Here is a 68463-nt window from a genome sequence, read left to right on the forward strand (position 1 = left end):
GATAATAAAGAAATGCATTTTTATGGGAAGTTTGCCAAGTGTGAATAAATGGCTAATGGAATAGCATGGTCCCAGAAAAGAAATATCCAAGTTTACCTTATGGTATTAGATGTTCCATATTTAATATGGTAGTTATAAGTCATATTACTCTGAAAAAAATTATAATAATGATATTTCTACCCATATTTGTTTTATTTCTTTTATTTATTTATTTACATATGCCCTGTCTAGTTCCACAACAAATTTTAATATGGGAAATTATAAATCCAGGGATAAGACTTACGCATAGAAATGCATGCATTAGGTACGGTGCATGGTTGAATCCTTAAGTGGATTCATATTTTAACACATCATGCCATGAGCATCACTGCATGAAAGGAGCTATTTTATCACTGAAATATAGTCCCTTTACACATCATTCCCTACCTTTAGCAGTCACTTTTATAACCAGCTATTCATAAAATGTGCTATTAACTTTACATGACACAGTATGATTGGAAAAGATGAAAAAACAAAAATATACACACATGTGTTTATATTACTCATATTCTAGTGTAATTAAGACCTCTGGATGCTGCCTTCTCATAAATTAATACTTAGAACTCCCCTAATTAATTCTCCACTACACTGACCAGGCCAGTTTGGAAAGGATATGTGGAAGTGGGCACTCTTATCAACTACTGTTGACAATGTGAATTAGTACAAGTACATTGGAGATCGATTCAGTGTTATCTGGTAAAATTGAAGATCTTCATACTCCATAAACCAACAATTTCATTTCTTAATATATACCTTCAAAGGACTGCTATACATGTGCATAAGAACCATTACTTTACATAATGGAAACAATTTAAATGTCCATTAAAAGGGCAATGACCAAAAAAAGTGTTCATTATTATGAAATAACATGCAGTGGTTGGAAATGAATGTAATTTTATGCATTATCATGAATTTTTAAAAAACATAGTTTTAAGTGAGTAAAATATTCTTTGGAATGATATCTAAAATAATACTTATATAAATCAAAAAACAAGTAATTCTCTCTCACTTCATATATATTTTCATATATATGTATATGTTTATATATGTATATAAGTATATAATTTTTAGAGGCACATACTTTTTATAGTAAAACCAGAGGCAGTATATGCATAAACCTAATGGAGTATTCCCAAAGCCATTTCAACCCAGTCCTTGGTTCTGCCCCAGACCTGTAGGATAACATTCCCCCGTATTCCATTCCCCATTCTGCAACATATTACAGTTTTTGTTTTGTTTTGTTTTATAACATGAGGCATTTCTTTTCTGTCACTATATAAATTTAAATAAATTGACAGTCTCTCCCCTTGTACTGATAGAAACTATTTTGAAGAGCCTTTCTGTCATGAAAATGTAAGTCAAATACTGACCATTCAATAGTTGGTAAAGTTCTGAACATTGATGCAATATTGAATGGCCAGTCCTTCAGAAACAGCTGTGATATGTCCTGTAAATAGGCCATGGGAAGAGAGTAATTGTGTAGATTATGGTGCAATATATATATTTTTTTCATTTTCTTTTGGCTGGAACTAAAGAAAAGTGGGTATAAGAGGCTCTTTTTTCAGGAGGGACAGGACTGGCAAGGTGGAACATCCTGAGTAGATGAGCAAGCCCATGCAAGAGAGCAGCAGACCAGAGGCTCAGGAGACAGACATGTTCCCTTCCCGAGAGTGTTCTGGGAGGAAGCAAGTACCATTGGTCCTATGTTTTCTGATGTTCATTTTCAAGTTTCCTATTTTGCACACCAATCCCTCTATGTTATCTCAAGTCTTGGGTTCTATTAGACATGCACACCTTGTCTTGGCTCTATTTCATGGAATCAAGTGATGGGACCACAAAAACTGCAGCCTGATGGCAAAGTGAAACTGATGCTTCTTGAAAAAGTAAAGGCCTTCATAGCATAGAGCTGAAAGGATGTGATCCTGAGTGATAAAAGTGGTCCTGGTTCTTCTGTGAAGGCAGCAGGTATTAGGAGACACGCTCTTAGTACAGTGATGGTGAAGTTGAATGGCAGCAGCATTAGCAGCAGGAGAGAAGATGGGGCTAGCTTGTGGAGAAGCATCTCCTGGTTGCATGAACACACAGTATGAGGACACTTGAAACGTGAGAGTTCCATTAAGAAGGGTTTGTGAACCTCTTCTTGAAAAAGGCTGAGAAACAGAAATGATGGGAAGGGGGACCTCAGGTTGGTAGATGCTGGGCCTTTAAAAAGAGACACAACGTTGGTGCTGTTTTTGGAAGGACAGAGAGAATGCCCAGGGGAAGAAATAAGCAGTGACTACACCTCACCAATAGCCTTACCAGGCTGGATGGCCTGGAAAGTCTCCATTGCAGATTAGATATTTAAAGGTCCCGTCAGTCACTTGTATATATGGCCATGTCCAAATACATAGATGGTTGGCCTTGTATAGGTCAAATATGTTTAATTCATTTAGATTTTTATTTTTTTACCAAAATTGGTACTCTGTAGAATAGTCATAATTATCAATTATGACAACAATTTAAAGTATCTTGTTTAATGGTGTTAATAATTTATTTGGAGTACAGTATTTTCAAATGCATGTGACAAACATCAAGAAATTTAGAAAACATATAATTTAAGTAAAAAATACTGATCATATTCATACATCTTTTCTGTAAAATGACAATTTAAATAATGGCAGATTTTTTTCAACTCTAAACATTAAAAAAAAAAACACCTTAGTCTTTATCAAATAAGAAAAATGTAAACTTTTGGCAGTCTATAGTCTTTGAGGTTGACTTTATAATTTTTCATCACTATCTATACCTTCTGAGGCCACTTACCATTTTTAGAAATAGACAGTTTTGCTGATAAGGCAATACATCCTGCACGCTCAACCTTTGCAAATCATCCCACATACGGCAATTGAGCTAGCAACTGAGCTATCTAGTCAAGGTTACGGCATCTTTAGTTTTCCTTTGTATGCAATGTAGTTAAATATCACCTGTAAGTTTTGATTAACTTTGCAAGGTTATTGAAGATATGTATTTTCCAAAGCCTCTGATTAATCGAATTCAATTAAAAATAAAAATATTTATTTATATTACAGTAGGGAATATGTCTTCTTCTTGTTTGTTTTGGGGTGAGGGAGTGGAGAGAAATCCTGAGAGAAAAATAAGAATAATGGTGTTCAAATATCAAGTAAAGAATTATATTTAGAACTGTTAAAAAGTTACATATGATAGGATGCTTTATCAAAGACTCTGGCAAGTATATTTCTAAAACTTAGAAATATAGTATATTTCTGATATAAGAGTGAATGCAAAAGTGTATATTCTAAGAGAAAAAAACAACTAAGTGGAAATAACTCTTAAAATGAATGTTGTATGCTTTCTTTTCTGGTTTTTATTATTTTTAAATTGTTCCTTCAGTCAGCAAAGTTATATGATGGTTTCTTTTTTTTTTTTTTTTTTTTTTTTTTTTTTTTTTTTTTTTTTTTTTTTTGAGACAGAGTCTCACTCTGTTGCCCGGGCTAGAGTGAGTGCCGTGGCGTCAGCCTAGCTCACAGCAACCTCAAACTCCTGGGCTTAAGCGATCCTACTGCCTCAGCCTCCCGAGTGGCTGGGACTACAGACATGTGCCACCATGCCCGGCTAATTTTTTGTATATATATTTTTTAGTTGTCCATATAATTTCTTTCTATTTTTAGTAGAGACGGGGTCTCGCTCTTGCTTAGGCTAGTCTCGAACTCCTGACCTCGAGCGATCCACCCGCCTCGGCCTCCCAGAGTGCTAGGATTACAGGCGTGAGCCACCGCGCCCGGCCGATGGTTTCTAAGTAGTGTTTACCTTTGTGATAGTTTCGTCTCCCTCTGTTGTCCAAACTGATAAAATCCAGCACTCTAGAAACAGCAAGGCACTCCCTTCCTCTCTTATTTGTAAGCTGACATGAGGTACACAGACACCTTCTGAAGTTTTATGCATACTGTGTTTTCTCTCCTTGCTGCAACAAGAAAAGCCTTTTTTGTTTTGCTTGTTTTGACCTGGCTGCCTTTGAAGAAGTGACTCAGACATCTTCATGGCCTCTAAAGGTAAGAGTAAATATAACCAGCTAATAAAATTTTCCTTATATTATGACTAAAAATATACAGTTGTAGAGGTGTTACAAACAGTAAGATTGGTACTTTAACAGCTTTCATTTCCCACTTTTGAACATGGAAATTTTAAAAATTTAATTCCAAGAAGCATGTTACATTTAACTAAAAGAAATAAACCACTCTATCTGATGAAATGTAAAAGTTCAGATGTAAACAATGTTTTAGTTATCTTGAACATAAACACAGTAAATTAATAAGAAAAACTGCATAACAAAATGTAGAATGGGACTATTTAATGTCAAACACAAGGACAGGTTGATATTCCAGGTTTAAAGAGATTTGAAGAAAACTTTTCATACATAATTTAGAAAGCATTAAAGTACAATTGGGAAGAGGGAACTGGTAAGTTTTTCCTTAAATCCCTAAAACTGTAGAAATGCCATTACTGATCTCTTTAAAGGTCCCCAAAGACAAGAAATGTGGTTGTTTTTTAAGGTGATAAGTTACAATCTCACTAAAACTACTGTGCAACTTGTATACAAAATAAAATTATAATGTGTTTTCATTTCATTTTCAGAATGAACCATTAAACTCTAGGCTATAATGAAAAGTTTTAGCATGAAGAATTATGATTAGTGTAATTGGTGGAAACCTTTTAACTCAATTATAATAGGATAATATAATCAATTTATAATATTTTAAATTAAATTAATGATCCATTCAAAGAAATGTGTATGCTTACTTACTTCCTTTATCGAAACACACTTTGGGACACTATTTACTATGAAACAAATGAAGTAATCTTTTCATTTTGCATCAACATTTAATATAGACCAGTCCCCTGAGAATCACTGGGAACACTCAAATCGTAAAATATGTACATGAACCAGCAAAACCATGAATTTTAATGTATGTGTGCTTCATTCTCTATATCTAAAGACAAATAAACAAAAAACCTAGAAAAGTATTTTCTTTCATTTAAGACTGATACTAGCACTTAGTCCAAAACACTTCATCACTTTATAAAATAAGAGTTAACAGCAACACTGAAGCCTGTAAGGTAAAGAGTTGCAGACTGTGTAAAATATTTATAAGCTGGTTATACATTTTTAAAAGAGTAGATAGAAATTCAAAGCCAGATAGAAATTCAAAGGAGTTCCTTCTTCATCTGGTGGTCTGAGTCTTTGAAGAAACTTGTGACTAGAAAGCAATATTATGATCAAAATATGATTAATCTACCAAAAAGTAGTGATGTTCAGTAATGATAAGTACTTAAGACTAAACTTAGAGGCAAAACTTCAGATGGAAAACTGACACTCCTCCTGCAACCTACTCAAAATACTTAACACATGGCGTGGGTAAAACACCTATTAGAGACCCTATGCTAATTAAGAGAATTTAAATAACAATAAAGCTTGCTTTTCTATTAGAAATCTTGTTTGAGAGGGCATGTCAGGTTATCATCATTATTTACCTAAAACATTTTTGTGGACAGTTTTCTTCAAATATTTGTAAAGACATTATTTATAACATTGTGTTTCCTGGCCCATGAAACTGTATTGGCAATTAGCATTTTCCCAGGGAATAAAGCTAATTGGCATTTCATGCATTTCTTAGGCAAATCAATCAGCACTACTAAACCAAAGGACAGTCTGAATACTGAATGCCATTAGAATTGAAGAAACATTTGTGTGATCTTGAGCCTCTTGGTTTACCATAAATAAACACAATCTAAGAACAGATTCGTCTCAAACTTCAAGTGTGAGAAAAAAGTTTTCAGGATGATCTAAACTGAACAAGAGTTATCTTTAAAAGATACTAAAATCCCAGGAAAGGAAGTGAGTGATCTCCGAATAGTGTTCTCTCTCAACGGTCTCAGACAGAGACCCACCCATACTCTTCTAAAGAGTTTGGACATGATATCCTCTGGGCCTCAAGTGCACTGATGCCTCTGGACCTGCTGCAAGGTCTAAGGACCTAAAGATCTGGGTTAGGAATGTGTAGTTACTTGCCAGACACTCCATAACTCACTGTATTTTGTTACAACAAACACAGTTTATAATGTAAAATTGTGGCAATTTGCCAATCCACTTAACAATAAAATTGACAATGAGAGAATCAATTAATTTTCTACAAGCTATTGTTAGAAATTGATTCCTACATTGTTTTTTATTAATTGAGGGTCAACACATGTAAAGTGCATAAAGAGCATGAAACTTAGTCTACATAATTTTTAAAATAAAGGTACACTAATGTAACCACCACCGAGATCAAGACATAGACATTTCTAGCTTCCATAAAGTTCTCTTTCTGGCTAAAAAGCCAAGCAACTTCATTCTTAAGATGAACCACTATTCTGAATTTTATCACTGCCTCTATGCTTTTCTGAAAGTGAATGACAAAAGTGCATTTGGCACTAATGCTAAAGAAGGAATGTTTATTACCTTTCAATATTTTCTAGTTCTTACTGCTATAATGGCCATTAGCTCCTCTCCAAAATGTAACATGGTGTTACATAGTCTTCTTCTGAGTTTGCTGCTTGGGGTTCCATTTGGGGACCCTTCTCAAGGGCAAATGGAGTTCTTAGCCTATTTCCTTTGTGTCTGCCCCAGATCTAAGAAAAGAAGAGTTCAGGTTGGAGTACTTGTGGAAAGCAAACTGCTATAATATTATCAATATGGCACTCTATTTTAATGGAGACATATGACAACTTTTTCCATGTGGTGCTAACCAAAAAGCATATCTGAATTCTAAATGTAGACTACCAGTACAAACTTCATGATCCTATACTAATAATGATAAACATAGTCCATTCCTAGAACCTTAAGGTAAAATAAATACATGAATAAATTTATTTCATGAATAAATGAATGAATTGAGGATATGCTTGATTTTTCTTAATGATGGGGAATTTACTATGTTCAAAGGAAACCCATTTCATTTTTTTAAATTTAGTTTTTAGAGATTTAAAAGATACAGAAAAATACCCCTCACATGCACGTATAAACTCTCATAAATATAGTTGTCATTGCTAAAGTGAAACCATTGTAATCTAGCATAAATGTAGATGCCACAATTTTAGCATGTGTGTAATGAGAGTTCTTATTCAAATCTTTGTACAAATATTATAAATTTCCTCCTTGTATGAATCCAGAACCACTTTTTTGTTCTTATTATTAATATATCTTTAAAATGATCTGAATTACTTGTCTTCATAATGGTCCCTCTCATATTTGAAAATACCTGTCACAAACCTTGTTCCACACCTACACTCAACAGCATCACATTGATAAAATAACTAAATGCACTTATGAAAACTATAATACTTTATTGATTACTAAAAATGAGAAGTAAAAACACTGATATTCTTTGGGAAAAAAGGATCTCTATTAAGGAAATACCTATGTGGTAGTCATGTGAGAAGAGAAAGAAAAAATAATAGTAGAAAAGCTATCATTTATATTTTTAAACCTAAAAGAGTTTTGCATGCACCACTTATTAAGGCTTATGCATAATATTACAAGGAATAATGAATGCAAGATAAACAGCAAACCTCCAAATTTCAAACTAAGAGATGATTTAAATAATAATAGATTGACCTGGGAATAATATAGAAAACAGATGATTTCCCTAAAAAAATAAAATTCAAACTTTATGGAATTATTTTATTACTTTATCTTTTGTAATATTGGATGAGCTACAAAGGGATTCATACTCTGAAAATATTATTGGGTGCTTTTATACAAAAAAACTGGAAATCAAAGCTAAGTTTGATATTATACTGCCCCTAAGAAGCTCACAAATTAGTTATGAATATTCTTACAGTATATGAAATTAAACCATTAGTTGTCAAAGTATATCCTCAGACCATTTTGATTAGCTTCATCTGGGCACTTTATTAGAAATGCAAATTCTCCAGTCCTCTCTCCCTCCTCCACTCCTGAATCAGAAACTCTGGAGTAAGGTCCAGCAATCTGTGTTTTAATAAATCCTCTAGGTGATTCTGTTAAAGCTAAAATATAAAAAACACTGAGTTAAACTGAGCCATAACAGTGCTATTGGTAAAATGAAACAAAAAATCCTCAGAAATCACAAGGTACCCCCATAATATTTGGGAAGGGGAGAATATGCCTTGAAAGATGGTCATAATTATGATTAAAATCCAAGTCTAAGATTAGCCTTTTATGAATACAGAGTATCTAGTGCCTTTTACCATTCTTTTTTCTTTTGTGTTTATGATTCTTCATGTCTCTAAACAGATGTTACTTGCCTAAATATATTTATATATATTTAGTCACTTATTTTGGTCAAATTATTCAACTTTTTCTCACAACTAGTACCAGCAGTCTTTCCCATTTCTTTTTTTCTGACTCAGGGGTCAAGTGGTGGTGGCAGTGAGTAGAGAAAATGAAGGAAAGGGTACTAAAATGAGAGGCAACAGGAGATAATCTACCCCTGAATTGAGAAGTAACAAATATTTTAAGGACTAAATGAAATGGCCTAAATTTAAATATAGATTGGGATTTTCATTCTCTTGCAGATGCCCAGAAACAAAGAAGTAGAGGTCTACTTGGTTTTCTCCCTGGAACTCCAGACCCAGACCAAAGTCTTCGCGCCTCCTCTTCCAGTTCAGAAAACCAGGCATGGCAGCCGCGTCTCCCTCCGCCAAGTTTCCTGCCAAGAGTCAGTCTCCCTCCTGGTCTAGAATATTTAAGCCAGGTGTTTTTATCTTTATATTCCTACAAATATTTTCTCCTTAAAATTAATACAAATTTGGTTTCTTGCTTTTCAACCAAAATTGTAAGTCTTCAACCATTTATAGAAGTGACACAGGCATTATAAATCATAAAACAATGATTTTATTTATTTCTATTATTTAGGAAAAATTTGCCATCTTTCATTGCTACTTTTATTTTCTTATGTACTTGACAGAGTGACAAGACTAAGTATTTTTGATAGAGCTGTTTAGCACATTTATCCACCTTCTGTTCATTGCTCAAGGTGTCAGTAAATTTATCCCTGAGGAATTGTCTAATATATCTAGTCACCTACAGCTATTTAATTAAAGAATATTTATTGAGTACTTGCTATATTCAGGGCATATAAAAAGCATAAAACCTAGTCCCTCTCACCCAAACATTTTGCAACCTAATTGGGAAGACAAAAAAATGTTAAAAAAAAAAAAAAGTGCAAGGATGTGTACAAACGCCAGCTAAACACACAATTGTAATTTGTGCAGGTATATAGAGGAGAGAAAGGTTGTTAAGGCTCAAAGTACTTGGGAGAGACTTCAGCTATGAGCTGAGAGTCCAGCGTCTTCAACTGAATCTTAAAAGGAAGATGGAAACCCAAGAGAAAGCAAGTTGTCAAGTGAACATTATTGTCTTCTGATCCTGCTGCATCTCCAGGACAATTTGCTTGAAAGATCATATTACGATTAGGTATAGTTGCTGTTTTAGTCATTTTAGGGTAGGTAGGGATTCAAGCCTCATAACAAATCAATCAAAAATATCAACATCTGAACTATATGGCACATAAATAGCTATTGCTATTCGTATATGAATATTATTGTTGCTTTTGTATTTTATTCTACAAATGATTAGAAATACACTTACACTAATATTGAGATGTCAGCACATCTGCTGCAATTTTCAGCTTGTTTGGCATCCTTTCAATCTATAAAGTCTATCTCCTTTATCAAAATCAAATCTCTGTGTTAATTCCCTTAAGGTACAGGAGATTTCTGTTATGCCTGGTAGGGTTTAGGCTGCATGCAGCATATGTTCCTGGGAAAATGTTTGTAATTGCAGATGCCTTCTCCAGAAACCCACTGGCAGACAAATGTACTTTAGAGACTGGAGAGCTCAGGGAGATATGTAAAAGAGCTGGAAAAGCGAACCTACCATCCTCCATCTGCAGAAAGGATCAGCTGTAATAGCTGACGAGAGTTGATTAACTGCTGCAAGCTGTTTGGGAATGTTGTCAGACAAGGTTTTGCCAAGTATAAAAGTGATATACCAGTGCCAGAGGGCTGAGGTTTGATGATCACATATGGTCATCACATATTCTTCTTCCATCCATGAATGATGACACACCCGGAGCCAGATGCTTGACATGAATACATTTTTTTTTAACATTCAATAAATAGAGATATGAACACCTTGGCTTAAATTCTAAAAGGGAGAAAAATTTCCAAAATTACATCTTTGCTAGTCTTTCTCACAAAACAAAAATATGCCTACAATCGTTGAATATTTTACTGCTAAAAGGAAAGATAATTTACTCACTTTATACTAAAAGAACACATTTACTTTAAAGCAATGAACACATAAAAGGATGAGTGAACATTTCAAAAGTGTTATATAATAAGTCTATAAGAGACACAACAGAAAGTGAATTTTCAGGTGCTAACTTTTATCTAAAAGCCATAAGATTAAATAAAATCACGAATATTGGATTTATCAATAAACAAGAAAATATGCAATAAAAATCCTTCTAAATTATTAATAAAAAATGAAGTAAAATTTTTAAAAACCATCTATTCTCTTTTAATTAAGTCCATCCAATAACTATGGAGAATCTTGTTTCCATAAACAATTTGAAAATAAATACACATATATATATGTTTAGCTGTATATATGCATATATATATATATATATATCATGTAGATTAAATCTAAGAATAAAATCAATACATACTTGCCATAGGGATTTACATGTTCATAACAGTCAATGACATTTTACACTATAATGTCCAAGGATAATTAATGATTATAATTTAGTCACTTATGGGTACCAGTAGTAAAAGTCTATAAAAACGTAAATATCCAACTTATTTTGAAATACATATATTAAATGGAATCACTGATACCTATAAATCTGATTTTTAAAAAGCATTAATTCTTAATCTGCATCCAAGGTCGCCATTGTATTTTCATTTCTACTACTTTCATACCTTAAGAGCACTTTACTTGCCCTGACACCTGAATATATAATTCAATCTGTTTAAAGTTTCCAACAGTTCCTAGTCCATCAATCAACAGAAAAGGATGGAAAAAGCACATTTGGACCATCGTTAATAAGCAGCCTAGGGCTAATTCAAGAAAACTATAAGAACAACCAAAAACAAGACCCTCAAGTCCAGGAGGTTTGGCCTCAGAAATCAAATCAAATGTTATTACAGAGGATGAAGAGAGTAGAAGAGTACAGAAAACAGGGAAGAAAGGCACTCAAGTTCCACAGTGTCTCAAGATTGATTTCCTCGTTCTGCAGTTTATTTAAGTGATATCAGTAAAGTACCAAATAGAAAGCATTGTCAGAATCGGTGGCCTATTACAAGCTCTATGATTTTGGGTAAATTACTTAACCTGAGATTGTTTCCTCACATTTAAAATTAATGACATTTATCTGTCTGAGTTTTGGTGAGGATTAAATAATATACTATGTCAAAATGTCTAGCCCGGTGACTACATCATGGTAGTTATTCAGTAAACAACTGCTATTACTGACTATTAGAGAGGCACTACTTCCCTTTTCTGAGTAGGTCTCAATTGATAGTTCCTAAAGTTCAGGACTAAAGCTTGATCCATGACACCAATACTCAAAGTTTCTAAACTCAGACTTCATTTTGACCCCATAGATCTCCATCTCTAAGTTAATTCTATGTAGATCCATGGCTAAATAATCAAGTATATGCTTCTTAAGGATATATCTTTCTATTTCCACAACCTCCCATTTTCCTGAAAATAGAATGGAGGTAATGAAATACACTATAAAAGATTCATTCTCATTTTAAAAAAATCTTTTGTCATAATTGCTAATATAGCTTTTAGAATATCTTAGACCATAAAATAGTTTTGGAAAAATATTTTTGTGAATTTTTTAAAAAAGAGCCCACATATACTTTTTTTTTTTTTTATCAATAATAAGATTTAAAGAGAGAAAATAGTATTAGTTTTATCTCCACCTCAGGATTATACAAGGACAATGAAGGAAGTAATGTAGCTTCAAATTTTCTGAGATTGTGGTGTCCAATCAATACCAAATTTTAGTAATGACTGGCTCAGTTTGACAGTTATTGGTGAGTTTAGTAATGTAAAGGGAGAATAAAGTAAAGAAAAATTTAAGGTGAAATTTAAAATGAAGTATTAGAAAACACAATGATCAGCAGTATATTCAGTGTTCATGATTTTGCCTTAGTGGGTCTTCAAGCACTGATTATCAAATTTAAAATACACACAAATAAATTTTATTCTAAGAACACATCCTTCCTATTTCCTTTAAAATGGCAATTTGAATTGTATACTTTTTAATATTGTTATTTCTCAACATCTGTGGATACTTTATGTAAATTAACTTTAATTTTAATTACATAAGGCAAATTTTATATCACATATTTAGTGCCATAACTGTCATTCTGGTTAAATTTGTATTTTGTTGACACCAAGAGGGTTTCCGTTTTTTTCTAGTCCAAAGGAAAATGTGAATGAGAAAATTTTATAGAGTAATCTTTCAGCCTTAACAAAGACATTTCATTACTAAAAGGAATGATTTGCAGCCTGTCAGAGTGACAATAGAATTAGGCAGGGGTGAAGAGGAGAGGCCAGGAATTCAAATCATTGCTGTGTTGTTTCATTTCTTTAAAAAAGAAGTATTGGAAGTTTTAAAATATCTTGGGCATTATTATTTAAAGATTGTTTAAAAATCTTATCAAACTTTTGTTTCCAGACCTACTCTTATTTTCCACTATCACAGAAAGAGTTAGCACTGAATTAAACACTGTCCCTATTCTTATTTTGGGCAATTCTGCCTTGGAATTTTTAGAGGTCTTATAAATTTTTACTTGAATAAAAGTCATTTGTGTTACATTATAAAATGTGAGCTGTTTTCAACCTTTTTCCTAATAAAGAACATGAAAATCACCTAATTTTATGTGGTATAGTAAATATGTTAATAGTAATATCTCCAAAGGTTTTTGAAGTCTGTGATGTAATACTTTGTATTTCCTTTATGTCACCCTTTAACAGTTAGACCTGATAATTATACACCAGCAGGTGGAGCTTCTTGGAAGTGAGTACATTATATTCTGCATTTATTAAAACTGTTGAAAATATTTTCCTTTTCAGAAGTTTCTTTACAGAAAAATGTGTTAAAAGCAATAAAGTTAAATGTGTGGAATAGAATCAGGTCAAAAAGAACTCTATTTTTTAAATAAAAGCTAAAAGTAAAATTATTAATCTGATTTAGATAAAACTCTGAGTTGATGATATTGTCATTAAAATTCTAACATTATATATAATCTTAAAACAATAAATGCTATTTGATCATTTCCATGAATGTTAATCATTTACATTTCTTAATACTTTCAAAAATGGAAGTCAGGGTTGAGACACAAAAACTGTCAAAACAAAATGCTACTGTTTTAACATTTTATCAGTGATTCACCAAACAGGGAAATTATTTAACAATACCCAAATTTACAAGAATGACTAACTGGATTCAAATTACTTGAGTATTTTATGTTTGTAATTGTTCTACATTATTCCTAAAATAAGTCAAAATTAAATAGTAGGATAGCATGAAGCTGTAGATGTATTACCAGATAGAGATTTTAGACAAAATCATTACTATCACTGTAAGTTGTCCCAATAATTTCCATAGCAATGATAGATTTATTATTTGAGTAATAGATTCTTCTTCTGAGCATTGGATCTTTAGTTGAAAAGTGATACTACATGTTTTCAAGTAGGTCATATATCTGGAATCAAAATTAATTAATTACATAGCTTTGTTCTCAGCGTTTACTTTGATTTCCATGGCTAAGTTCTCAAAATTTAGACCATGGAAATAGATTGTGTAAACAAGATACCGTATAATTAATAATTAATCAACTACTCTGTTTTAATTAACAGTCCTCCTTTATTTATTTGAAAATTTTGATACTAAGCAAAGCATTATTTTATGACATTTTTTTTTTTGTTCCATTAGTGATACTTGGCACTGAGACCTCCAACAAATATGAGATTAAAAACAGCTTGGGACAAAGAATTTACTTTGCAGTGGAGGAAAGCATCTGTTTCAATCGTACTTTCTGTTCCACGCTGCGATCTTGCACCCTGAGGATCACAGATAACTCAGGTCGAGAGGTGATTACCGTAAACAGGCCTTTGAGGTGTAATAGCTGCTGGTGTCCTTGCTACCTACAAGAGGTTAGTCACTGGCTTTGGTGTCTTATTTTTTTAAATCAGCAATTATTTCTTTAAATGGAATTCATCTGGAGCTATGGGCCTATTAACCTTTCAATTGTTTGCATTAGTATGATGCTTCTTTCGGATCAGAATAGTTTGAGGATTTGATGATTCACTAAACTTTTTTCCTTTCCAACCAAAAACTACGGTGGATTCTGTGATGTTAATTGGTGGAGATAGCTCATGTATCATGAAAATGAGACACATCCTCCTGAATCTCTACATTAGCCACATAATTATAATGTCTACAAGTTCCACCATTGGGCAAATAGACCCTTTGTCTTCTCTAACTGTAGCAAAGTCCAGGAAGTGCTAAGTGATATTAAACCCCTCTAAGGTGTTCTCTTGTTTAGATATTATTATTTAGTACAGAATCTCACATTATATTTACCCATTTATGACAAACCCCAAGGTTTGGCAAAGGTAATATTACTGTTTTAGAGGGAATAATTCAATTCCTTTAATATACAAGAGATTATTATTTAATAGACTTGTAATCATAACTTTCATTGATATAATGCAGTTAAATTGACAGAACTTTTACTTCCTTTACTGAATTTCATATTATGACATCTGTATGAGCTAGAAAGAGTAGGTTTTACTTCCATGTTTTGCAGTCAAGGAAATAGAGTGGAGGTGAGTTTCCCAGGATCCCGCATTCGGGAAATATCATAAATGGGACTTGATCCGGGTGTCCTAATCCAAGCCCAAGCTTCTCTATTGAGTACCTGTGTATAAGCACTGTCCTTAGAACAATGGAAAATAAATATTAATATAGAAGAGACATTTCTAACAATATATATTGAAGCTAATTCTCCAAGTATTAACATTTATAGGCAAGCACCTAAGTGACAAGATGGCTCAAGTACTCATACACAGAGCCCAAGAATTTCCATCCACCTGCTGAAGATTTAATATTAGTGTGTCCCAAGATGGTATAGTCAGTATAATTATAGAATATATGCCCATTTGAAAACTTCTGATAATCAATGTTTTATTTAATAGTAATTCAGTGTCATAAATTAAACATAAGATATATCATAATACCCATTAGTAATTTTTTAAAGTTTGATCAAAATCAAATCACTGACTTTTAAAATGATCCCAGAACAAGTCTATATAATTCCAAGCAGTCTAGTTAAAATGATGTTTGTCTACCTAAGAACACTACAGACATACACAGAAGACTATGAACTTAATAAGAAAAGTCAAAATCAGATAGTAGAGAGATGGCTTGGTTTAAAAGCAAACATTTTATTTTTATTTACACCTGCTCCCAACTTATCTTAGAAAAGTAATTGGTTTGGCTTACGTAAATATGTAAGGGTAATGGGGTCAAATACTAACATTGTGCCTGAAAATGCAAAATGCAACTGCTTATCTGTAATACTTTGGAAAACATGAAACAGCAGTCAAACTGGTGTTTAATAACCATAACTGCAAAAAGAATTTGTTTTTAATTACACACAGAAAAACTGGAAGTTGACAGTATGAAGAGAAAAAAACTCATGAACACTCACTAATTGGTAAAAGAGACTTAGATATATGTTGTGGCTACAACTGAGAAGAAGTAGATATGAGTTAGCACATGAGGAACAGCTTCAATGGTTGACCAACTGTTGTACTGGGAATAAAATGGCAAAGAAGCCAGTGTCCCAGTGTCAGAAGATAGTCCTGGGGCAGATTCTCCTTAGGGACAATAAGATATGGACTTTCAGTGCACAGTACCATTTATCTATATAGTGAATTTCTTTGTTTCTCTAAGATAGAAAAAAAAAACCCACTGCTTTGTATTCTTACAAGCAGATATTTAGGTTGGTTTATAGAATATTAAAGTAATTTCATAACTATACTGTTTAGAGGTAAATTGATATTATAGTAACATTAAAATATAGTAACAAGAAAATCTTCTTTTATTATTATATCTTCTTACAGTTAGAAATTCAAGCCCCTCCTGGTACTATAGTTGGTTACATTGCTCAGAAATGGGACCCCTTTCTGCCTAAATTCACAATCCAAAATGCAAACAAAGAAGATATTTTGAAAATTGTTGGTCCTTGTGCAACATGTGGCTGTTTTGGTGATGTGGATTTTGAGGTATGATTGAAAAATGAAGGAAATTTTCACTTAGATCCTGATATTTTGCAACATGATTCAATTCTTAAAATGTTCAAATTAATTTAATCTCAAATAAATTTAGAAAATAACATATTTGTGAAGTAATATAATAAGCTTATTTTGTATATGCAATAAGAATTTATAATTCCAGAGATACTAAGTCCGAGAATTTTTTAAAAATAATATTACAGAATGTACCACCTTGGTCATATTTGTCATAGGCCAGTGTAAGTATTATTCAAAGTAATTTTAACAAATAGAATATAATGATGGCAATCAAATAAAACTTTTCCTGAAAGTATAATTTATAAGTTTTATGGACAAAACAGTAAACCTCTTATTTTAAATGTATCCAAGTGTCTGAACATCAAGCTTTTTATGTACATATAGTTTTGCCTTTTTTAGATAATCAGTATTTTCTGATTTTGAAAAATAGCAGTGCATTCAATTTTAGGTGTGTCTTACTTATGTGGAATTATAGAATACATGGTATATAGTTTAGAATCACCTAAATTATATAACTTCTTTTCTATAGTTCCGGTGGTCACATTTCCCAGTTCAGATCTTATTTCAGAAACATACTCCATTAAAATATCACTAATTTAGAAAGCTATGATCATACAACTTTTAAAATTTGTTTTATAAAACAATATACTCTCATATTTTTGTAAATTGAATGCTAAAAGCAATAGGTAGTTGCAAATCTAATCTGTAGCAATATGAACTATCTTAACAGATTCTCCTAGATAACATCTTGGGCAGAGAAGATGACCTAAATTAAAGTGTATATTTATTTTCCATTCATTCATTCATTCACTCATATGTCTTACCTAGGACATCAGTTTTCAGGACTTAAAGGAACATTAATCTTATAGAATATAAGGTAAATTTTACAACGTGAGCTGTTCTAACTTCATCCCATTCCAAAAAAAATTTGTCATGGCTTTCCTAAGAGTAATATGATTGAGGAGAACTTAAAACATAAGAGTGTTAGTATTCAGAGTATGGAGATGTCCTAAGTAACTTTCTCTGTTTTCTATCTTTTTCCACCCTATGGAGAGTGAAAGTTTATATTGAATCACTTTCAGCATCAGAAGGGGAAACAGGGTATGCAAATGAATGGTTTATAAAGTTGAACTATAGACTCCTTCTACCTGAGAAGGACTGATAGACTTTGATGTCAAATTGGTCTGAACTTCTTTGTGGTACATCAGCCCAGAGGGTTTTTTGATGTAAAAAAGTGGGATTTAGGATTAGTTAGAAAGGAATGGCCTAACAAATGTCTGAGTATAATACTAAAATGTGATCTAATAATTATTGGTAATATTTAAATGTTTTAATAATTATAAAATATTAGCAATAAATGTTTGAAAGTTTACAAATTGTACCTAGAAATTAATTTAATTCCTAATATCTTCTTTTATATTTTTTTAAATGGAGAATTCAGGTTTAAAATCTAGACCTCAGGTAAAGGAATTACCTTCATGGTTAAAGCATGTAATTGAACTATGTACCTGCTGCCATCTTGTGGTAGCCTGGACTTAATAATTTATTGCTATTATATTCTCCATCTGCATACAAAAAGAAAAAAAAAGAATTATGATGAATTAGAAAACTGTCAGAAAAGCAAAATGTCTGAAGAGTGAACTGGAAAGTTAAATCTATAAACCTACCCTTATATAAAGGAATAAATAACATATAATTGTCATTTGGAAATGATGAATAAAATAATTGAAAGCTCTCATGAAGTAATACCCTCGGAAGTGTAAAACCATCTTTTTTCATCTTCAAATTCAATACTTCTTATTTTCTTTTTTAAGGTGAAAACCATTAATGAAAAACTTACAATTGGGAAGATTTCAAAGTACTGGTCAGGATTTGTAAATGATGTCTTCACAAATGCTGACAACTTTGGAATTCATGTGCCAGCAGATCTGGATGTGACAGTCAAAGCAGCAATGATTGGTGCTTGCTTTCTCTTTGTAAGTATGCATAAGGGTGACTTATTTTTCTCTTTCTTACTTGTTAATTACTATAGAGCCAATCCCAGTTTACACAGTTTTTACTCCCAAAGAGTAAGTTTTATGCATAGAAAGCTAGTTTGGGACAAACTTTCTTCAAAAATCAGAATTTAGAAGCCTGCATTTCTATTAGGCAGCCACTCTCCTGTGATGTCACACCATCTCTTCCTTAAAGATTGATCCCCCATAGCATCCTAGTCATCATTTCCTCAAAAACCGAGTTTTCCTTCACTTTCAACTTCAATTTAGATTTTTGGCTTATTTTCACTGTAACTGAGAAATATGCAAGAATAAATATCACAAGATTTATCCTGGGCAAAGTTCAGGACCCTGCCTAACAATGAGCTAGGTGATATTCAGAATGTGGGAAGTGCAGCCTTCTTGCCTTTCCAATATGAACATAGATTCATGGGATGACACCAATGAGTTAATAGGTAGCAGTTTCCATTGTTACAAAGATATTGTGTCCTTGTCCTTACTTTCAACTTACCATTTTATTGAAAACATTTTCTTCTTTGGTATATGCAGATTGGTGATAGACAAACAGAAGTTAAGTAATACCTGTGCCAAAATGCTTGGCTAGCCCTATTCCTAACTTCCCCTCTGATACCTACTTCATTTCCTACCATTTTCAACACACCCACAAAAACTCATGGAATTTTTAAATAAATTTAAATTCTTCCTCATATTTTATTGTTCTGTGGAGTTTTTAGGTTCCTAAATCTTATGGTTATATTAATGCGTGTGCTTCTGTGGAATAAAATCAGCCCTATTTACTGAGTTTCTCCTAAAGACAGTTGGGAAATAAATGTACAAACTAAAAATTATTCCTTGGTGATTTCTCTGAAGGAAACTTAAGAGTTTAGTATAGAAATGCTTATGTATATGTATCAGGGTTGTTTCTCTAGCACTTTAGAGGAATTATTTTAACTTACTGGTCCTCTATCATCAATAGAAGGTAGAATTAATACTTGTAGAGAGCTGAGTTTTGTACTTACTAAGTCATCATTTACCCTCAATTCCCATTTTCATCTACAAATCTAACCAATTCAGTCAACCTTGCTTGTCACCTAATATTTCTTCTATTCACTTTTCTCAAAATCACTTGACAGTGATTTGACTTGTCACCTTTCCTTTGCTCACCCTTCCCATTTTTGATCATTCTCCACTTCAGCACCAATCCCTCTAAACACACATATCCCTTTCCCAAGACCTTAAATAGGCCTTTCTGTTTAAGCCCCACACTTACTGTTTATATTACAAATCAGATCCTCTTTAATCTGCCCTATTTGATGTAACAGGCTGAGGACAAAAAAAAAAAAAAAAAGTACTGTCAAAAACAGAACTATAATTTATGTATAACCTTTATGAAAAACCTTTACTTGTTCTTCTTACTAATTGCTTTCAAAAACCCTCTAAATATGTTCTTATTGAAAAGAAAGAGCCCTATTCTTAGCCCATATTCTTTGAGGGATTGAGAGGATGTCGCTTTGATAAAAGTTTTTATAGGCCCTAGTCAAAGTGTGGTGCAAAGTGCAGCATCGGCACCATCTGGAAGCTTGTTCAAAGTGCAGAATCTCAGATCCTATCCCAGACAAACAATATCCCTGAATGATTTCTCTATGCCATATAAATTTAAGAAGCACTACTAGAGATAACACATCAATCATCTGGAAGGATAGCTTTTAAACTCCAGCATCTAAGGGAGATATATATTCACTGAGAATAGTTAATGGTTCCCATTCATTTCTTTTTTTTTTTTCTTTTTACCATCATATTATAAAACACTTGTGGGTTGTTTTTTTTTTTTTTGTTTGTTTGTTTTTTGCCAATATAGCTTTTAAAACAATTTATCATGTGTATTACCAAGATAAGTTATTTTTTTCTATGTGTAATTTGATAGGAAGAATCATGTTTTTAATTTTTAAATACTGTCTCCATTTTATTATCTTATGGTGAAATAGCTTTAGAAAGCTGCTGGTGTGAGGATATACCCTGATCTAAAGAAAAAATTCACAAATGCAAACTAATTTTTGGTCTCTTCTGGTTCTAGGTGACCATTCACAACCCATAACTCTCCCTACTCACTCCACTCTCCGAGTTCCCTCTGATATAGTTTTCAGTACTTCCTGAGATAACTACCTAATTGCTGAACACATTGTCTGTGATGATACATCTAAGTTTTATTCAAAGGTCAATGTCTATCACAACTTCCTGCACTGACCCAGAATGCCCCACAATCTAATTCTGTAAGGTGTTGATCACCCAAAATTTTGACTGATAATACCATGCTGATTCAGATAAGGTTATTCATGCTCTGAAAATTCAACATGTAAGTGGCATGAAGCTTAAAACTTTTCCATTTTTCTCCTACTGATAAATCATATGATGCTGGAACACCACAGGAAATATAATTGCTTTTCATAATCAAAGTTTCTATGTCAGGCTCTTGATCTTAATTGTTGCCTTTTTGTAAATTCACTCATATTCAGTTTATTTATTTGTAGGATTTTATGTTCTTTGAACATTCACTGGCTGGATTATAACAAGCACGATAATGAAAACAATAAAATATGCAGAACATATTTCAGTAAGTAAAAAGCAAGTTTAAATGATCTCTTTCCCTTTGAAGATGTCTATATTTGACGCTATCTAATTCTTTTTCATTTTCTTCTAGAAATCCCTTGGGCTCTGGATTTCATTTCTGAATGGTTTAAGTATTTGCTTTTTTGTAAAAAAAAATGTTAATTATTATATTTATTAAAACATAATTTAATGAGGCAATTATCTAGTTGTGAATGTATGATAGCTAAATACATGATTACTGGCCTGAGCACAAGGTTGTTTTGAGAGATTACAATTCTTTCTTTTTATCCTTTTGAAGTTATTGCAATCGTAAGCATGAAAGATGAGAACTAAGGCTTGCAGCATCACTGATGAAAATTCAATGTTTAGAGAACGCTTTGAAGTTTTTCTGGTACTGAGGCTGGTTACTAATCAAAAGGACTGAATTTCTGAAATATTTTTTCAAAAGTAGTCCCTTTTTACTTTGTTTATTAATTTTCTTATTGTAGTGAGATGTTTTTATATTGGAAAAGTTAAAAATTGGGTAAGTAATATGTGTAAAGATGAGAAAGTTAGATAGTGTCAATTCATTTCAATGCCAAGAGGCACAGTTACATTTCATAAGGAAACTAGTATTTACAAACCAAAGCATGCTTTAAATACATACTTATGCCAAATAATTAAATAAACACATAAATAAACATCTAAGTTTGTAAAAAAAAAAAAAAAAACGTGTTATCTGGCAGGAATTTTATCTATTTGCACTGAAATTTCAATCAATAAGGGATCCGAGTCTCTAAAAAATGGACAACTCCAGGACTTAAAAATAAGCCAACAAAATCAAATAAAACTGTAATCCATGAGGCAAATGCAGAAGTAAGGGAGTACAGTAAATTCAATTAATTAATACCTTCCACTTTAACATTTTTGAAGTTCTCTCTGTTACTGTACCCTAGTTATCAACATATTTCCAAAGTCCACGTGAGAGGAAAATTTGTTGTGAATGGCAATAGTCCTTCTCCCCTTTTCCAAATGGAACAAATTTCTTTTAAGCAAAGTATCATGTAGCCATTTGGACTCTACTTCAGAATTGCACATATACTACTCAAATTATCACGTACATGTAATAGTGTTTGGAGAAAGTCCAGGCAATCTTCCACTCAGAAAAAGGAATGTATTCTAAGCATCTGTTACTAAGTTAGTCAAGTTAGTTGTTTGAAATTAGGAACCAATCATCTCTTAGAAATAGCATTATACATATAGTTAAGTTCACAAAATAGCCCACAAGTATCAATTTAGTTCTGGGCTCTGGGATAAGAGCTTTATATTGTGCAGTGTGGAAAGGAAAAGAATCTTTCTTCCATAATCTGGTTCAGTTTCCTTCAGTTTCTTTATCCTTCGTTACACCTTAACTTTTCTATACGCATTCTCCTTTGACATGCAAAAAGTAGATATTGCCTCAGTCAAGCATAAAAGATTTCCTACTTGAGGCAGAATAGTTTACTAGCCACCAAAAAATAACTATATTTCCAAATCACATACAACCTTCTCTCAGTCGTACCTTCCATTTCTTCAGCATAACTGGTACCACCTGCATACTGGAAGCAATGCAGTCATAGAAGGGAACAAAAGTCCTGTTTGCGATAGACATCACCTTGAATCTAGCTTTGCTGATTGCTAGCCATGCAGCCTTAATCCTGCAATCTTTTTGAATCTCTTTGTGTTTCTCATGTTACCTTGTAGAGCCGTGTTGATGTTGAAAGGTAACTCAGCATTTCCTCCTTTTCCCCTTTATCTATGTCAATTCAAGTGTGTGTGATTTATGGTCCTTTATAACCAGCTAAAGGAAATGACATTTTTAAAGCTGATGGTTATTAACTAATCAAATGGAGAACATGTTTTCAGGACTTATTACATACTGGGCACCATGCTTCAAATGAATTCCTGATGAGGTAATAAAATGAGATGTTAACAAAGGAAAATCAGGCAGTATGTGGATGATCGCCAAGGAACCTGTTTTGCCCCTTTCCCACCCTGCACCCCTGCTTCATGTCCTAAGTTCTCTTCCTAGAGACAATCCTGCTTTCATATCTTCTCTTGTCCTTTACTATTCATGTCTAAAATGAGGTTTCTGAAACCAATGTCACAACAGCAATGGCTGAGACTTTCATTATGGAGCAAGAATGGGAAACAGAAAACACCATTTGTAAATGCTTCATTTTAATATGACAAACAGGAAGTTTTAAAAAGTATTTAAATAGACCCTCAAACTTTTGAAAAGAGTATTCAACACCCACAAGTAATGGAGACTCACTAAAGATAAAAATCCTTCTTAGAATATGTCACTCACCTTAAAGTTGGCTACATTTAAATAAAAACCTTCTGTCGGCATATTCCAATGAACTGAGACCCATACTATCTCTCCTTCCTCATTAAAGTTAAAATTGATCTTTCTATCTCTTTTATGCTCTACTATTTCCTTTTCCACCAAACATAAGTCCATGAGAGACTAACAAGACCCTTCGATTTTCAATGAAAAGCATGCAGCTCCAGAAAAAGGCAGATCCCTTGTATATCACTGTTTCCTGGTTTACTACCTTTCCTTGCACCCACAACACCCTCAGAACATAGCCTCCAACTTTGTTTACTCTAAGATGTACTGGGAAAGACTTGACCAGTTTCACATACCTCTTGTTCATGCATTCATCCATTCATTTAATAAATATTTATTGATTCCCTCTTGTATGCCAACAATATAGTCCATTCTCTTATGGCACTAACAGTTTAGTTGAAGAGATAGCTTTTAATTCCAAAATGACACAAAAAGAAGTCAGATCTCAAATATGAGAATTATTTCAAGGAGATGGACGAGGTGCTAAGCTAGGGATATGTGACTTGTTCAGGGAGTGAGGGAGTGATGTTGGCTTTAATATATGAAAAAAATAGGAGTGGAGAACAGAACATTTTAGGGTGAGATACTAACATCTGTAAAAATTCTGTGATGAGGGAAGAGGCGGACCTGAGAATTTCAAGAGACTTGAAGAAGGCCAGTGAGTAAAGTTCAGGCAGTGAGGTGGAATATGCTACAAGACGAGGATAAATAGGGCCTGTAGTCCATGTTAAAGATTTCAGATGCTGTCCTATTAGCAACACGTCCAGTAAAAATTTATGAGAGAAGTGACTGATTAAAGATTAGATTGGTGAGAGGGCTGGAGAGGACATTCATGGACCAGTTAGTAGTTTACTGTGGAAGTGTAGCTAATGGTAGCTTAGATTAATAGGGCAGTCATGGAAAGAGAGAGAAGTGAGCAGATTCAAAGTATGTTTAGGAGGTAAAATCAACAATACTTGAGGCTGAGCTGAAAACAGAGACACAAGAGAGAAAGGGGATTTCTGACCTATGCCATTTACTGATGGTGAGAACATTATAAGAGGATCTGGTTTGAGGGAAAGAACATGGGTTCAGTTTTTGACACTGAATTTGTAAAGTCTTTAAGTCTTTCAAGAGGAGATGTGAAATGGGCAAGTGAGTATCATTTCATCTAGTATAATATATTTCTAAAGAGAGATGACTTTATGAGAACTATGACTTTATGGGAACCATAGAGATCCAAATAATTTCTGGTTTACTTCAAGGTTGTTCCTAAAAAATATTTTTAAGAAATACATGGACAATGAATTTATTCATTCTTATTTATTTATTTTCTTTAATTGGCAAATAAAAATCATATATATTTATCTTGTACAACATGATGTTTTTAAATTTGTATGCATGTGGAATGGCTACATTGAGCCAATTACCATACACATTAATCTCACATATCATTTTTATGGTGAGAACACTTAAAATCAGCAATTTTCAATAATATACAACATCATCATTAACTATAGTCACCATGCTATACAATAGATCTCTTGAACTTATTCCTATTAATTTATTTGGCTAATTATTTCATGGAAGTACTTCTATGTACTATGTTCTGGATTAGGCATGTGAGCCTCAGGTTCAATGGCACATCGTCCCTACTCTAAACATCTTTTCAACAAATACTTTTGGAGTACATCCAGGGTGCCAGGTGTGGATGTCAGCATTAAGTTATAGCAGTAAACAAAAGCAACAAGGTACCTGCCCTAGTGCAGCGTACATCTATTAGAGTTGATCATAACCCAACCAATAACAACAATACAATATAATCATAGGTGATTATGAATAATGATAAAGAATCACCACTCAAGATGTAAAACAATAAGCTGAATTTATTGCTTGTTCAGTCAAGGTAGAGACACGGTTTATAAGCAAAGAAGAGAAACTGTGTAACGTAAGGTTTAGGGAAATCATGGAGTTTAGAAACTGGCGTGTTGACTTGAGCTATGGGAATGTGTTTGCCAGAATAAGACTGGCTAATTCTCAGAAATCTGTTCACTGGACTGAAGCTATTGCTGATTATCTGATTTTCAGAAATCATGTAAGAGGATTATTACTGATTGTCTTTCATAAATGTGCATACATTGTAACCAATCATTGATTAAGCAAGTTTAATACTGGTTTTGATTGTTACTCTCATTTGATTGTTGCTACAATGAGCCAACAAGCAACCACGTGTTTCCTAGGAAGGTGAGAACTTTATATTCCCAAACCTATTAAGAAGAATAATTCAAGACAAAGAAATAAAAAGAAATAGAGCTTCTGTTAAATTTGAGCATAGACCAAAGAAAAGGAATTAAGAATATTTAGGAAAAGTGAGCTCCAGGCAAATGGAAAAGCAAATGCAAAGGCTCTCATCAAGAGCATGCTGGGCAAGTTTGAGAAGCACAGGAAGCCTGTGTGACTGAAGTATAGTATACAGTGAAGTAGGAAATACAGCCGGGGCTAGATCATACAGAGTCTTACAAGGCAAGGTAAGGAAGAGAAACTGACAAAACCTGGCATTTAATTGGATAGGAGATGTCAGAGATATTAAGAACTCAGGGGTAAAGACACAGTTCCTGTTCGGCCCCAGTTTCTGTTGTGAGAAACTGAAGCTATGGCTATGCCACTCACCAAAACAGGTGTAATTCGGTGTTACAGGTGCTACAATAAAACGAATGTATCACAAATGCACAAAAGAGGACGCATTCCACACCAGTTAGGATGGGAATTTAGAATTCCTAGATATTAAGTAACAAACAACGTATGAGGTGGATATACATCTGCCAGCCTAGGTGGGGTCAAAGCCTGAAAGTGTATGGCTGGGAGAATAAGTGAAGCCAAGAGCATAGAACAAACAAACGCATAGAAATGAGAAACATATTAACAGTAGTTAGCACCGATACAAAGAGGCCCTATGAATTCACAATGTGTCTAATGAGGTCCAACTCTCTTCTTGTGCAAAGGAGTCCACATCTTCCCATTCAACTGTGCCCCAGATATCCTCCAAGTAATGGTGCTAGATATGATTCAGATGATATTTTCTTCTCTTGGATTTATATACTTTGTGCTTGGCCAAAACAACCTCTGGAGACTTTGGAAATTATTTACAATCTGGATTGAAACTCAGAAACTTCATCTGAGTGAACCAACATGTATTGAGGGAGTGGGAAACTGAGTATTTTTCCCAACTCATAATATCCTAAAGAAGGGAAACTAAAACTCATAAGATAAACCACTTATATTTTCCTACAAAAGAGAGATTTTGATAGATGATCTGAAAAGTCAGATTACAGCCCAGATGGCATTTATAGCAGCTTACTAAAATTCTGATTCATTTGAGCCTTAATTAGAGGTTTAGAGACATATATTTTTAGATGTTATATTTTATTATCAAAATGAGAATAAATGGAGGAAATAACGTAAAATTGTACTACTTTACAAATTACTCTTATTTCTCTTTTTCAATTCTGTGTCATAGTTTCTTTAATTGTTAAAATTAGGGTGAAACAAAATTACTGTTTATAATATTTTGACTCTCAAGCAATTTTTCTCTTCTATAAACTTTTATTTTTATCCTTTCTCCTTATATTTTCTTTGGGAATCTGTGGCTTATATTAGAAGAAAAAGGTCCTTTTAACAAAAATTCTCTAAACAAATGCTAATGAATTTTTTCTATTTCTTATGCCATAACTTTCTTATAACATTACAACAAATGGGAATTGTACTTAGTGACATGTATTGAGATTCATCTTAACTGTCCAGGCGTTAAATTTAAGCATCACAGATTTTTAAAATTAAAATTAAATAATTCAAGGAATCTATAATATATTTTAAAAAGAAAAAAACAAATTGATTAAAATCTTGTCAAAGGAGAAAACCATAGTAGGTTTTGCTGATTGAGCCACTCTTTTATGACTGACTGCCAAGTATTAATATCAAATAGTTAAAAATGAATTTTCTAGACATTTCCATTTAATTATAAATATCTAGTTTTTAAAGATCAATCATAATAAAACTACAAGAGATTTCAAATATTAAAATTTGAAATTTTATTAGAACCAAAACTAAAATATGATGAGACTATTATATGTGTATCATGAATACATAAAACCTAGTATTGATGAGCATCTTAAGACACTGGGCTAGATTTCTTATCTATATTTCTCATCTAATTTCAATGCTACACACAAAATGATTATTTTAAGCCCAAAGTTACAAATGAAGAAGTCAATGCTCAGAAAAGTTAAGTAACTTGCCAACAAACTTGCCAAACAAACTTTCAAAATAACAGAACAAGAATCAGAAACCTAGGGGAAAGGTGTTTTTCTTCCTTTAAGACTTGAATATGTAATATTTTCATCAATATTATGTGCTATCTTTGGAAAAGCAACATATAAACAATACTTAAAATCTTTTACCCACTGACAGTATACCTATGGTATCATTTTGGTGGAAATCTATGTGGTTACTATTCTATATAATAGATGAAGCAGCCAATGTGTAAGCCTGAAAAAAATCTCCTTGAAAAAACGGTTTAAATTATATTGGAGAATTTTTTTTAATTAGCAAACATAAAAGATCTGGAAAATATTTTCTTATATCAATAAATCGCAAAACCTATTTTTAGTTTTCCATTTCATTGCCTTTTCAAAATTAATTTTAGCACAAACAATAATAAATGTCAGTATTTATTTTTGCACCTATATTTTCAAGCACATTGAATATTTTAAAATCTATCATATTTTTAAGTATATTGGAGGCATGCCATAGAAAATACATAGACTAATAGAGAAATTATACAGTTCTTACTTTTTTACACAAGCAAGGTGTTTAAAATCCAGTTATATATGTATAGGTAATACAGACTTTTAATAAGTCTTTCATGCTGCAGATGGCAGCAACACATCACATTAGGATGACACTATTTAGCTATTCCAGCAGAATCATGGACATGCAAATTTTTCTTGACTATTGATTTTGTTCTTTCTGTAATCTGGGAAAGAAAATACATTGATTTTGTATATGAAATTTGATGTTTATCAACTGAGAAATAGACTTTTTTACTGATGTATTGTGCACACCACAAAAGTTTAGTAATTACTTACTATTTTTAGTGAGCTGATTGAATACAATTTCCATCAATTTTGTGAATGCATATAACTTTTTTTTAAGAAAACTGAGTAACACAACCTTATCAAATAGTTAAATAAAAGCAGCCATAAAGAATATAATTGAAAGTAGATTCTCAAATCTGATTTTGTCTTCATCGCTTAAGAGATAAACGATTGTTATGCAAAATTTAAAACAATGCAGAAAAATCTCTTCACTTTGATCATTTGTATGTGGCATCTTGATCACCTTCAAAGGAAACATATAGGCAAAGCTGAGACACATGGAGTCAAATCTTCCTGGTTTGGTGATTCAAGTTCATCAAGTAAGGGTGAGTAGGTCTGACCATGGATATAAATGCCCCCACCATTTTTAAGTAGGCTTTTAAGATAATAAAGTGATAAGAATAGAAAACCATAATAAACATTCTAACTAGAACTGAGGTCGGGACGGAAGCAGGGCAAAGCAACATCAATGTAGAGAAATTGACCTTATCCCATATGGGTGAGCTTCAACTCAGTTTAAATGTTTGAATCACATGGGTAGATATTTTATTAAATACCAATACTGAGGTCTCATTCCAGAGCTATTAAATCAAAATCCCTCAGTGGTCTCCTGGGCCACTTTATTGTTTTTGTAAAATCTGCTCAGTAATTCTAATGTGCAACCAGTGTCATAAAAAACTGCCTATTTAATGAAAAAATTGTATAAATTTTAAGCCCGAATCCCAAATTTGGCATTGAAAAGCTTCAGTAATCAGTTTCTGGTTTACTTATATACACTTTCTGTTACTGAGCTCCTTATAGTGCAATAATGTCCCCCTGGGATCCCCATGCAAATCCCTAGTCTGTTCTCTTTAACCTATATTTCAACTGTGCTGAATGATTGCAAAGTCACAGTAATAATAGTGGCATAAGCTTATACTTTTAGAATTCTTTAGGGTATTTCAAAGCACTTGCACACGTATGAATGACCTGAGTTGGACCTCACAAGAAGACAGAGGGTTTCAATTGGACATAATGTTGGAGATTACCAGGTACAACCTCCATATACTGAAGACTTAGAAAATGAGAAGTAGAAAAATTAAATTACTTTCTTCTACTTTGTGTCCACAGGTTCTTTTACTATACCAGAGTATATTATAAAAGACTGTACATAATATATAAAATGTTCAAAATGGTCAATGGATTAATAAATTATGGTTCACACATAAAATGGAATTCTTTATTTTTAAAATGAGATTGTTATTAATATATAAATGATAGAATACCTACATAGGATGGAAAATACCTATAAAATAGCAGGTAAATGAAAAGCAAGTTACTTTGCATAAATGTGAAGAACTATGATTCACTTCTTGTAAAATCAAAAACAATCACATATGAAATGTAGGGGGGTGTGTGTGTGTGTTTGTGTGTGTGTGTAAGACAAAGAAAGGAGAGAGACAGGGAAGGGAGAGAAGTAGAAAAGGTTAAATTTCAAATTTGCTATAGCAGAAGCACAGGTATGCAAATCATCTAAAAGTCATATTAATTTTTTTAGATAAATGTGTAATAGATCACAGCCAAGATATAGGTCTACTCTAAGATATTTTAAATTTGTAGTTTACACTTTTAGAAGCATGTGCTAACTTTTCTGTATGACAGTGAAATTGTGAAGATTTGCAAGAAGTATTAAGCTCCTCAATCTAACTCTGAGGAAACCATATAATTGTGATCAAATCCAGAACAGTATTAGATATTTCTTGTGGAAAAATTCTTCCTTGGGGCCATTCCTGAATTTAAGTTAGTCAGATTGCCTTAATGAGTGGGATTATTCTAGTCTAGCTAGGGAGAGAGAGACTGGTGTACAAAACACATTTGAAAGAAATCGACACACAACCATAAATAGAAATATGTACCTTCGTGATTCTCAGCAACCAAATCCCAGAACCACAGGTGCACTATTGGCTCTCATAACTTCTCAGAATACGTATAGAAGAACTAAAGGAACTAAGACAGGTTGGTTCTTAGTAGAAATTAAAAAGAAAAACACCAAACTCTGGCATGTAGAATCCAGAAATATAATGATGCTTATTCTATATGGAAAGTTAATTTGTAATAAAAGGGTGTATTCAAAGAAAGAAAATGATAAATAAGTGATTATTCATTGAATAATTATTCAATAAACTCTGCTAAGGAAAATACTAGCCAATATGGAGCCACCGATGTTCAGCTAGTGCGTTTCCAAACTACCTTTTGCCACTGTCAACTACAGAAGCTAAATGTGTGGTCTGTGTGTGTATGTGACAGAGAGAGAGAGAGAGAAAAAAGGATATGAAAAAGTTAAATTTCTTGTTTGTTATAGCAGAAGCACAAGTACGCACTCATCAAAAAGCCATATAAAATGTTTTTAAATGTATGTTTAAAAGGATGACAACCAGAATAGGTCTACTCTACAGGCCTAGATTATTGCTTTCTCAGCTTAATTGTATCCAATAGGGGCCCTTGTAAGTCAGATTTTGTATCAACGAAACATAACCGTAAGTCTTTTAGGGCTCCCGGGAAAGTATTTACTTTTCTGTAAAAAGGGGAAGTTGTGGCTGGATGTATTTTTCTGCCCACTTCTTCTTTCTGGGAACCTGATCTGATACATCTGACACCTGAAAATATAGCACTGATCTTGTGACAATGAGTAAACAAGCCAATACTCTAAGGGTTAAAACTCAAAAACATGGAAGGAACATATGTTTTTGATGGTATGATGAAGTTATTTTACCTGTCCTGGAGCACCTTTCTCCAAAATTCTTTAACTGAGATCATTAGTGATTTTATTATTTTATTGCTTAAGCCACTAGTATTCAGGTAAACTGTAACATGAAGCTGAGACTTTTCTTATCTAATACAACCGTTTAGAAAAATTAAGATGTGATTTCAGGCCACACACAAATGTAAACCTAGCTGTAAAAAAAAAAAAAAAAAACCACAAAATTCAATATCAACATTTTTCTTATGCAAAACACAACATGAACTAAGGTAATTTCCTTTTTTTTTTTTTTCCTTTTTTTTTTCTTTTTTTTGAGATAGGGTCTTGCTCTATCTCTGGGGCTAAAGTGTAGTGGCATCATCGTAGCTCACTACAATCTCAAACTTCTGGGCTCAGGCAATCCTCCTCCCTCAGCCTACCAAGTAGCTGGGACTACATGCACTTGCCACCATGCCTGGCTAATTTAAAAAGTTGTAGCATAAAGGAAAACACAGTGCTTATCCATAATGAGGAAAGAGCTCCTACAAATATAATAGGACAAATATTTTAACAGAAAATAGGCAAAACACATGAATATAAAATTCACTAAAAAGGAAACATTAATGGCCAGTAAAACTAAATTATGTTCAAATTATCTAATGAACAATGAATCAGAATAAAAATATCCAGAAGTCTGAATTATCCATTGTTATCAAAGCCTCAACAAAGTCAGACTTTTTATGCACTCTTGGCAGAAGGGTAAATTGGTATAATTAATAAGGAAAGAAATTTGGTTTAAAGTGTAAAAATTTTAAATATACATATTAGTTGAGCAAAAAATTTTGTTTTCTTAAATTTCATCCTATAGATATGCTAAATAATTTCAAAAGCTTTCAAAGACATATGTAGGATATTTGTTCCAATATTGTTTTAATATTCTCAGTAAAATTAATAGAGACATTCTAAACATTCACCAATGGTGACTTAGTTAATAAATGATTGTTCAGACAAGGAATGGAATTCTCTCTCCTTAAAATGAGATAGCTTGATAGCCAGGTAGATGGAGGGAAGGAGGGAGGAAAATAGGGATGGAAAGTCCCTTGTAGGTCAAGGGAAAGCAAGTTATTTTTCAGACAATACAAACTATGAATCATTACTTAAGAAAACAAAAATAATTACACATACACTAAATAGGATATTCTTAAATTTAAAAATCTGGAAGAATACATATCAAAATTTTGATAGTAGTTATTTCAAAATAGGGCCAGATATAATGAAGGGATTAAATACTACTTTATATAATTCTGTATTTTTAAAATATTTGATGATAGACATAAAAATAGATATGGACACCCCCCCACATATACACACAATGGCTAAAGTACAACTATCTTAAAAACCATTATTCAGATTTGCCTCATAAGGGAAAAGTTGTGACATTCCTTGAATGCATCAAAAAAAATGTTAAGCTTAAAATTTTAAGAAACAATGTCTATTTTCTTTATTACTATTGCCAACTTTTCTCTTCAGTTGTTTTCTAAATAAGTCTACCTCTGATGCATATTTATTTCTATTTTTTATTGATTTATTTGTCATAATGTTCAACTTACACAGATGTACAAGTTTTCCTGGGATTTATTACACTACTTAACATATTTGAATCCCAGCCTATTTCCTTGCATATAACTCAGTAGTGATTTGATATTGCAACAATTGAACAAGAGTACTCAGGGTAGGAAAGAATATACGTCCTTTTGTCAAAATAATAACAGGACAAAGTTTATACTCAGAAATTATATGGTGTCTAATTTACCATTAATGCATATTATAATACTTTTATTATTGGTTTTTTCCCATCCACATAAGAAGGGCAGTAAGAAGAGAGTTTGGGAGTGGAGAGTTCATTTCTTAAAGTATTGGTCTTGAGGTGCTTATGGAACATCAAAGTAAAGAAAATTGGCAAGTATTTGTCAGAAAATGCTCTAAATTAAAGTTTTAAGCTTTGGAATTGAAGCCATGAGTGCACAACATAACCCATTGAAACTATATAACAGGAAAAGAGACAAGTGTCAAAAATGAAAGGAAGCCTGGGGACACCATACTTTAACATTAAGAAGAGGAAGAAAAAGAACAGAAAATGAAGCTATTGAAATCAAGAGAGGAGAGATTTCTATAAGGTAAGTAGTAATTAATCATACTAAATGCTACAGTGAGTTAGTAAAACGATTTGATTTATTTAATAGCTATTATTTTTGGATGTAGGCCTTAGAACATTATTAGGCCTTGGAGAAGGCAGTTTAAATGGATTTTGCTGAGGGTCCTCATTTAATCCATTTGGGCAAAATGAAAAGCAAAAAAGAAGATAAAATGAGTGCAGATTTTATTTAAACTTATTATTCTGATAAAAGCAGGGTAGCTCTTCCACAATGAAAGCATAAATATTTGATTAATCATGAGTTAAAAAGTTGAGTTTCACATATTATTTTTCTATGGTTATATAAAAAGACAAAGAAAAATAAAGAATTAGAGATTTGAGCTTTTTATTGAATTCCTCCATACTGAATACATATAAATTCAGACATAATGGCTCCATATTAGATTTTAGTAAATATAATTTTTCAATTAAAGTCAGTAGATCAAATTTTAATTACTTAAAACCTAATTATAAACTGAGAAAATAATTGAGAAGAGAATGTAGACTGGAGTTTTACACGCTACATTTAAATTAAAATTATGTCTATTTATCATGCTAGGAAAGGAAATATTTCTTCTTGTGTGTTCACAACTGCACGTGATGAACTAATTAGTCAATAAACACTATAAATTCTTTCTTCTTTTTACCTCTTAGTTCTCTCTCTTCATCTCCATTTATACAGTCACTATCTTATTTCTAAACCTGCTTATTCTTCTCCCTTCTGATAGTAGGAAGAAGTAGCCTCTTCTTCCTACTATCCACTCTGCATATAATCATTAAATTAAAGTTTTTAAACCAAGTGTCTGAAAATGTCTTTTCCAGTTCAAATAGCACACTGAAAATAAGAACTTGTCTCCACTCTCTTCTAAGTCTCCACAAAACGTATAGCAAATGCAGATGCTGTTGGATAAAACAGAGCAAGCCAAAAGTAGTCCAGTATACAGGTGAACAATCTACAATGGAGACAAACTCTTATCCCATGGAATTACCTGGCTCAAAGACAGCAGTGCTGGGAAAAGTGGGAGTAGGAAGAATGGCTAAAAACAGAGTTAATTGAAAGTCTGTCTAATGAAATATTATGCTACTCAGGTGCCCGACACCCACCTCACTTCTAACCTCTTCCTTATCCCAATGAAAGCTGAGCATTATAATCCCAGGCATGCAAAAGAAACACTCTAAAAGAACTGTAATTAATTTCATGGGGATAACTTATTGAAGTTGCTGGAACTGCTTCCCATGCCAGAGGATAAAGCTCTCCTCATTTTTTAAATTTAATTTAATTTTTAAAATAATGTCGTTATTGTTATTTCAAAATATTACAGGGGTACAAGTGTTTTGGGTTACATATATCAATTTTCTTATGCTTGAGTCAAGGTTATAATTGTGGTCATCACCTGGATAGTGTTCATTGTACCTGTTAGCTAGTTTTCTGCACATCCCCTCCTCCCACCTCCACTCTGCTTAATTTCCACTGAGTTTTACTTCCCTCTGTGCACATGTGTGCTCACCAGTTATTTCTAATTTAATAGCGAGTACATGTGGTGTTTGTTTTTCCATTCTAAGATACATCACTTAGGAGAATGGTATCCAGTTCCATCCAAACTGTTGCAAAAGGCCTTAATTCATCCTTCTTCATGGTGGAGTAGTATTCCATAGTATACATATACCACATTTTGTTAATCCACTCATGAACTGATAAGCATTTGGGTTGATCCCACATCTTTGCAACTGTGAATTGTGCTGCAATAAACATTTCAAGTGCAGGTGTATTTTTGATAAAATGACTTCTTTTCCTTTGGGTAGATACCCAGAAGTAGAATAGCTGGATCAAATGGTAGGTCTACTTTTATTTCTTTGAGGAATGTCCATACTGTTTTGCATCGAGGTTGTACTAATTTGCAATCCCACAAACAGTGTATTAACACATTTCTTTTTCTCTGCATACATCCTAGCATCTATTGTTTTTGGACTTTTTAATAAAAGCCATTTATTCTAACTGGGGTAGGGTGAAATCTCATTGTGGTTTTATTTGCATTTCACTGGTAATTAGTAATATTGAGCATTTTTTCATATGTTTTTGGCCATTTGTCTATCTTCTTTTGAAAAGTTTCTGTTGAAGCCTTTTGCCCACATTTTAATGGGGTTGTTCACGGTTTTGTTCCTCATTTGCTTGAGTTCTTTGTAGATTCTGGTTATTAGCCCTTTATTGGATGTATAGCATACAAATATTTTCTCCCATTCTGTAGGTTGCCCTATTTGTTCTGTTGATTATTTTCTTAGCTGTGCAGAAGCCTTTAAATTTAATCAAGTCCCATTTATTTATTTTTGTTGTTGCTGTGATTGTCATTGGGGTCTTCCTCATAGATTCTTTGCCTAGGCCAGTATTTAGAAGAGTCTTTTCCAACCTTTTCTTCTAGAATTCTTATAGTTTCATGCCTTAGGTTAAAGTTTGTTATCTATCGTGAGTTGATTTTTGTGAGAGGTGAGAGGTGAGGATCCTGTTTCAGTCTTCTACATGTGGCTATCCAATTTTCCCAGCACCATTTATTGAATAGGGCTTCTTTTCCCCAGTGTATATTGTTGTCTGCTTTGTCAAAGAGCAGCTGGATGTATGGGGATGGTTTTATATCTGGGTCCTCTGTTCTGTTCCATTGGTCTATGTCTCTATTTTTGCGCCAGTACCATATAGTTTTGAGTACTATAGCCTGGTACTGTAGTTTGAAGTCTGGTAATGTGATTCCCCCAGATTTGTTCTTTTTGCTTGAGATTGCTTTGGCTATTCAGGCTCTTTTCTAGTTCCAAACAAAGTGCAGAATTATTTTTTCTAGATCTGTGAATATGACACTGGTATTTTGATGGGGATTGCATTGAATTTCTAAATTACTTTGGGTAGTATGGACATCCTAACAATGTTGATTCTACCGATCCATGAGCATGATATGTTTTCCCATTTGTTTGTGTCATCTGAAAATTATTTCCTCAGTGATTCATAGTTCTCTTTGTAGAGATCATTCACTGCTTTGGTTAAATATACTCCTAGGTATTTTATTTCTTTGTAGCTAGCATGAATGGTATTGAGTCTTTGATTTCACTCTTAGCTTGACTGTTATTAGTGTATAGGAATACTACTGATTTGTGTGTACATTGATTTTATAACCTGAGATTTTGCTGAGTTTATTTATCAATTCAAGCAGTCTCTAGTGGAGTCTTTGGGGTTTTCTAGATGTAAGATCATATTGTCAGCAAAAAGCAATAGTTTGACCTCCTCCTCCTTGCTTTGATTACCCTTTACTTCTTTTACCTGATTGCTCTAGCTAGGACTTGTAGCACTGCGTTAAGGAGAAGTGATGACCATGGGAACCATTGTCTTATTCCCATTCTCAGTGGGAATGCTTTCAACTTTTCCCCATTCAGTATGACATTGGCTACGGGTTTGTCATGTATGGCTTTTGAATGCCTCCAGCCTCTAGAAATCCAGTAAGCTATCCATTGCGCCACAGAGCCACCTCATGTATGGCTTTTATAATCTTGAACTATGTTCCTTCTATACCTAGTTTGTTGACAGGTTTACAGGGCACCTGTTCTTTACTGGGAACTCTCCTGCTTAAATAGAAGAAGGGGAGGTCCCTAAATGGTGCTTTTTTGTCCCTACTCTGGAATGTTGATGTGACAAAGGAAGGGAATGTGCACTAGAAGCCTGTAAGCACCTATTCTGATTTGATTTATTCTCCTGTGATTGCCTCTGTTCAAGCCTGTGTTGGATGCTGTTTGTGCTGGGTGTTGGACTGTTCACCAGATAGTTGTACCATGTTCGAGTTGGGAGCTGGGCAAGACCCTCTTCACTGAGGTTGGTGTTCTGGGGATTGCTCTGCCTGGAGTCTCTCCACAGAGTTGACAGTGGCAACTGGGTGCGGTTATTTAGGCAGTGGTTGTAAGTGCCTATGTGCTCAGATCCCATTGTGCTGTTGGGGAGGAGTGCTTGGCTTTCAGCAACTGGGTACAGCTTGGAGGAACCTCTCATCTGTCCACTCCCTCCCCAGCCCAGTGGGGGCAATGTGAAGGCCACAGCCACAAAGCTGAGTCCCATGCTGACCTGGTGCTGTGCACCCAAGAGCTCAGAATGTCTGTAGCTGCTGCTGGATCCCCACCACACCTGTTGTCTGGTGCAATAACTCTGTACAGACTCCAGGCAGGTCCCCTATCTGTGGCAGTAGAGAGAGCCCTCTTGCAACTAACTCAGCCACAGTGCCCGCAGGGTGAGCCTGGTGCCCCAGCGCTCTCTCTTGCTAATTGTCCCTGTTCATGCTTTGATATTATCACATGTATCGCCTCATCACCTTTTATTTCCCCACACACCGATAGTCCTGCACTGCTTCTCTGTGGTTTCACAATGTTCCTTCTGAGAATAGCTGTCCCTAGGTAGGCACCTGCTTCCTATTTACTCTTCTTTCCTTGGAAGCTGTGGGCTTGCGGGCTGCTTTTAATCCGCCATTTTTTTCCTTTCTGATGATGTCTTCAAGATAAACTTTCAGTGGCAGCAGCCAGACCCGCGCCCACTCCCGACAGCAGCCAACGGGGAAACTTTCCTAGGGTGGAGAGGTGTGCTAGCGACTTGCTTGGCACTGACTTCCCTGCAGCGGCCGCGTGTCCAGGGCCCAGCGGTGCCAACCAGCCACGGCGGTGCTTGTGCTTGCTCGGGGACAGGGCTGGGGCTGGGGCTGGGGCTGGGGCTGGGGCTCAGGCGGTCTCCGCTGTGGATCGCTGGGCACTGCGATCCTGGAACCCCTGAGACGCCGGCGGCAGCCTTTTCACGGGGATCGAAGCCTCTCAGAGGTTGATTTGTAGCAAAATCTTGCTCCTTTTTGTTCCATTCTGCAACTTCATCCTGTGGAGTCTCCAGTAGATTCTTGCACTTTTCCCACACCTGAGCTAGTTTGCTTGCTTGTTTGTTTTTGGTTTTTTTTTCCCCCCTACTGAAGCTTTTTCTTCTTTCTGAGACTATTTGGAGACCGGGATCTCTAGTCAGCCATCATGTCTCCTCTAAAGTTCTCCTCATTTTAGCACCCAAAGAATGGTGTCCCCACCTGCTCACCCTGATGGTGGCAAGAATCCTTCATACCTGAGCTACCAGTCCTAGTCCAACTGGTGGGAGAGCCCTAGCAGAAAAATGGGTATATACAGCAAAGAAAAAGGACAACAGTCACCGGTCTTCTATTCTTAAATATAAATGAACTAAGGACACTACATATATGAGAAATAAAACATCAAGATGACCAGAAAACAGCTTGCCAACAAAGAAACAAATATAAACCAGGCAACAGAAAAAAATTTAAAAAAACCCTGCACTGTATATTGAGGAATTTGAAGTAATACATTTTTTCAGTTCCTTCTTGAATTCATTAAGAAGGAACTGAAGCCTATAAAAAAATAAATAAAAGGAAATTATAATTATGTATATTATACATAAAATGTAAACATATAATTACATTCCTGAGACCACTAAAATTTGGTATAATAATCCAAAGAAAATTTGAATTTTCTATTTGAAATGAGAGTTTAGCTACCTTTCTGGAAAATATTTTATAAGTTTTAATAAGTAGCATAATCAGTAAATTTTAAATATTAAATTTTTCAATTCTCAGATGAAAGTAAATATCAGCAATAAAGATATTAATAACTAAAACAAAAAATTAATTAAAGGGATGTGGATTATACATAAATACAGTATATAATCACTTGACTATTTTGCTTGCATGTGCTTAATAAACACACTACTCACTGTGTACTTTGGCAGAATTATGAGCCAGATTTGTGTATTAGAAAAAGAAAAGAACAGAGGCTTAATTTTTTTGTTTTATTTCATAGTACTATAAAAGAGAAAAAGAAAATTATAAATGTGTAATCCACATAAATGATCTACAAATGGTTACAAACGACGGACAAACTGCTTTTTCTTTTCTTAGGTGTTAATATTACTTTTTCTGAAACAAATGCAAAATTCTATCAAATAAATACATTATCAAAAAAATTCAGCCTATAGAAAATTAATGTTCTCTCCTTCTTAACTGTAGTCTTTAATAACCATTATGAATGAACTATGCAAGTATTACGTGAGTCAAATGTACAAAAAATTATTGTATTTCCTTATATTATAATTAACATACATTTTACAAAATTGAATACCAGAAATAAAATAGAGTAGATTTAAAAACTGTATTCAATATTTACAAAAAAATATGGTAAATGACTCTCAAAGTAAACTCTTTTCTACAAAGGGGAGTAAAAATATTTCCCTCTTGACACCTTATAATTCTATCCCTTTGTTCCGATAAAATAGGGTCCACTATATGCATTTATGAATGCAAAAAACATTTACATAGGCACATCATTTTTATGCCTAGTTGTAGTTTCCATAGAATGCCAAAATGTAAATCTCTTTGCAGGATGGAATATTGCAATTTTTCGAACTGCAAATGGCACACCTAGAAGGGCTGAGGAAGCATCAATAATAAGCACACAGAATGCAGACAGATTCCTTTCCTTCATCCATTTATGTATAATTACAAAAATAAAAACAAAAACAAACCTGCACAGCTATTAGCTTCACAAGGGAGAGAAACAGTGAAATCCCAATATTAAAAAGTCAAAACATCAACCCAAGTGTCAATCAATTCACTACTGGATTAACAAAATGTGGTATATGTATACTATGGAATACTAATCTGCCATGAAGAAGGATGAATTAAGGCCTTTTGCAACAATTTGGATGGAACTGGAGACCATTATCCTAAGTGAAGTATCTTAAAAAATGGAAAAACAAACACCACATGTACTCACTATTAAACTGGAAGTAACCAATGGTACACATGTGCACACAGGGAAGTAAAACTCAGTGGAAATCAAGCAGGGGGAGGAGGGAGGAAGGAATGCACAAAAACCTACCTAACAGGTACAATGAACAGTATATGGGCTATGTGGGTGATGGGCACACTTATAACCCTGACTCAAGCATAACAAAATTGATATATGTAACCAAAAATATTTGTACCCCCTAATACTTTGAAATAAAAAAATTATTTTAAAAAATCAAAACATAAGTATAAAACTTTCAAATTTAATTTTGAAGCAAAAGAACAATATCTAGATTTTAAATAATCTTAGCCTGACTTGCTTTATTCAAATTTAACTCTGATTTCTCTGCATTTATTTATGCTTTTCCCTCTCCCTTAGTACATTTTTGTATTTTTCTACCTGTCCAAACCCTCTTCATCTTTTAATGCCAGAATTGTGTCTGCCTCAAAATTATTCTCTAATTTTTGTTCCTTCTGTGAAAGCTTCTCCATTCATTTCATGTCAATAGAATATAACGGTAAAGTTATTATGGAAGTTACCATGTTCTATAGCATACTATAGCTATTTACTTTCTATTTCTGACACTTTTTTTAAACTAGACTGTCAGCTCATTCTGGTCAGGCTCTGACTCTGAACCATTTTTGTGTATGTCCCGTATGGTGTCAAGAACACTGTGCCTGCTATATTGTTAATTTCCATAAACATTTCTTGTTGTGGAACAAATGAAACTTTTAAGCAGACACCTGTCACGTCTCAGACTTGACTGAAATTTCAAAATGGAGAATATGTGAACATTTCATGTTAAAAACAAATGAACAGGAGTTTTATTTTTATTTAACTGTAAGCTCATGTAAGTACTAAAAAAGCCAGAGATTTACTGAGATGAATTGGCAGAAATGTAGGTCCATAACATAGGGGTAGCTACGGCACTGCATGTGTCAGTAACCCTCCCTTCTAGATGTTATGAACACTATAGTAATAAATTCAAACTTTCAGAATTTAAAGGAAAACTACAGGGTATCTAGAAAAGAATGATTAAAAGGATGAAGGGTGTGGCATCCATGTTCTATGACAAATAAATAATAGTATACAGCACCAAGAAGGGAAAATGTGGGCACTGAAATATGAAGGTGAGATACAATTATTCTGAATTACTCTGTAATGCCCCATGATTCTCACTTGTAAAACTGGTATAATAACTGCATATTTCTCATAGGGTGGTTGTGAGGATTAAGTAACTCACCACCTGTTAAGCCCTTAGACTATCTCCTAAAACATAGGAAACACTATAAAAAATGTTGATATTATTATCAGTATCATTATTATTCCTCCAAAGTGGACAAGCAACAATGATTAACACAGAAAGATTTTTCTATGTATAAGAAAGAGCTTCATGGCTGGGCACAGTGGCTCATGCCTGTAATCCGAGCACTCTGGGAGGCCGAGGCAGGAGGATCTCTTGAGGTCAGGAGCAAGACCCCCATCTCTACTAAAAATAGAAAAATTAGCCAGGTGTGGTGGCACGCACCTGTAATCCCAACTACTCGGAAGCCTGAGACAGGAGAATCGCTTGAACCCAGGCGTTTGAGGTTACAGTGAGCTAGGTTGACACCACAGCACTCTAGCCCAGGTGACAGAACAAGACTCTGTCTCAAAAAAAAAAAAAAAAAAAAAAAGCTTCATGATCATTAGAATTTTCCAAACTCTCAAAACAGTTAATGGTTCAACTTAGATGCCTTTCAGAGAAGATGTTATGGAGAATATTTGAGACTTGAGAAGAAGTTAAACTTCATGACTTTCTAGAACCTAGATAGAAATAGTGATATGCTAAACATGGGTGGAACCACAAATGACAAAGTGACTAGGACAGGCACCAGTGAGAACTCTGCACATGTTTGCAGATAGTCAGGACATTCCTCATTTTCCTCCCAGGAGGCCGGGCTGGAATTACTCACACATTTACGGTCAGTAATCTCTTTATGTTGGTGAGGGTGTGCACATGGTGAGATTTATGACCATATGTACAGGACACTAAAATGATGATTCTTTAGAAATACAGAACAATGAAGGCACTGGTCTGGGAGAAGTCCACAGGAAAAAAGCTAGGCACTAATTTCCATCTTCACACCTTTGGCTAATATACACCTCATTTTTACTAGTTAAGCAAAGGCAGTGAATAGTTTGAAAATATGACATTGATTTACCTAATATGCTGGAGTATTCTACTTATCCATAGGAGAAAGCCAGCCAGAGTAATCTAATGATGTTTTATTTCCACCTAGAAATCTCCAAAGGGATGTTGAGGACTGGCTATGTGCTGTTGTACTTCACTTTATGTGTATGTATATTAATATTTTGCTTAGTGAGAAGAACAATGCAGAGAGTATATTCATTTTCCACATTACCGTACTTACTCTATACTAAAAGAAATGACATGACACACCAGGATTCTACATAGCACTAAGAAAGTGAGCCCAAGCAATTCTTCATAAAGGAAATTCTCCACATCCATAGGCTCAGTAGTTTCACTATAGATTTTAATTCCACTTAGATTACTCTAAAGTCTACTGTTTCAAATTAACCAGTTATGTGCACATGGAAAGATGTCAAATCAGTTTTCTCCCATCCTATACTTGGCAAACACCACAACTTTTTAAAAATTAATTAATTTATTTCAATAAATTTAGGGGGTACAAATAGTTTTTGTTTCATGAATGAATTGTATAGTGGTGAAGTCAGGGCATCACGAGAATTGTGTACATTGTATTGAATAGGTAATTTTTCATCCCTCACGCCCCTCCCATACTTTCCCTTCTGAGTCTCCAATGTTCATTATGTCACTCTGTATAACCATGCATACCCATCGTTTAGCTCCCCTAATTTTTTAAACCAATTGTTAGTCTCTACATTATTATAATACCTATAAGCGTTCACTGAATTAAACAACATCTTCTATACATTGGATTATATAACAGAATTCTTGATTGCAGTAGACAAAACCCACTCTGGATAGTTTAAACATAAAATAAATGTATGAAAGGATATTAGGTGGTTTTCAGGGTTTGGAGGGAAGGCCAGAGGGTGTGGCTGGGGGATCAGGAATTCAGAAACAATGCCCAAACCTTTCAAGGACCTCTGTAGGTGCAGGATATGTGTGGAACTGTGGGATAAGAAGAAAGGTAGGAAGGAAGAAATTAAGAATTTATAAAATGAATGAAAGGGTGTATCAGATTTATTAGAGAGGGAATTAAATCGATGTTGAGAAAAATTCAATCTATTTCAATTTTTTCTCCTTCCACATTTTCCATTCATATACTGGTAGAGTTGATGCTTTGGGGTATAATTAAGTTTAAAGTAAGATATGAACATAAAACAATGGAAGCAAAATACAACTATGTTTTACAGTGTCTGAAGACTACTGGTTTCACTTCAAACCAGATATAACTAGAGATGGCCATGAACATGAGGTCCATTTGTTTGGGTTGTAATTATGGGTTTTATTGGAATTTAAATGATCTGTGCTACATAGAGATCATAGAACTGTTGCTGTCAACAACTGTCAAGAATTTTTGTAACTAAGAAACTGACATAAGCTAACACAAACAAGCGCTCGCAGAGTGTAGAGTTTGAGGCCTTCAGGAGTAATATAGATGCTACATAAAAGAGAAGACACAGACCTATTTTTCTTTCCCAAAGACACCAGAAGGCATATCATTATTTCCCACCATTATTAGTTTCCAAATTTCCTACAGAAGCTATTTAAAGTAAAAGATAAACCAATCTAGTGATTAAAAATAAAGTCCTAGTTTTCTATATTCTTCATCAGAAACCCTGGGTCTTATTTGCCATGTGATGTTTGCTGTAAATAGGCACAAATTCCTTTTTATGAAGAGAAAACTGAACATTCTTTATAAAATAGCATTGAAGTAACTGATAACTTGGTATGTTTTTGTTGAAATATTTTGAATGTAGTTATATGGATGGAGAAAGAAAGTATTTATTTGAAGAGGAAAACAGTTTATCCTTAAAACTAAAAGTTAAAAAATTCTATGGGAAAAAGGAAAGTCCTGCAGTTCATCACCCAACTTCCTTAGTACACAATAGTGTCTGCTGAAGCCAAATTTTATTACATGAGAAAAAAATAGAGAGTATTATATTTGGTAATAACTTGAATTTTCCCTTACTAATTCAAATAATAATCAAGTAACATTTTATTCATTTTGGAGAATTATGACTGAGATCCTGTCTTCTAGGCAGTGTTTCCAAGTTAAGTTATTTTAGAGTTTTATAAAAGTCTATAGGAAAGCATCGTACTTAACTATGAAACACTGGAATCAGGCATGCCCGTTATAGCTAAAAATAAAATATGGATGTACCTCCAATTGCTGATACTATTCAACAATGTTTTCAAAGATCTGACCAATGATCAAGGCATGAAAAAAATGAATAAACTTATGAATATTGGAAAGAAGATAAAAAAATTGTCAGAATTTCAAATTATTACTTTTAGAAAATACTGAACAACTGGAAAAGAATAAGGTGTTCAATAAAAAAATATCAACTATTGCCCTATAAACCAGCTATAACCATTTGGAAAGTCAATTGCAAAAGATTTCACTTAAAATTTACAATAAATACTACAAAATGACAAAGAATAAGTATAATATTAATATACGTGCAAGAGCTAAATTTTAAAAAATTATAAAACTTTGATCAGGGTCATTAAAGAAGATATGGATAAATAGATATTTTAATGTATTTTGAACTTGATAAGCTGATTTTCATGTTTATCTGGATGAATATATATGAAAAAATGCATAACTGAAAAGAATAGTGAAAGAGGCTACTCTAGCAGAGATTCAAATATACTATAAAATGAATCATACAAACACAGTATTATTGTACAAGTGCTTGAAGAAAAAAGGTAAAAAGATCAATGGGAGGAATTAGATAATCCATACACAGATGGGAATTACACAAATGACAAAATTGGTATTTTAAAGCACTGGAGAACAGTTACTTTATATTACATTAGAATAATTAGGCAATATGTGGAAAAGAAAAAGTTAGAACCCTGCTATATATCATATACAACAGTAAATATCAGATGAAATAAAAAACTGTTTAAAAAATACAAAAATTAGAAAAGCCATTAAAGATTGCATTTATACTCATTGTTTTGAGGAAGGTGTCCCAATGAAAAAAATGAGGAAATTACTGCCAAATTTTAACAACTTAAAAATTTAGAATACTTATATTTTAGGGGAGGGATCTCTAAAATTAAAGTTAAAAAACTGAAAGAAAATACTCATATCAATGAGCTCTGAAATTTTTAGAAATCTATAAAAATAAAAATCAATTGATTAAAGAAAGTCAGCATTAAGCAATGTATCTATAAATATACATTCAATCTCAATGACAATCAGAATAATAAAGATTATGGATTTTAGCTTTTTAAAGAAAACATTTATACTTTACTATTTTAAGCAGGAGTGTCAAAAGAAGTTTGCATGCTTTACATGTTTAACAATGAAAGTTTTACATAGTTATTTAAATACCTTAACAGTCTACTTTTTCAAAAATACAACCATTTTTAAAAACTTGAAAGTTATGAACTACATTTAAATCTCAATTATATTTATACAATTTCAAATCTCTAACAATATACAGGCATACCTCAGAGATACTAAGGTCCAGACCAACACTGTAAAATAAATATCACAATAAAACTAATTATACAAAATTTTTTGTTTCCCAGTGCATATAAAAAGTCATCTTTAAACACACTATACTGTTGTCTATTAAGTATGCCATGGCACACAAAAGGTATTCACACAAAAAAACAGTGTTCATACCTTAATGAAAAAATATGTTATTGCTAAAAAATGCTGACAATCATGTGAGCCTTCAATGAGTTTCTTTTTGTTGATAGAGGGTCTTGCCTCAATATTGACGGCTGTTGACTGATCAGTGTGGGACTTACTGAAGTTTGGGATGGCTATGGCAATTTCTTAAAATAAGACAACAATAAAGTTTAACACATCAATTGTCTCTTCCTTTCACAAAAGATTTTTCTGTAGCATGAGGTGCTATTTGATAGCATTTTAACCACAGTACATCTGTCAAAATTGGAGTCAGTCCTCTCAGACTCTGCAACTGCTTTATGAATTAAGTTTATGTAATATGCTAAACTTTTTGTGCCATTTCAACCATGTTCACAGCCTCTTCGCCAGGTATAGTTTGCATCTAAATAAACCACTTTCTTTGGTCATGTGTAAGAAGCAACTCTTCAACCATTATAGCTTTACCATGAGATTGTACCAATGCAGTCACAACTACAGGTTCCACTTCAAATTCTAGTTCTCTTGCTACTTCCACTATATCTGTAGTTACTTCCCCTAGTGAAGTCTTGACCCCCTCCAAGTCATCTCTGAGGGTTGGAATAAACTTCTTCCCAACTCCTGTTTAATGTTGATATTTGGACCTCCTCCCATGAACAAGGACTGTTATTGTTAATGGCATCTAAAATGGTGAATTCTTTTCAAAAGGTTTTTAATTTATTTTGCCTAGATCCATCAGAGGAATAAATATCTATGGCAGCTATAGCCTTACAAAATATATTTCTTAAATAATAATATTGACTTCAAAGTCAGAATTACTCTTTGATCCATGTGCTGCAGAATGGATGATATGTTAGCAGGCAAAACAAACAAAAAAACAAACAAACAAAAAACGTTACTCTGCTTGTATATCTCCATCAAAGCTGTTGGATGACTAGGTTAATTGCCAGTGAGCAGTAATATTTTTCAAGGAACCTTTTTTTCTGAGCAGTAGATCTCAATGGTGGGTGCAAAATATTCAATAAACCATGCTGTAAAAAGCTGGGCTGTCATCCAGGCTTTGTAACTCCATTTATAAAGCACAGGATTTAGCATAATAATTTAAAGCAATTATGTAGCAAAATCCTTAAGAACCTTAGGATTTTTGGAATGGTAAATGAGCCATTGACTTCAAGTCACCAGGTACATTAACCCTTAACAAGAGAGTCAGTCTGTCCTTTGAAGTTTGAAGCCTGACATTGACTTCTCCTTTCTAGCTATGAAAGATATAGATGGCATCTTCTTCCCATATATGAGGCTGCTTCATCTACACTGAAATTCTGTCTTTTAGTTTAGTCAATCTCATCAATGTTGTTAGCTATTTTTTCTGGATAACATGCTGCAACTTCTACATCAGCACTTGCTGCTTCACCTTGAATTCTATGTTATGACGATGGCTTGTTTCTTTAAACCTCATGAGCCAACCTCTCCTAGTGTCCAGCTTTTCTTCTGAAGCCTAGAACCAAAGACAGTAAGGGTCTTGCTCTGAATTAGGCTTTGGCTTAAGAGAACGTTGTGGCTGGTTTGATCTTCTATCTTGACCACTCAAACTTTCTCTATCTCAGCAATAAGGCTGTTTCACTTTATCATTTGTTTGTTTGCTGGAGTAACACTTATAATTTTCTTCAAGATTTTCCTTTGCGTCACAACTTCGCCAAGAGTTTGGCTCAAGAGGCCCAGCTTTCGGCCTATCTCCGGCCTATCTCCGCTTTCCACATGCCTTCCTCACTAAGCTTAATCATTTCCAGCTTTTGATTCAAAGTAAGAGATATGCGTCTCCTCCTTTCACTTGAACACTCAGAGGCCGGTGTAGGGTCATTAATAGGCCTGATTTCAATATTGTTGTGACTCAGGAAATATAGAGGCCCTAAGGAGTGGGGGAAAGGGAAAGTCAGTGGAGCAAAGCACGCATAACATTTATCAGTTAAGTTGGATACGTGTGTGGTTCATACTGCCCCGAAACAAAAACAAATATAAGACATATTATACAACATAAAATGCATTTGGGCAATACTAAAATGTGAGTATTAATCTGTAACTTAAAAATATCTTAAGATGTTTAACTGCTCAATTTTATTTCTACTCAATAGGTAAATAAGTTATTGACTGACATATGAAAGAACTAAACAATATATATTCATGATTTTGATATTTCCAGAAGACAAAAAAAAAAAAAACTGGTAACATGACTATAATTCTTTTCTGACAAGTAAAATGACTTGCATTTTTTACAAATTGAAAGTGAAGAACAGGAATTGATAGTAGGAAAATGTGTGCTCTCTTTGATTCTAACTGATGCTATTCGCTTCTGTGACTATGCTTGCTTTTAGTTGTTTGATAAATATAGTTAATCAGAATGAAAAACAGGGATAAGAGCAAAGGTAACTCCATGATAGGCTAGGCTTCCTGGATGTGAGAAGCCTAGTTCTGCTTCTGTATATATGGCTTGCTGGCTTGGTGCTTAGCGTATGGCAGGCTTCACTAAAGTAAAGGAAAACAAAGCCCCGGGGAGGTAACCGCAAGTTACTTCCTGATAAAGGGCTGGAGAGTCCAGGTGCCTTCCAACCAACTAAGTAGATAAGAAGAGCAAGACATGATCAGCGCATGAACAGCTTGTGCAGGGTGTGTGTTCCCAGTATCGCTTGTAACCAAAAACTAGAAGGTATGCAACAACAGCCCTCCTCCCCCATCGGAGACCCTCCTCTTCCCCTGGATGACGTTAACTACAACTGGTGCCAGCGCGAAAAGCCCGAAGCTTAGAGTCAACAAACCAGAAGCCAACGCGATCAGCCACTTCTAAAAAAGAACAAATAAACCGAAGGGGGATGAAGTGCAGACTAGTGTGTCATGTGCAGACTAGTGCGTCGTGTGCAGACTAGTATGTCGTGTGCAGACTAACGTGTAGTGTACAGACTAACGTGTCGTGTGCAGACTAACGTGTCATGTGAAAACTAGCATACAGAAAAGTATAAAAGCTTAACCTTTACCCCAGGGCAGGGTCCTAGTTCCTGGAGAGGCCACTGCGTTGGTGCTCTGGAATTTGGACCCTGGCCCGGGCTAGTCAATAAACTCCTTTGCCTTTTTGCAGCCTCAGTGACTCTGCCTCTCTGTTCCTGGGGCCAAGGGGAACCGGATCTAACAAAAGTTTGTGGCAACTCTCCTTTGAGTGAGTCTATCAGCACCATTTTGCCAACAGCAGGTGCTCACACCCCATCTCTGTGTCACATTTTGGAAATTCTCACAGTATCACAAGTTTTGCCATTATTGTATCGGTTATGGTGATATGTGATCAAGTGATCTTTGACGTGTCTATTGTAAAAGGACTTGGTGTTTTTTTCTTCTCCATGGAAACAAAGAATTAAAGTCCCACCTAAAAATACATTTCTCATCTTTGCTATCTACATTATCCTCAGTAAAATGGCTCAAGACAACATCTTTTCTCCAATCTGTGATTAAAATTGCAAGAGTCAAATGCAGAAAACTCCCTGTATAACCTAGTTTAATGTAAATTCTAAATTTGAAAAGAGACCAATCTAGCCTGAGGCTGCCATGAGAAGTGCCTCAGTCTTTCCAGGCAGTGGCTACTTGGAGAATACTCCCTTCTAAGGATCCTTATTGTCTGAATTAATTCTGGGCCACTATATTGTTCAGTATTTCAGACAGGACTGAGACCTCCTTAGGAAACCTTCTCTCATCCCCTAAATATTGCTTTTCATCCTCAGCATTCCTGAGACGGAAGAGGCATGTCTAGACAAATTCTGGGATGCTCAGCACCACACCCAGTGGGAGGGGAACTGGAAAGGCACCTACCTGGGCTGTTCTGTTCCAAGTCCTACAAATGAAGATTTAGCCATAATTTAAGATGTTTCTCAACATATAAGAGTTCATCCTAAATCAGCTCACTGGACTGTGCTTTTTTAGAGGTAAATGTAGGAGTATGAGTAGCTAGGGGACAGACTATGTTCATTTTAGTTATAAAATTATAGTCACTGATGATATTCAAATGTGAAAACACAATCTAAATAGGAAACCAGACTGAAACAGCCTATATTAAAATAATGTAGAGCCATATGGTATAAATAGTAATCGAAGTCTGAGTTTTATAAAAGTAGAGATACAGCCAGAAGTTAAACAACCTTTGTTCTCTAACTTTCTTACTGTTATAACTGCTTACTGCTTAATGCACTATCCTCCCTGACAGGTGCAAGATTTGTGACTTCCCCAACTGCTTCTTTAGACGTTGCTATTGTAAAGCCTGAGACTTGTGCTTCTATAGATAGCATTGCTGTTGTAAAGCCTAAGGCTGGTCTTTGAGATGTTTTTCAGACTCTGCATTTCAGGGACATCCACTGACATCAACGACATCAACAGGATCCATAGGTAGCCATGGGAATTGATCCAAGAGCCCTGAGACCCCCTACCCAAGAAATCTCCCAACTGAGAAGATAATTTCTGCTTCCCAACCTTATGAATTCATCCCCAGCCAATTAGCAGACCCTGTTCCCTAGCCCTTTGTTCCCCAAACCAACTTTAAAAACCTTAGCCCCCAAACTCTTGGGGAGATGAATTTGAGAAATTGCTACCACCTCCTCACCTGTTGTCTTGAAAAGTAAAACTCTCCCTGCTTTAACACCTGCTGTCTCAGTATATCAGCCTTCATTGGGTGGTGGACAAGGCACCTGGACTCACACAAACGAGAGATCTTATTCAGTATAAAGCTTTACTAACAATTTCAAAATACAAGTAGTCATGTTTCAACAGAGAGGTGACACAGGAAGATGTCCAGAAACATTGACACAACTCCTCAGATATTTTCTTGCCACTTTGGGGCACATTCCTGGCCTGAACTAAAATCAGTGGTTGCTAAGTAATGCATGTGGCTACATTACTTAACAGGATGGATCTGTTGAGGCCATGAAACATCTCCATTTTATTCTCAGGTAGTTGCACAATTTATTTGACATTTTCCAGAGAGCTGTGCCCCATAAATCCACACATTCTAGAGTTATTTACTCCATAAATCCTAGACAAGCCAGTTCCATCTTCTTTGTAAGCATCCCATAAATAAGGTCTAGCTGAGCATGGTAGCACCACTTATAGATATTCAAGAGGCTGAGCCAGTCTGCTATCTTTTGTATTGTGTTACCTGATCTCTTTGGTTTGGAGGGACAGCGAGATTACTTTTCACTATGACACCTGACCTTCGTGTATATAATGGCTGGTGAGTCACTGGCAAAAGCTGCAGTTTTGGAGATGGCTGACAGCAATTGTTCATAGTGAACGGTTATTACCAGTATTATTAATATTTCACTTTGATTCTTCTCCAAAAGTGGTTTATGATCAGTTACAGTCCAAAATTTTCTTTTTCTTCAAGGACATTCACAGAAAGGACCCTGGCAAGTACTCTTGAATACAGGTTTCTTGTAACTTTGGAGATCATGGCATTGGACTAGGTAAAAACTTCCAGGACTCTAATTTAAAAAGTTGATGCACCTATGAGGATCGTTAACCCAACATCAAGTGGAGCAATAATTAATAATATGGGACTAAACTACTAGAGGACTGAAATGATTTTTTCTTCTTATGATTTTTTGTTCAAAATATTGCTAATTCCTTTTATGTTTTGTTTTCCAGAGTCAAAAATTATTTTTTTCTTTTGAGCTATTTACAGCTTACTACAATTTGGGTAAAGTATAATTTTGTGAGCAAAAGTGGAAGCATTTACCTTTCTCTCTACCTGATTCTTCTAGAATTCAGAAATTACATGTGAGTATTCTTAATTTATGGTGATATAGGTATTTTCATGTACAAATTCACTAAGAATAGTTTTTCTTTTGTAACAGAGCACAATTCGATAGAGTGGTTATTTTACCAAGGCTTTGAGTGGACTGGCATATTTTCAGATATGCCCAGATTGCTTTGAGGGATTGAGGTTAACTTTATGGAGCCAATAAATAGTACCTTAAAAATACTGCCCTGGTACCTTGTCTATATGGTTTGCTTACGAGGTTTCTTTACTTCCAAGGTAAGTAAAGAATGTCATTTTTTTTGCAATCCCAGCACCATAAGAATATTTTGAGCCCTCAAGAAGACAGGAATTTCACCTAATTCATACAGGTATTATAGACATAGTTTGATGGCAAATCTTTGGCTTGGCTTCTAAGCCTCAAGGCTTTTAAAAGTGTAACCTGAAATTCCTTACAAAAAAGTTCCAATAAAGCAAACTTAAAACAGCCTATATGGCCATATGCTATTCTTGTTGCACTTTATACAAATAATCAGGCCAAGTATAATACTAAAACTTATTTTTCAAATACATTGGTCCTATTAAGTTTTATTTTTGGTAGAAATGGAGGACTAGAGAGAGAAAAATTATGTTTCGTGAGAAGCCTATAGTGCACATTATTAGATTTTAGCCTTGTTCATTGTTTTTGAGTATGAATTATTTTCCTGAAATTTGGACTAAATCCTGAATTATTTCTTGGTTACAAGTCTCTCTAAGGAAAGACCAGGTTTAAATTTTTTTTCATGATGTTCTTAGTTGACTTCCCAATGGAATAAGTTCTTTTTTTCGTTCTGGCATAAAAATTTCCTTTTTAATTATACTAATTCTGTAAGTTATATTTCTCTCATGTCTCTCTCATTTTACTTCTGAGAAAATTAAATTCATGGTGGTCTGAAGACTAGAGGTGATTTAACAAGCAACAGCAGCTGTAGATCAATGACTGACAGGACTACCCAGAAACGAGGTTTTCCAGTGATGAGGGACACCTTGACATTCAGGTTTTGATCATCAATGCTTTCAAAAAGAAACATTTTTGAACAAATAGAGGAAATAAGGAGAATAAAAGAAATTTTATGTGAGGATTGTGGGTTCTTTTAAATTATCAGGCCAAGAGAGACATTGGTCCTTATGATAAAATTGCTGCACTTCCAGGGTATGGACCACAATATCCAGTCACACAAAGGTTATAACTGGTGCTCCTCATCATAAATGCTGAGTAGAGGATTAAGACTGACAAACAAGTTTCTGACACATCTTACTGTTATCAGCACTAACTTATATTCAGGAATGATAATCAAAAATATTGCTGGTATGGCATGGAAGACAAGCAATCAGAATAGAGGCTGCCATAGATAGAATTCTAAAAATTTCTCCTTCAGTTTTCCATCTGCTGGTTATTTAATAAAGCTACTACAGATGCAATTACAGTTACTGATCATCTAAATGGAAGATTAGTATAGCATCCTGGATTATTCAAGTGGGACCAATGTAATCACATGATACCTAGAAAACAGACACGACCATCAGAAAGATGCAGCAGAGACAGAGGTCAGACAGATTCCAAGTATGAGGAGTATTTGGCACATAGTTGCTGGCTTTAAGATGCAGGAGCAATGTGGAATTAAGGGCAGAGCCCAGCTGACAGCCAGCAAGGATATCAGGACCTCATTCCTAAAGGCTCAAGGAAATGGATTCTGCCAACAACCCAAAAGACTTTGGAAGTGGATTCTTTCTAGGGCTTCCCACTAAGGGGCCAATTGGCCACCACCTGATTTCAGCCTCATGAAACCCAGGTTACTGAAGCCACTCAACCAAACCCAGATTGCTGAACTATAGAATTGTGAGTTATCAAATTTATGTTGTTTCTTGCTGCCAAATTGGTGGTATTTTTTTACAGCAGCGATGATAAACTAATATAAATCTCTAACCAATAGTACAACTAGCATGCAGGCACATAATTGCTAAATATCAGCCTTGGCTATGCTGTGAAATGTTTTATCTGAAACTAGTGTCACTGCCAAACTATCTGGGGAAATATAGGAAACATTTTTGCTGCATATTTCCTCCTACATTCTATCTATAATCAAATAATGCATAAGTCTAATACCAGAATATTCATTGTCCATGCAGACCAGACACATTTTTTACCAGTATTTGGTGGCAACAACAAATAGCACTGATTGACCTAATAATTTCATATCTAGGACTCTCAACTGCCCAAATAGTTCTAGAGGCTCACACATTTGCTATATGAGGCTGTTCATCACATTATATATAATAATAATGTTTAAATATATCATGGTACAATTATTAGATGAAGTAATATGCAAACCTGGAAATAGAATTTTGAGAAAATAATTGCTATACATTAATAGAAAGCAGGAAAACATATTGCATTAACAATTTGAACCCAGTTTTATTAAAAGTACAAATATAAACACTTGTACACAAAGAAGACTAGAAAGAAATACACTATATTAGAGTGGTTATTAATATGTGTTAGAGTTATTAGTAATTTTTATTTATATATTTTATAAAAGTTCTATATATTATTACCTTGTAATTAGACAATAGATACTTTTTTTTAGAAAACTGAATTCTAATCTATAGAATTAGTTTGCTATTTATACATATGCCACTAACTCTACATATTACCTTGACAAATTAAGCATTTTGCAACTTCAGAATAAAATTGACCTAAAAGGCCTAACATCTCCTTGAACACAAACATTCTAGAAATACCTGAATATAGAAGTTTTGAGAAAATCTTAGGGCCATGATATATCATCCTGGAATCATCACTTGGTTGGCAGTTCACCATCTCTGTCCTTCATGTCATTATTACTCTGGTCCCTCATGAGCATTAACATTTAGTCTACTAGTAAATCATAATAAATAAACAATATTTTTATTTTACATCCTAACACTACATGATTTTTGAAGAACAGAAACTTTTCAAAAGAAGACAGACTAATGGCCAAAAAACATATGAAAAAATGCTACACATCTCTAGTCATCAGGGAAATGCAAATCAAAACCACAATGAGATTATTACTTAATGCCAGGGAGAATGGCTGTCATCAAAAAGTCTGAAATCAACAAATGTTGGCATGGTTGCAGAGTGATAGCAACACTCATACACTGCTGGTGGAACTGCAAACTAGTACAACCTCTGTGGAAAGTAATATGGAGATACCTCAAAGAGCTACAAGTAGAACTGCCATTTGATCCCCCAATTCCATTACTGGGCATCTACCCAAAGGAAAAACAGACATTCTGTGAAAAAGACATCTGCACTAGAATGTTTATACCAGCACAATTCAATTGCAAAGATGTGGAAACAACCCAAGTGCCCATCAATAGATGAGTGAATTAATAAAATGTGGTATATGTATACCATGGAGTACTACTCAGCCACAAAAAACAATGGTGAACTAACACCTCTTATATTATCCTGGATGGTGTTGGAGCCCATTCTTCTAAGTGAAGTATCACAATAATGGAGAAACAAGCACCACATGTACTCATCATAAGATAGGTACTAACTGATCAACACTTATGTACACATATGGAAGAAACATTCATGGGGAAAACAGGCAGGTGGGAAGGAAGAGGAGGGGATAGGTAAATTCACACCTAATGGGTTCAGTGAACCTTGTCAGATAGTGTTAGAACTGAATTGAATTATATACAACACTCAGTTGGTGTCCTGATGAAGAATTGCTTGGTGTGTGAGGGAAAACCCACACACATCTTGTGTCAGAAGTGTTCTGAGATGAGTAATATGTGAGAGTAGGAAAAACAAATTCATATTTCCTGTTATAGACTGAGAAAATTTCCAAAAGAGATAATCATTTGAATCAGTATACTGAGTAAAGATCTCTCTCATCAAAGTAGATGGGCATTACCCAATCCATTGAGCTACTTAATAGGACAAACTGGCAGAGGGAGGGACGAATTTGCTCTCTCTTCTTGAGCTGGTGCATCCATTTTTCTTTGCTGATGGACATCAGCACTTGTGACTCTCAGGCCTTTAGACTCTAATTGGGACCCACACCATTGACTTTCCTGAGTCTCAGGCATTCAGGCTTGGATTGGAAGTACACCACTAGCTTTTTTGTGCCTCCAGCTTACAAACAGCAAATTATGGGGCTTCTCAGACTCCATAATTGCAATAGTGAATTCCTCATAACAAATCCTTTCTATAGATCCATATGTGTCCCACTGGTCCTGATTATCTGAAGAACCCTAACAAATATACCTTATATTTTAATATTAGTATCTTCAGTTAATATGGTTTCAAATGGGTCTCAGAACTTTATTACTATGTCTTTTCTCTTGTTTTTGTTTGTGATACCTCCAGGAAAGTTTATGTTTCCAATTAACAAATGTTTAGTACGATGGATTTGTGGGTGGTGAGGTGATCCCTCCTTGGGGTATTCATTACGTCCTCATGGTTAGTGATCTTGATATTTGTTTATAATTTTTATAAAGTAAGCTTGGTTAGTAGTAATTATAGTTACCTTTTTAAAAAAGTTCTAAATTCACTATTTATGTTTCATTCCCTTCCTTTTTATTCTGCAGAGCACTGAAATATAGTTTTCCACGCCATCATTTCAGTGAAATTGACCTTTTTAAAATTGGTAATGGCTTTTTAATTGTTAGAGCTCAAGGAAACTGTTAAATATTGAACTGAAAGCCAGAAAAATACTTATAAAAAATACATTTCTGTTTTTAGATGTTGTGGATTTTTCTTTTAAATTTAGTAATTTTTGTCTCTTTAGATGGTCATTTGACAATTGGTTAAATAAGTAGAAAACTTCAGACCCTAAATCTAACCATTTTATTTTGTTTTGTTGGTTTAATTTGGGGGGGGTTAAATTTTGAGTAAGTGATAATTCTTTACAAAGTAAACAACTGAAATAGCCAAGCTCATCAGGTGGTGCCTGATAAAACCATAGCTATGACTGGATGGCCTTATAGAAAGATTTAGCCCTGTGCCTCTTCCCAGGGCATGCTGGTGCAGCAGCATGCCCACCCCCACCCTGCTGTCTGAAAAGAATGTTCTCTCTCTCACTCTCTCTCTCCCCCCTGCTAGAAATAAAAATGAGAACTAGAACATTAGTGGGACCTGAACCTACACAGTGAGAACCTACTTTCTTTCCACCCTGATAACATTCATCCACTAGGCTTCAGATTGTGGCATGAGATTGTGGCAGATATCTTCTGATTGGTGACTTTCCTTCCCTCTGGAACTGGGGAAGTGGAGGGTACAATAAATTTGACATTTTGTTTGACCAGAAGTTTTATGGCAGCACTCTTTCCTTGAAATTGAGTGCAAACATAAGGACATGACACTGTGACCTCAGTAGCAGGACTTGGCCATAACAGCCTAAGCTTTTTTTACTTCCTTGCAATTTATGACACCATTGACAGCTTCCTCATAAATAGTTTCCCACACTGTAATTTCAGAAAAAACACACTTCAGTTTTACACATCCTTGTCTTCCCTTTCAGTCTACTTTAGGCAGAAGATGAAGAAGTACACGCTTTACATATGGGTGTCCCACGTTCCCATACTTGAACCACTCCTCATGCTGTAACATTTCAACAGTGTAGGTCTGTTACCGTGGGTTCAAATACTGTGCATACAGCTGTTTCACTTCTAAGAGGTAGGCAAGAATAATCTTAGCAATCCATTGTTGTTCCCACATTCATGTCCCACAGGCAACTCAAACTCAATTAATGCAGCTGGACTCCACCCCAAATTTCCTTCAGCAATCGCTATTTATATATTTGCACTATCAGTTGCCAAAGGTAGAAACATTCTTAAGATAATTCTCTTCTTCCTCTCCCCCAAATCTATTCAGTCACTAAGCACTACATTTTCTTTTTATTTTTAAATCCCTGTAAGACCTCCCTACTTTCTAATCTTACTAAACACCATCTCAATATTTTAGTTCAGTATTGCATTATTTTGGTCTTGAATTGTAACTAAAATAATCTCCTAATTGCTTGTTTCTCCTATCATGCAAATAATTTTTCACAATGTCAATAATTTAGTCTTTCTAACACTAGAGGTTAATAGTGTATTTATTAAACTTAAAGTTGTATAATTCTTCAATCTATCCTCCAAAATAAAATCCAATATCTTCTCAATAGTATTAATATATGGCCTTATACCAATGGCTCCCTCCCAGACTTCTGGGGTTGATTAGTTTGAATAATGCTAGCTGCTATAACAAATTTTCCAATAGAGGCTTATTTCTCCCATGTGTCCATGCAGTAATGTGCCAATTTCATGTCTGGCCCATAAAAACATCCTATATGTAACCCTTTTCTGCCTTGCCCTGACTATAGACTCAATGTCAAAGCCCAGAATAACCTGGGAAGCCATATATTAAAGATTCCAGAGCTTCCATGAATGTGGGTTCCTTAATGATGTTGTGAAGCAGAGTCCCCCACCACCAAAGAGGAACACTTCCATTCAGTTGTTTCCATAGTTTAAATTATTTTTTATTTTGTTATGTTATTAAAGTCTTGAGGTTGGTAATGAACTCAGCAAAATAATATAGCCCAAAGTTGAATAATAAAGAATGTGTGAAAATTAAAATTCTTTGCTAAGACTAGTTTCTCAAAATAGAAAACTTTGCCCTAATTTAGGTGAAACTCAGGCACCCAGTTGTCAGGACCAGTGTTGAACAGTGAAATCATCCTTCTGCTGCTGTTTCTCATAAAGCCTTGTTATACCAACTCCCCATGGGCTGTGGGAGTCTTGGAGTTATTGGTTATCGCAGTTAGCCTAAGCAAAACAAACAAACAAAAAATGAAATAAGAACAGTAAAGAGGATTTTAGAAGGCATAGTCTTAATATCCTCAGTGGTACAAAGCTTTTGACTGCAAATAAACTTTAATAGCTTAAACAAAAAAACCAGAATCACAAAGAACTATAACCATAGTATTAAATTCAAAAGATATAAATCCTACCATGTAGAAAATGATGAACTTGTTTGCCTTGAGTATGAAATTAGGTGAAGAACAAAGATAAATATCATTAGATTTTACAACCACAAGCCAGCCTTCACGTATCAAGTTATCTGGAGCTATTAATACAGAAGTACAGGATCAATGCAGCAGGTCATCGGTGCATCATATTCTTGGGCTCTTTCCTCATTTCGGTTCCACCGTCTTTAAGACATGTTCTCTCCTGGTCTGAATATGGCTGTTTCAATTCCACATATCACTGCCTCATAAAAGGGAGGATATATCTATACATACACACGCTTAATCAGTAAACCCTTTCCCAGAACCCCTCAAGATTTTACCTTTGCCAGATATGAATAATATGCCCAAAGTACACCAGTCACAGGGAAAAGATCATGGAATCATTATGATAGTCTACTAATCAAAATTCATCATTTGTGCTATGACTCTTTCCACAAATATGTTGTTCTACAATACATGAACAAAAGAGGGTTGTTTTAACGAGTGGTTCTTAAAATGCAGAAAAGAATCATCAGCATCATATGAAAACCTGTTAGAAAAGCAAATTCTCAGGGGTCATCCCAGATTTACTGACTCAGAAACCCTAAAGATGGGGCTCTGCAAATTTAGTTTTAACTATATTTCCAGGTGTTCTTAAGCATGCTAAAATTTGAAAACTGCTATTTTACCATGCAAAGGCAGAGACTGATTTTGTTAGGCAAATAATAGTTTATACCATATGTAAATATTTTCAAATTAAAGATGGTACTTTTCTTCAGAGACTAAAATAAAATGAAAGTCAAGACAATTAGAAAAAAACAGGGGAGAGGAAGATGGCGGAATGGTGGTGACCTCCTGGATTCGTGCTCCCGGAGTGGAAGGCATGGGTCTCGGACTGCCACAACGCTAGAGGTTCACTCCCCCACAAGAACGGCGGCGTGAACCCACGGAGAATCAGCGTGGGACAGAGAGAGAACGAGAAAGGACTGAGGTGATCGGGAAATACAGCGCGAAAAACTAGAGAGTGCGGAGGGTCATCAGAGAAGGGAGCGCGGGACGGTTGTACGCACCCCACCAGAGAGTGGGGTGGGTTCAGCCCCACAGGAAAGCATCTTGTTCCCCCTCTGACCTCCACACCCACTCAATTGGGGATTTGCCCAAAGTCGGCGCAGAATTGCCGCGGGAGACGTGAGCTCTGCAGAGGAGACATTGGCGGGAGGCTTTTTGGACCCTAGAACGCTGTGCGCTGTGCGCGGCTGAGGCGCCTAGCAACTGTCTCCTATACGCGGGCGGCGGGGCTGCCTCCCTCCCGGCAGGAGCAGACGCCGATCTGTCTCGTTTGGGCGGGGCTGGGTTCTCCCGGTCTCGGCTCCTCTGGCCTCTGCCGGTCGCTGAGCGTTCAACCCCAGTGACAGTGCTGCAGACGGGCGGTCGCCATTGTTGGGTTTTGCACCCTAAACCCGGTGAAGTGATTGGGTACCGGGCGGCTCCCTTCCCTAGTCCATGGACCGACTAGGAGCTAAGCCTTTGTGTGAACACTGAGTGGTTCCCCAGTCACGAGAGAGTCGAGCGTGGACCTTGCGGACATTGGGGCGGGGAGGACCATCGCCCACGGGAACTGCAGCGGCTGGGGCGCTGGGCGAACGAGGGCGCCGCTCCCCTCCCCCTATCCACTGTCTTTCTCGCAGAGAGAGACGGAAATCACCTCGGGAGAGGAAGAGGAGCAGCCCCCCCAGCGGAGGTAGCAAAACCCTGAACAACACGCGAAGGGCTCCCCCTAGCGACAGAGGAGGCAGCTTACCTGGCGCTCACGGCCTGCCCCTTTCCAGACTAAAGCTGAAAGAAGGAATCTTAAGGATTCATCCAGATGGGAAGGGCTCAGCGAAAGAACTCTGGAAGTATAAAGAATCAAGCTGAAACTTCACCCTCAAAGAGGATTACTAGTTCACCACCAATTAACACAAACCAGATTCCAAATAGCAACATGTCACAGGAAGAATTTCAAACATGGATCATAAACACGCTGAACAGCATGCAAGTAAAAATGGATAATCAACATAAAGAAACCACAAAAAAGATCCAGGACTTGGAAGAAAAATTCACCAAAGAAATTGAAATACTGAAGAAAAATCAAACTGAACTCCTGGAAATGAAGAATTTATTCAAGGAGCTACAAAACACAGTGGAAAGTCTCAAGAGCAGGGTAGATCAAACAGAAGAAAGAATCTCAGAGATCGAAGACGACACTTTCCAATTAAATAAGTCAGTTACAGAGCTGAAACAAACAAACATGAGAATTAACCACAGTCTACAAGAAATGTGGGATTATGTGAAGAAGCCTAACGTCAGAGTTATCGGCATTCCTGAGGGTGAAGAAGACAATAAGCAAGGGTTGAATAAACTATTTGAAGATATAATTGAGGAAAATTTCCCAGGCCTAGCCAAATCTCTAGATATACAGGTTCAAGAAGCTCAAAGAACCCCTGGGAGATTCATACCAAATAGGAAGACACCACGTCATGTAGTCATTAGACTGACCAAAATATCCACTAAAGAGGCCCTTCTTCGAGCTGTAAGGAGAAAGAATCAATTAACATACAAAGGAAAATCCATCCGAATCACGCCAGATTTCTCAACTGAAACCTTACAAGCAAGAAGAGATTGGGGCCCCATTCTCACTCTTCTGAAACAGAATAATGCCCAGCCTAGAATCCTGTATCCAGCTAAGCTCAGTTTTATATATGAAGGTGAAATTAAGACATTCTCAGATAAACAAAAACTTAGGGAATTCACCAAGACAAGACCAGCTCTCCAAGAAGTACTCAAAACAGAGTTACACATGGTCCAGCACAAGAAGGACCCTCGAATGTAACACTAATCAAGAGATAAATATAAAAACCCAGTTATCATAATGGCTCAAGAGAGAAAACAGATCAATGAAATTCAACCCAACTTGAGGAAAAGCAATCTGTCTCACCTATCAGTTCTCTCATTAAATGTGAATGGATTGAATTCCCCACTCAAGAGACATAGACTGGCCCAATGGATAAAAAAATATAAGCCAAGTATCTGCTGTCTTCAGGAAACTCATCTAACCTGCAAGGATGCATTTAGGCTGAAGATAAAAGGATGGAAATCAATATTCCAAGCAAATGGAACCCAAAAGAAAGCTGGCGTGGCGGTTCTAATCTCCAATAACGTAGTTTTCAAATCAACAAAAGTAAAGAAAGACAAAGATGGTTACTATATACTGGTGAAGGGTACAATTCAACAAGAAGACATAACTATACTTAATATATATGCACCCAATCTAGGTGCACCCAGATTCATAAAGCAAACCCTACTTGATCTCAACCAAATGATAGATAACAACACGTTAGTAGCCGGAGATTTTAACACGCCACTGACAGTTCAGGACAGATCTTCCAAACAAAAAATAAACAAAGAAATAGTGGACTTAAATACAACGCTCGATCAAATGGGCCTGACTGATATCTACAGGACATTCTACCCAAAAACCACTGAATATACTTTCTTCTCATCAGCTCATGGGACATTCTCCAAGATTGACCATATCTTAGGTCATAAAGCATGCCTTAAAAAATTTAAAAATATAGAAATTATACCATGCATCTTCTCAGATCACAGTGGAATAAAAGTAACAATGAACCCTAACAGAAATCCTCACTTCTACTCAAAGTCATGGAAGCTAAATAACCTTCTCCTGAACAATCATTTTATAAATGAAGAAATCAAGTCGGAAATCAAAAGATTTTTTGAATTAAATGACAAAGGAGATACAACCTATCAAAATCTGTGGGACACAGCTAAAGCAGTCCTGAGAGGAAAATTTATTTCCATAAATGCTTATACCAAAAAGACAGAAAACCTACAATTAGACAATCTAATGAATAGACTCAAAGTGCTGGAGAAGGAAGAACAGACCGATCCCAAACCCAGCAGAAGGAGAGAAATTATTAAGATTAAATCAGAACTAAATGAAAAGGACAACAATCAAACCATAAGGGAGATTAATAAAACCAAAAGTTGGTTCTTTGAAAAAATAAACAAAATTGACACACCTCTGGCTAGACTAACCAAGAACAGAAAAGAAAAATCTCTTATAACCTCCATCAGGAACACAAAAGGAGTAATCACGACTGATGCCACAGAGATACAGGATACCATATATGAATTCTACAAAAATCTTTATGCACACAAATTAGAAAACCTGGAGGAAATGGACAAATTCCTAGAAACACACAGCCTTCCCAGGCTCAACCAGGAAGAAGTAGAATTCCTAAATAGACCGATATCTAGATCTGAAATCGAAACAGCAATAAAAAACCTTCCCAAAAAGAAAAGCCCTGGACCAGATGGGTTCACACCTGAATTCTACCATACCTACAAAGAAGAACTGGTGCCCATCCTACATAAACTATTCTCCAATATAGAGAAGGATGGGATTCTCCCCAACACTTTTTACCAAGCCAACATAACCCTAATACCAAAACCAGGAAAGGATGCAACTAAAACAGAGAACTATAGACCAATTTCTCTTATGAATATAGATGCAAAAATCCTCAATAAAATTCTAGCAAATCGAATCCAAGTGCTTATCAAAAAAATAATCCATCACGACCAAGTGGGCTTCATCCCAGAGATGCAGGGATGGTTTAACATACGCAAATCTATAAATGTAATTCATCACATAAATAGAAGCAAAAATAAAGATCATATGATACTCTCAATAGATGCAGAAAAAGCATTCGACAAAATTCAACACCCTTTTATGATAAGAACACTCAAAAAAATAGGCATAGACGGGGCCTATCTAAAAATGATACAAGCCATATATGACAAACCCACAGCCAACATCATACTGAATGGGGAAAAACTGAAAGCATTCCCACTTCGAACTGGAACCAGACAAGGCTGCCCACTGTCCCCATTACTTTTCAACATAGTATTGGAAGTCCTTGCAAGAGCTATCAGGCAAGAGAGCAGAATCAAGGGAGTCCAAATAGGGACAGAAGAGATCAAACTCTCACTCTTTGCTGATGATATGATGTTATATCTAGAAAACCCCAAGATTTCAACCAAGAGACTCCTGGAATTGATTAATGAATTCAGCAAAGTCTCGGGATACAAAATCAATACACACAAATCAGAGGCATTCATATACGCCAATAACAGTCAAACGGAGAACCAAATTAAGGACTCAATACCCTTCAAAATAGCAACAAAGAAAATAAAATATCTAGGAATATATCTAACTAAGGAAGTAAAGGACCTCTATAGGGAGAACTATGAAACTCTGAGGAAGGAAATCGCAGAACATGTAAATAGGTGGAAAACCATACCATGCTCATGGATCGGTAGAATCAACATTGTTAAAATGTCTATACTGCCCAAAGTTATCTACAGATTCAATGCAATCCCTATTAAATTACCAACATCTTTTTTCACAGACATAGAAAAAATAATTTTACGCTTTGTATGGAATCAGAGAAGACCCCCGTTTAGCAAAAGCAATATTAAACAACAAAAACAAAATGGGAGGTATTAATTTGCCAGACTTCAAACTTTACTACAAGGCTGTGGTTCTAAAAACAGCCTGGTACTGGCACAAGTGCCGAGACACAGACCAGTGGAACAGAACAGAAAATCCAAATATAAAACCATCCTCATATAGCCATCTAATCTTTGACAAAGCAGAAAAAAACATACTCTGGGGAAAAGATTCCTTATTTAATAAATGGTGCTGGGAAAACTGGATATCCACATGTAGAAGACTAAAACAGGACACACAGCTCTCACCCCTCACAAAAATCAAATCACGGTGGTTAACAGACTTAAACCTTAGGTCAGAAACTATTAGAATTCTAGAAGAAAACGTAGGTAAGACTCTTACAGACATTGGCCTAGGCAAAGAATTTATGAGGAAGACCCCTAAGGCAATCACAGCAGCAACAAAAATAAATAAATGGGACCTGATCAAATTAAAAAGCTTCTGCACAGCCAAAGAAACAGTCACAAGAGTAAATAGACAACCTACAGAATGGGAAAAAATTTTCGCATACTACACATCAGATAAAGGACTGATAACAAGAATCTATTTAGAACTCAGGAAAATCAGTAAGAAAAAATCGAACAACCCTATCAAAAAGTGGGCAAAGGACATGAATAGAAATTTTTCAAAAGAAGATATAAAAATGGCTAACAAACATATGAAAAAGTGTTCAACATCTCTAATCATCAGGGAAATGCAAATCAAAACCACAATGAGATATCACTTAACTCCAGTGAGAACGGCCTTTATCAAAAAGTCCCAAAACTATACATGTTGGCGTGGGTGTGGAGAGACAGGTACTCTCATACACTGCTGGTGGGACTGTAAACTAGTGCAGCCCCTGTGGAAAGCAATGTGGAGATACCTTAAACAGATTCAAGTAGACCTACCATTCGATCCAGCAATCCCATTACTGGGCATCTACCCAGAAGAACAAAAGTCATTCTATAAAAAAGACACCTGCACCCGAATGTTTATAGCAGCACAATTCACAATCGCAAAGATATGGAAACAACCCAAATGCCCATCGATTCATGAATGGATTAGCAAAATGTGGTATATGTATACCATGGAATATTACTCAGCTATTAGAAATGATGGCGATATGGCATCTCTTTGGTTCTCCTGGAGTGAGCTGGAACCCATTCTATTAAGTGAAGTATCCCAAGAATGGAAAAACAAGCACCACATGTACGCACCAGCAAACTGGTTTCCTTGAGAGCACATTTGGGATTCACACCAATTGGGTATTGGACAGAGGTCGGGGCTGGGTGGAAGGGATGGGTGTATACCTACTTGATGAGTGCGATGCGCACTGCCTGGGGAATGGACACGTTTGAAGTTCTCTCTGGGGGGGATGGGGTGGGGGGAGGGGAGGAGTGCACACCTACATGATGAGAGTGATGTGCACTGTCTAGGAAATGGACACAACTAAAGCTCAGACTCGGGGGGATGGGGAGGCATGGGCAATGTATATAGCCTGATCTTTTGTACCCCCTTGATGAGCTGAAAAACAAACAAAAAAAAAAAAAAAGAAAAAAACAAACAAAGAACTCAAAAGCTCTAAAATCCCCGAAGACTATGAAAAGATGAGAATATACTGTAGTGAGTAAGATTTTAACAAATTTGAGAAACCAGAAAGAAGAGGCACATATGGAAACTGATTTTGCAAGACTTGGGAAGTCACAACATAAAGTGTGTAAAGAGGGATATAAGATTAAGGAGATCCAACTTAATTCCACAGAACTCCAAAGAGATTGAGGACTTAGTCATGTCAAATATAAAAGAGGACAAATTTGAAAATTAGGAAATAAAATGAGGAATGCTTGAAGGTCTATATTCAGAAGTCTATTCGCCCATTCTAACTAACTACTTCCATGGAGAGAATGTGGGATGGGAGATTTCTTCTGTGCAAAACTGAACAGAAAAGTCTTGGGATTCAAAAACACAATATTCATCAGGGAAGGAGAAGTTGAAAAATAACATTGAATATCAAAGCTACTAGATTTCTATAGCCTCCTGCCTCTTCTGCAACAGAAGTTCAGCTTTCAGCAGGCTAAACACAAAGCAAAAGCTTGCTCTGTGGCAGGCACCATTCTAAACCCTTTATATATTTTAACTCTCTGAAGGCTCATAAAAATATCATGAGACATTAATAGATACTATCACTACCCTAACTTACAGATTTTAGAAAGAGATATATAAATAACTAGGTAACTTTCACAAGGGCACAGGATGATAAGTTGAAGAGAAAGGATTCAAACCTAGGTGACTTGGTTTTCCTCCCACCTTTTTCCATCTTATTTTCTCAATTTTTCTCTCCACCTCCCTCATTTCCAACGCAGCGTTTCTTCTCTCCTGCCTCCTCTTCTAATATGTCTTCAGATATTTGCTAACCTTAGTAAGCAAGGTAATGGGGAGGAAAGTGAGGAATTGGGAAGATAATGTTTCACTTCTTTTCTATATATGTAGTTTTATTGTTTGAAAGTTCACGTTACTTTTGTAAATAAAAATTTTAAAAGAAAAAAAATAATGAATCCTTCAGATCAATAAATATTTATTTATCACATGTTTCTGTGACAGTTATGGGTTTGGAAAATTAAATATTCTAAACAAATCTGATAAGTTTGACTCCTAAAACATTGTTTGAGGTATTTCTGTTTTTTAACTGTGCTTTTATAGCCTGAGCTTTTGGTGTGATAACCAAGAAATTTTTGCCCAGGCCAATGTCAAGGAAGATTCCCCTTTGTTTTCTTCCAGGAGTTTTATGCTTTCAGGTCTTACGTTTAGGACTTTTATCCATTTGGAATTGATTTTTATGGATGTTGTAAGATGAGGATCCAATTTCATTCTCTTGCATATAGAAATCCAGTTTTCTCACACCATTTATTCAAGAGACTATACTTTCCCACACTATGTTTTCTTGATCTCTTGTCAAAAACTGGTTGACAATATATGTTTGCATTAATTTCTGGGCTCTCTATTCTGTTCAACTGATCTATGTGTATGTCAGTACCATACTGTTATGATTTCTACAGCTTTTTAACATAATTTTAAATTAGGAACTTTGGATTCCTCTGACTACTTTTTCCTCAGAATTACTTTGACTATTCAGGGTCTTTTGTGGTTCCCTATGTATTTTAGGATTACTTTTATTTATTTCTGTGAAGAATGACATCAGGATTTTGATAGGGATTGCATTGAATCTATTAATATATATTGCTTTGGGTAGTATTGCCATTTTAACAATATTAATTCTATGTCAAACTAAAAAGCTTCCACACAGCAAAGGAACCAATTAACAAAATGAAAAGGCAACTTATAGATTGGGAAAAAAATATTTGCAGGTCATATATCAGATAAGGGTTTAATATCCAAGATTTATAAAGAACTCATATAACTCAATAACAAGAAAACATATAACCTGATTAAAAAAATGGCAAAAGGACTTGAATAGACATTTCTCGAAAATGACATAAAAATGGCAATGTGTATATGAAAAGGTACTCAACAGCGCTAATTATCAGGGAAATGTAAATCAAAACCACTATGAGATACCACTTCATATCTGTTGGGATAGCTTTATCAAAAAGACAAGAGATAACAGGTGTTGGCAAAGGTATAGAGAAAAGAAAATCCTGTATACTCTTGGTGGGAATGTAGATTGGTGCAGCCATTATAGAAAACAGTATAGAGGTTCCTAAAGAAATTAAAAATAGGTGGAAAAAAAAGAAATTAAAAATAGAACTACCATATGACCCAGCAATCCCTCTTCTTGGTATATACCCAATGGAAATGAAAACACCTCATAAAGGTATCTGTACTCCCATGTGGATTGCAGCAGTATTCACAGTAGCCAAGATATGGAAACCGTCTAGGTGTCCATCAATGAATGAATGGATAAAGA

The 68463-nt window shown here is 35.0% G+C and overlaps 1 protein-coding gene across 2 annotated transcripts; it reads left to right on the forward strand.

The window, feature by feature from the left end:
• Positions 1 to 3934: 3934 nt before the first annotated feature.
• On the forward strand, positions 3935 to 29668 carry PLSCR5 (phospholipid scramblase family member 5). Of its 2 annotated transcripts, none has more exons than XM_069473125.1 (8): positions 3935 to 4091; positions 8638 to 8780; positions 13124 to 13166; positions 14085 to 14305; positions 16280 to 16441; positions 18283 to 18444; positions 20991 to 21073; positions 29498 to 29668. In XM_069473125.1, exons 1-7 carry the CDS (start codon positions 4079 to 4081, stop codon positions 21027 to 21029), a joined length of 783 nt encoding a protein of 260 aa, XP_069329226.1. In that variant the 5' UTR covers positions 3935 to 4078; the 3' UTR covers positions 21030 to 21073; positions 29498 to 29668. The 2 variants fall into 2 exon arrangements, with proteins under 2 accessions (XP_069329226.1, XP_069329225.1); XM_069473124.1 differs by lacking the exon at positions 29498 to 29668 and adding an exon at positions 21161 to 21267 and having other exon boundaries at positions 8638 to 8816.
• The last annotated feature ends 38795 nt before the right edge of the window (positions 29669 to 68463 follow it).

The sequence above is a fragment of the Eulemur rufifrons genome, chromosome 7 (assembly GCF_041146395.1).
Source record: "Eulemur rufifrons isolate Redbay chromosome 7, OSU_ERuf_1, whole genome shotgun sequence".
Taxonomy (NCBI): domain Eukaryota; kingdom Metazoa; phylum Chordata; class Mammalia; order Primates; family Lemuridae; genus Eulemur; species Eulemur rufifrons.

Excerpts from the sequence above, each read along its gene's own strand:
- PLSCR5 (XM_069473124.1), top strand. Across the intron at positions 8,817-13,123 it reads GTCTAGAATATTTAAGCCAG|TTAGACCTGATAATTATACA; the intron begins GTGTTTTTATCT and ends ACCCTTTAACAG. Across the intron at positions 18,445-20,990 it reads TTGGTGCTTGCTTTCTCTTT|GATTTTATGTTCTTTGAACA; the intron begins GTAAGTATGCAT and ends ATTTATTTGTAG.